Raw genomic sequence first — 72,089 nt, 5'->3', positions numbered from 1 at the left:
TGTGGAAATGCCAGCGTACTGTTCGAGGGACAAGCGCGAGAGTTTTATTGGCGATTTCATAAAGAATCCGATAGTTCCAGGTGGGATTTGCTTACCGAAGCTTTACGAAAGCAGTTCCGAGATATGCGTACGGATGTGGATCTGAGAGAGACAATTCGGGACAGAAAGCAGAGAGAGAGGGAAAGCTTTGACTCCTTTTACGATGCCGTGGTACAGATCACAGACTGTCTAACAGTTCCCATGCCAGAGAAAGATCTGGTAGAAACTCTTCGCCGGAACTTGCGGCCGGAAATAAGGCACGAGCTGTTGAACGTAAGCGTAGACTCAGTCCAAAAGCTTCGAGATATCTGCAGGCGTAGGGAAGGTTTCCTTGAAGATGTGAAGCGTACTTATGGGTATCAGAAACCTGTTCCTTTTCGGAAACAAGTATCTGAACTTGTGCAGGAGTATCTGTCGGATGATGCAGCTGAATTCTCGGACGTCGAGCAGGTAGCAGAGGTAGATGCTCTAGCATTGGTATGCTGGAATTGTAGAAAGGAAGGGCACCGGTATCACGATTGTGAGGAAAGACGGAAAATATTCTGTTACGGTTGCGGTACCCCTAATTCTTACAAGCCGTCCTGCCACAAATGCAAAAAAAACGGGAAGTTGAACACACGACCCCGACAACAGCCGTGTGTTCTCCGAAACAAGCCAGCGAATTCCGATGTCAGTCAGCAATGAATACTAGCTTAGAGGAGGCAGCTACTGATGCAACAGTTTTTTGGCATCAGCAAATACAGCACAGACAATTACCGGACTTATCAATAAACCCAGTTAGAACTCATTCTCGAAATGCAAAAAGAATGAGAGACTTTTGGCGAGCGGCTGAAACGATAAATGCTATCAGATACAAAAACATGGATAGACGGCCGTACGCAGAGATTCAAATTCTAGGCAGATTGGTGCTCGGTCTTTTAGATACTGGTGCATCTATGAGTGCCGTCGGTGGGAATTTGGCCAACCAAATTATTAAACAGGGAATAGCGTTCAAAAGGGTGGCAACTACAGTGAATACAGCCGATGGCCAACAGCAAAAAGTGGTAGGCCGATTAAAGACTCCAATTCAGTATGAGGGAAAGATACATGAGCTTGATTTGCATATTATTCCTTCTCTGAGTCAGGACCTGTATTTGGGTATTGACTTTTGGACCCATTTCGAGCTTTTGCCCCCTGAAATGAGTATAGATGAATTAAGTAGCGATGCCCATGTTTTGTCTGACATCCAGCAGTCTAAATTGCAGTCAGTCATTAGGCAGTTTCCATCTTTTGCGGTTTTAGGTTTGGGAAAAACGAGCATACTTTCTCATTCTATCGATGTTGGAGATGCCAAGCCTGTGAAACAGAGACATTTTCCAGTTTCGCCAGCTGTGGAAAAGTTGCTTTACGAGGAAGTCAACCGTATGATTCAGCTAGGCGTAATTGAGGAATCAGATAGTCCTTGGTCTTCACCCGTCGTTTTGGTGCAGAAGCCAGGAAAGGTACGACTCTGCCTCGATAGCAGGAAGGTAAACGCCGTAACTAAGAAAGATGCGTACCCTTTGCCACAAATTGATGCCATTTTAAGTCGTCTTCCCAAAGCAAATTTTATTTCAAGTCTGGATCTTAAGGACGCCTATTGGCAAATTCCATTAGATCCGCAGTCGCGCGATAAAACCGCGTTCACGATCCCTGGCAAGCCGTTATACCAGTATAAGGTAATGCCTTTCGGTTTAACTAATGCTTCGCAGACGATGACCAGGTTGATGGATAAGGTAATACCCGCAGAACTCAGAAATGAAGTCTTTGTATATCTAGATGATCTCTTGATTGTATCAGATAGTTTTGAGGGTCATCTAAAGGTTTTAGAAACGGTTTCCAGTCGCATAAGGGCCGCTGGATTAACTTTGAATGTGGAGAAGAGCAAATTTTGCATGAAAAGTGTTAAATATTTGGGCCATATTGTGGGCGAGGGAGTAGTTCGAACAGACCCCGAAAAAATATCGGCAATGACGGATTTTCCACTGCCACGATCTTTGAAGGCACTGAGAAGATTTCTCGGAATGGTCGGATGGTATCGGAAATTTATCAGTAATTTTGCAGCTGTATCAGCTCCTTTGACAGACCTTTTAAAGCCTAGGCAGAAGTTTGTAATGACTCCGGAAGGAGAAGAAGCGTTTGCTAAATTAAAGGAAATGCTTTGCTCGGCTCCAGTGCTTCGTAGTCCTGATTTTAGTAAACCATTTTACATACATTGCGATGCTAGCAACTCCGGAGTAGGAGGAGTTTTGGTTCAGAAAGCTGAGAGTGGTGAAGAATGCCCGATAGCCTTTGTATCGAAAAAGTTAAATAAGGCTCAAAAGTCGTACACGGTTAGCGAAAAGGAATGTTTGGCGGCAATTATTTGCATAAAACGTTTTCGAGCGTATGTGGAGGGCCACGACTTTACAGTCATTACGGATCATGCGTCCCTCAAATGGTTGATGTCCCAAACGGATTTGAACTCCAGGCTTGCTCGGTGGGCGTTGAAACTTCAAGGATTCACGTTCAAAATTGAGCATCGAAGTGGTAAGCTGAACGTAGTCCCTGACGCGTTATCCCGAGTCAATGAGGAAGAGATAGCTGCCGTAGATGCGAGTCATGGATTATTAGTTGACTTGGAATCTGCACATTTTCTTGATCCTGACTATGTAGAACTGATCAAAAAGGTTGAGGCTAACGCTAGCAGTCTGCCAGATTTAAAAGTAGCGGACGGATTTCTCTATAGGAAGACAGAGCATTTAACAGGAGATCCTATGCATGACAGTTTTTGTTGGAAACTATGGATTCCGGCGGGCTTGGTGCCCGAAGTTCTTAAAAAGTCTCATGATGATCCTTTAGCGTCACATGGAGGTGTCCATAAAACTCTAGAGAGACTAAGGAGGTATTATTATTGGCCAAGACTGGTGAAGGATGTGAAGGAATATATTCAGGCGTGCGACATCTGTAAGATGACCAAGGCTCCCAATAGCACTTTAAGACCACCTATGGGAGTAGCACCAGAGTCCGCGAGGCCTTTCCAAAAACTTTACGTTGATTTTTTGGGCCCGTATCCTAGGTCGAGAAGTGGAAATGTGGCCATATTTATCGTGCTAGATCACTACAGCAAGTTCGTTTTTCTGAAGGCGGTGAAGAAATTGACAGCGGACGTGGTTGTGAAATATATGCAGGATGATTTATTCCATACTTTTGGGGTCCCAGAGACCATTGTTTCAGATAATGGATCTCAATTTAAATCGGAATTGTTCCAAAAGCTATTGAGGGAGTACAAAATTTCACACATTTTTACCGCCGTTTACTCGCCACAAGCTAATGCATCCGAGAGGGTAAATCGATCGGTGATAGCTGCCATACGATCGTATGTACGCAGCGACCAGAAGGATTGGGACGAGCAGCTAAGCAGCATCTGCTGTGCGCTCAGATCAGCGGTTCACTCTAGTTTAGGCACTTCGCCCTATTATATGATTTTCGGGCAGCATTTCATCTCATCCGGTGCAACGTATAAGGTGTTGAGAGCTCTTAGTTTGCTTGAAGATAGGTCTTTGGCATTCACGAAAGAGGATTCTTTAGAACTTGCTCGCAGCAAAGCATCGGAGATAATGAAAAACCAATTCGAAAAGAATGAAAGAAGATATAATCTGCGATCGAAGGAAGTATCTTTTAGTAAAGGCCAAGAAGTTTATCGAAGGAACTTTAAGCAGAGCAACTTTGCAGCTGGGTACAACGCGAAGTTGGGTCCGTCTTTCATTAAAGCTAGAGTAAGAGATAAGATTGGACAAGTTTACTATGATCTTGAAGATTTGCAGGGGCGTTATGTAGGCCGATTTCACGCCAAGGATATAAAGCAGTAGCCTCGCAAGCTGGTTATCAGTCTTGGAGTGTTGATCCCCAAGCCTGATCTTGCTAGGGGGGTATTTTGTAGCGCTTGCTCGGTATAAGATACTTTTTATTAGCGCCATCTGTTGGTCGATCATATGTCGAAAGGCGGCTTTGCCAGTGTAGCAAGCGTAGGTCGGCTAGGGCACGAAAGATCGGGTGAGAGAGTAACAGAGGCATTTGTCAACGGTCTCCCCGTTTCCCCCACTTTCACATTGGGTTACCGCCACTTTTCCGGCGTCATCTTCCAGCATTCCATTTTTGGCTGCTGAAGTGTAGTGACTCCTATATTTGGCGACTGGCGACAAAAATTCGAAAAAAAGTAATCGCGAGTATTCAAAGTGTTGAGAATATAATTTTGCTTATTGGCCACTGAGCCACGAATAGAAAGGTGAGCGTACAGATAGGGAAAAGCATAGGCAGCTTGAACTTATTCATGAATTTCAAAGGCTGCAATTTGTACCGCTCGAAGGCCCGAGGAGAGGCGAGGGGGCAGGCAACGAAACGACGCCGGCGCAGCTTCTTGGATTCTTTTAAGCGCCTGGATCTGAATTGTTGGAGGAGGACTTCCCCGTCGCCCCGCTCACCAGAGCTGGGGAAAATATTACTTTTTATATAATTTTATGGGGTTGAAGAATAATTAATTGCCGAATGCGGTAGAACGACCTTTGTCCCCTTAGCGAACAGCTCTAGAGAGCATAACTAAGCAGAGAATTCGGTAGCAATCGTACGAGCTTTTATGCCAGAGTCGGTGTAGGCGTAGGCTTCGGCAAAGCATTGCGATTAGTTTAATGTAATTCTTTCGGGCGTTTTGAACTCGCCGCCGCAATGCGATCCCGGCCAAAGTGTATTTAATTCGAGCCCCATGCCTCATCGCGACGAGCTATTACAAAGAAAAAGGGAATTTTCGACCCCCATTTTGTTCCAGTGTCAGTGAAGATAATATGGAAAATTAGTGTAAGAAAAAAACAGAAATTTTAAGTTAGGTTAAATTTCTGAAAAATTGCAAGAAAAAAAAAGAATGATGTGAAATGAACTTAGGCATATGTAAAGAGCAATGTGCGGCAAAGAGAAATGTTAATTCGTTGCATTCCGGTGAAAGTTAATGAGAAGATCGATTTAAATAGCGCGGGCCGTATGCGTCTTTTTTTTAGTTCCCCCCCCATTTTCGTAATCTCTTTTAGGGATGTGAATTTCTTCTTTTTGCATGTATCATTTTCATCCCAATTTTCAGCTAGCTTCCGAGGAAAGCGCTTTCATCGGTGGAGTTGAGAAAATGGTGAGTGTCGAAGTAATAATTTAAATAATTTCAAGTACAAGAAAGAAAGAACAAGAAATAAAATGAGAAGAAAGAAAATGCCCCAAATTATGAGCCGTTAATATAAAAGAAAGATCGAAATTCAACCGAACCAACGGCAGAAAACGAAGAGGGAAAGAGAAAGAAAAGAGGAACGCTAATACATAAGGCGTTTGCGTTTAAGGCTATTTATGCTGAGAGCTTTTATGATTCTCCAATTCCAATTATTATTTTTGTTATTGCAACATGTAAATTTAACTTCAGGCGGCGCGAATAATATTTTTCTCCAACTTGCCAAAAATTGTTTTGCCATCATTTTAATTAAGGCCCGAAATTGAGCCAAAGGGCGTATATTCATTTATCATTGGTATTCTAAGTTTTAATGTTTAATTGTCTATCTACGTTTTCTAGTTTAAGTAATGAATTTATAGTTTTCTAGTTTTAAATAAAATTATTATAATGTTCTAAAATGTCGAGTATTGGCCGCAGCTGGCATGCGTTGTGATGTAGGGTAGCACTTGTCGAAGGGGTCGCTCAAGCTATATAGCTTTGAGGATGGGAGCGACCATAGGAAGGGTGGGCAAACTAGAGCCTCCAGAACACCAGGAGTGCTAAAAAGGGCAAGTAAGCCGAAGAGAGTTAAATTTTCCTCAACTTTTATTTATGTGTTGTCTGTATCTCTGTCCCGGTTTAAGCTTGTTGTAGCACGCATTTATTTCTGTTTAAAATTATGCAAAGGCAACCCGAGATCTGAGCAAGACCATCACTCCCGTAGCCGACGAGCCGAAGCCGGAAAAATATCTTGCGTGCGCTCCGATCTCGAGCTAACAACTTGCCTGTGACATTTGTTTTGAGTGTAGCGATTCGTTACAGAGTGTTGGCTACACCTCAGTGCCATGCCAAAAAAAAAAAAATCAGCTCGGCAGCCGTAATCAGTGCAGCCAATGCAAAAATTGTTCACGAAATGAAAACTAATCGATGGCAGAGCGCGGGGACTGAGGTCACCGCAAAGAACGGGGGCGGTGGACGGTCTTGTTAGCCAAAGTGGGCGTACCCGGGCTTGATGGCCCCTTCCTTTAGGTGTTTTACACGCTGGACGTGCATAAAATTGTGCGCAGCCCGGCGTACGTGGCAGGAGGCAGAAGCGAACGCAGGAACGGAAGCTGAGCTGGAGCCGTCACGGGATTCCCATCACGTATCGCAATTTAAATTAACACTTTGATATTTTTAGCTAAACGTGTCGCGGTTTTCTGCGATCCGCTCCCGAAGAGAGAGAGAGAGAGAGAGAGTGCTGGCATCCGCAGGACTTTTGCCGCCATATAACAGTGCATTTATTATTTTAATTAAGCGTTTAGCGCCGCACAGACGGGACGTGTGAAATTCTCACTCCTATGCGAGACCCATAATCAGTCATTCATGAACTATATTTTCTTTCTCAACCCCATTTTGATGGGGAAAATACATGTGTTTTGTCTGCTTGTGGGAATTGTTTCTCGCACAAAAATCAGAACCAGGATATTTGATGTTCCCCTGCGAATTAGTTTCTATTGTCGGAACTCGGCGCTTTTTGCAACTGCACAACAAGAGCCGGACGAATAGGTGCAGTGAGGCCAAGGAATGCATAATTATGAACAAAGTTCTCATTTATTTTCGCGCTGAATTAATTAAAAGTTCACTTATGCACAGCATTTGCATAAAAATTACATTTTAATTGCGCTTCATTTGCGCAGAGTGCGCCGCGTTGTCTTCGTCTTCGTCATCTTCTTCATCGTCCTCGTCATCATCAGATCCTGCCTTCTGCTCGCCGTTATGAGAAATTACCCCCCCCCCCCACCCCAAGTAGGCAGAGGTGCCGTGGGACGGACTTGGTGCCACGGCGCTGGAGAAGTGCACTCGAGACAGACAAGAACACTTGGAGACCCACTACAAAGCGCACTTGCCAGTCGTAATGAAAAAACACATTTTCCTTGGGAAAAACTCCTCCGATGAGGGGTTAAAAGAAGGTCTCGGATGGGGTTAACAAATAGAAATATTTATTAGGATACAGAGATTTTTTTTGCATGCTTTATTTTCGCTTGTTTTATGATAATAGCAGAAAATGAAACTATCTGAAGGAATCCATAATACCGTCAATTAGAAAGACTAGAAAATACTATAAAGAGTATTTTGTAAAAATAAATGATAGTGAAAATCGGAATTACTTGGGATGGTAAGTAATCTAAAAACGTCATTAATATTTATCGAAAGGGGAAAGCTGATCGAAATCCTTTTAGGCGAAAGGCGTTCGAGCCCTTTGCAAGGACTGTGTAAATGGCGTGTGACAGTAATTTTCAGTTCATCGCATTAAATGTGCCCCTATTAGCTTAACAAGTACCTGACAAATAAGTTAATTCCCGTACGTAAACATCAGCGAACATTAACGCCTCTCCCCGCTTCCCAGCCCGAAATACTTATATGTATGTGATGGAGGACCCCTGCGGAGGGTGCGATGAGCTCGCACCACAGTTAATGGAAAGCTGCCAGACAACACCCCCCGGCATTTCATCAACTTGGTCCAATGCACAGGGCCAACTCAACAGAACGACAGAGAGCTGGCGAAAAAAGTTGGCCGAAATATTCTCAAGTTTCGGCTGGATTTGGTGTGTGTTACCCTGTAGCTCTGTTGGTTTTCCATACCCGGGAAAACGTTAGGGTTAGGGGTATAATGCAGTTGTGGAAATCAGAAGGAAATAATAGTTCATAGTTATCCATGATCTGTAAAGATGATTAATAGGGGATTTTCCAAGTACTTATAATCTGCTTCCACTATCTTCTACTTGTAACATAATAAATAAATTACCAAATAAATTAAACCCTGTGTGTGCTATCACTTTAAACTTATTTACGAATGCATGAGCCTCCTATGCACTAGATAAATACACTTTATCCAGACTCCAAAAAGTAGTCTATGCAGTGCTGGGTATTTAAGGGTCGGGTCGTTTTAACAAAGCCGATTTACTGACATTTTTTGCTCATTTCCGAATACGGGCAACCTGAGGTTTGCTTTAATTTGCCGCTTCTCTATGAAGCCGAGTTCCTTCTCTCCATCCCAGCCAAAGCCATTGTCTTACCGAGCGAAGCAAAACTTTTGCATTTTCTCATTTTCGGAAAATGTGCAAAGGGATTTGTTTTCATGTCTGCTTTTGGTAGCAGTACTCCTGCTGTTCCCATTTTGGCTACGGGGCCCTGGTCCTGGTCCTGATTCTGGTCCTGTTCCACGCATTTGTGCGCTTATGTTGTTGCCTGATATGATTTCTGCCTTTGTCCCCCGGATGCGAATGCGTGTTTCGGGGGTCCTTTGAGATTATTTTTGCGATGCGACGGCACAAAGGACAACAAGCGGGGGCCAGAGCTCTGGCTGCAAATAAATAAAGCCAAATACATCTGTTTTGCCATAAATTGTATGAGCATCTGAGAGAGTGTGTGGGCGAGTACTTTTATGAACAAGTACCAGCCACGAAATGATATCTTGCCTTCGGTTTGCTTTACCAAAAACTTTTCCGTTCGCCCCTGCGGTTTCCCGGCGATAATCTCAAATTATCTTTTGTGTACTCGATATGGGGATTCGGTTCGGGGTCATCGCTGGGATTACCATAATGCCAAACTGTGTACTGAAACAACATTTATAATTATACGCAGTTTTGTCCAAAATAAAGCTCTGCTTCTCTCTTTATTTTGCCGCGTTGGCGGTGTTTCTATTTCTAGAGGAAGAACTTTATGATTCCGATTTCAATGATAAATTCGGGCACACCCATTATGTGTGTGTGTGTGTGTGTGTGTCAGGATATATGCTTGCTACAGCGTCCTTTGTTGTCGAACGTTTCCTTGGTTGCCTGCTGGCGGGGAGCATTTGCCTATTAGACCACGTTTTCGGCTTCCTGTGGCAAATTACATTGTTTTATTTGAATTACGATTTGTCGTGGCCAGAACAGGGTCCTGCCTGCTCCCAGTTTTGCCTCCTCCCCCGCCCCCGCCCACGGACGGCATGTCCTAGACATGAAAGCTGCTTTGGTATAATTTAATTTGTCCCACTCGAAGGGAAATGCGTGTTTATGTGATTGTCCTGGCTGGGAGGTCCCATAATAGGGCCCGCAAGTGAGCGGGGACACTTTGGCATCGTCTTTCACCCTCACGGGATTATGGACTTTAATACGTTATTCGAATTGCATTATTCAGGCTTGCCAAAAGTCAGGGCATGTCAAGGCGCCCATTATAATTGAATAAATCAGATCTGGTCGTAAAAAAAACTCCATCGCATTTTCGCCACGTACGTGCCACGCTCTCAAAAACAATTAACCCTCGGGAGCTGCGAAAGTTGGCAATCCCGGAGCTCAGCTGGACGCCAGAATGCAGCATCCGCGAACTTTGCTTTACTTCGCTCCACACTATCGGGCGGAACTCTTTCCCGGCTTGTTTATTTTGTCCGCGAACATGCTAAAAAGGATCTGAGGACAGGACGGAAATCTCCTCCAGCCAGCACTCCGTGCCACGTGGAATGCGGCGGCACGTGGCGCATTCTTCGTGGAGCGAAACAAGTGTAAATACCGAGATGATGGCTTACTCGGATTTTTCGTGTCCTAGGTAATAAATGAACCGAAGCTGACATCCTCTTCCAGCTTGACCTGAATGCAAGTGGTTCCATGGAACTCTCTTATTTAGGAACCATCTTCTTCATGAACTCTAGGGAAATGTGGGGAAAGTTTTGAGTGGGAGTATCCCACCTTTTTCGAACTTTGAGTACCTTTTTCTATTCCATTGTTAAATCTATTTTATGGGATTATTCTGTTGTAATATATTTTATACTTTATAGAAATGTAATTCCTGCTCTTCTAACCCATTCGACCGAATTCGCTGCAATTTAGTAAGTCTGCATTGTACCACACAAAAAAATACATAATAAAACGCTTATTATGTTCTTCCTGTTGAAATATTGTCATAATAACGTTGTATTCACACCTAAGACAGTATAAAGTAACCCAAACTCAAGCAAACAAATCTCTGGCATATTATTGATCTACTGAGGAGAACAAAAATGTCTGGAAAACTCAACAAAGTTTCGTCGACAATGACTAAAAAGTTCAGTGCAGTTCGCCAAAATAATCAAGTAAAAACTGAAAAGTGATGTGCGAGATCAGGGGCAGGCAGCGAGGTGGATTACGTGTGAAACTGGACCCTGGCAGGACATTAGCACTGCAGGAAAAATCGGATGCCAAGCAGGTGGAAAAACCGAAGGAAAAACTGGTGCGAAGCGACACTCACGTGTGCAAGTGTCTATCTTCTTTGTTGGAAGACATATGCTCGGCACTTAGAAGCACCTCAACCCCACCCGGACCACCCGACCCACCTGGCATCGTTTTTCCAGCTTTCGGGCAAAAGCAAACGCTTTTCCTGCATTAGTTTTTGCACAACTCACCGCGTTTTTGTAGCTCTCGGCTCTCAGCTTTGCCGCTCCTTTTGGCCTTTTACACTATGCTTCGGGCCAATTGCGCCGTACGTATGTGAATGGTTTTGTGGTAAATGTTTTCCAATTCCTTTTCGGGCGGTTCACAGCCGCCGCCGAAAAGTACACAAATTTAGCGTTTTATTTGCACCTGCTTCGGCCGCCTCTCAATGCGGTGCCAAGGTGTTTCTAAGTGCCGACAATTCGGCTTGGAAAGGCGGAAATAGAGCTTATTATGTGGCCCACTCCAGGAGCCAGTAGCTCTTCGACCAAGCCAAAGGCTGTGGTCCTTGTCCGACGCATTCACTTCGCCAGAATCGCTCATTTCGCAGTTCGCAGCTGGCTTTGAATCGAGATTGAATGGAATCGGAGGAAGTGCCATAGAATTTAGCCAGAATGGGTACCTCGTTTACCACATACTCACAAGAGTCATTTTCATTTGTTCCCCCCTCCGTTCCAGCGCTTTGATTGGATGTGGCCCAGAACATTTTGGCCCATTTTCTTGCTGCTATTTATGTAAGTGTGAGGAAAGGAGAAAAAGATGAATGAGATGTTCCGCTTTATAATCCTTAAAGCCATTTAGCTTTTAAACTACAATTAAATGTTAAATGGCTTAATCAACTAAATATAATGTTAAAATGTTTAGTACCTTAAAAGCTGCTCTGCCAGTTTTAATAAATGTTAAATTCTCCTAAAGCAAATTATCAATTATTCTCATGAAAATGGAATCTAAATTCAACAGAAACATCGTTTAATTAGAACTATTTGATTACCGAATAAGAGTGAGTCAAAATAATTGGTTGAATTCAAATAAGCAATTCCAAGCCAAAGGCAATGAGGCGAGCAGAACTAGAGGAGAATGGCAAACAGAAATGGTAAATGGTAAATAAAAGGAGTGCGCATCAATGCATTCAATAAAAATAAATTGATTTCGAATGGAAAACGCAGGAATGGCAATGGCGGAAGTGCACCAGGTGAGCTTGCATTCGAGTGTACAAAATTATATTGTGCCCTCTTAAAGAAGCGGGGAAACAGTGACCCAATCCAAATACTTGAATTGCTCTCAAGGAATCCTTACCGAGCTGAAATATTTTTCTGATTTAATCCTAGCTAAGATATGTAAAGGCCAATCAGCTGCATTAGGTTGCCTTCGGCCACAGAGAATAAATATTATTGCAAGACTAACCGCAGTTATTGCTCCCGGAGCCGAGCCAAAGGCTTGGCTAAACAATTCAAATTATGATGTGAACAATGCGGAAATGCAGCAATAAAGCTAGTTGTTCTACACATTTGTTGGTCGGTCAAACGAGCAATTCTGTTAAATTAAAACCTCAGCCTCAAAAACAGAGACAGGGTGTGGCCGGATGAGAAACATGTTGCCGGCCACCAGGCTGAGTGAAAAGTTCATAAATTCTATGCGTGCGTGCTGCTAAAATGGTCTGAACTTTTGTCAGAGACGCCAGAAGGGAGGAGGGATCAGGCCCGAGTGGGGTATAATTCCTTGTCCAAAAAGGACATGTGCTGAGTGCTCGCACAGGGTTGAGTTGCGGCCTCCTTCGTCCGTCCGCAACTGTCACTTGGTGCTCAATGGCACAACCGGGTTGCAAGGATTGGGCCCACAATGATATTTCGCATTTCAAAATTTCAGCAGCAACATGGCAACAACACCAGGAATGTTCACATCGACGAATGTAATTGACATTTCTTTAAGCGTTCGCTTGTTCATATCTAGAAAATATCCCAAGACCAGAGGCAAGACAAGAACTTCTCGACTATCCTCGTTCTCGGCCCAAGCTGTTCGAATACGTGTCTTTAGATGGAACCAAATAAGTCCCGAAACACGTAGCCGAACCGATGTCACCTTATCTGCAGCCGCATATAAAGTGTGTCTTCAGGAGCTAAAGATTACCCTAATAAAGTGACCTCTGATAATCCTAACTCAGATGCTTCGCTGCCCGGATTCCTGACCCAACATCAACCCCATAAAATCATAAAAATGAAGTCGGAGAGTAAAAAAAAAGAAAGTAGTGAAGACGACCGGGAAACGGGCCGAATCCAAATCGAAAAAGTTTCAGCTTAGGCTCGGCATTAAAAACTTGGCAGCTTGTTAAGCCCAGCAAAAGGGGACCGGGACCAGGGGGCAGGGGATTGTAGTTCGCAGTGCTGGGGGCCAAATTAAATCCGCAAACTGTAGACAAAATGCAATAAAATAAATTGCAACAATATCCGCAAAAACCAAGGCGGAGAGCGGGGCCTAACAAAGTAAAAGTTCCTTATAAATGATGCTGCTGTATTTGGAGTGAACATAATATAAATTTTCACCGAGCTGAGAAGGAGCCAAATGAAAGGTGACAGCTGGGATGTGGGGAAATGGGCTCCTGCCACGGCTGCAGCTACACGGCTATGGCTAAACAATAGTTCAGCAAAAAATAAGTTGAAAACGAGTGAGAAAAACTTAAGTGCCCGTTAAATTTCCCAGCGGACTAATGATAAAAGTTACGCGACTCTAGCCGCACCTTCGGCCCCCACGGTTTTCCGCCCATTTTCCTACCTTCCCGGGATTGCGTTTCCCCGGCATGTTGGATTTGTTTGCTCTTTAACCCTTTCCATTCGGAGCTTGTTCATTGTTTTTTTTTTCGTCCCTCTTGGCCAGCTTTCTTTTTTGCTGCTTTTCCTCCTTGGCTGGAGTAGCGGTAAATACATTGCGGCATTCAAGTTAATTTACCACAAGAAAGGAGGCAGCAAGGAGTCGCAGCAGAAAAGCGAGAGGAGCGTGGGGAGCAGTCTCGGAAAGGGCTGAAAAAATGCAATGAAAATTATGTTGAACCAGGCCAAGGGATCGTAATTAGTTTACTGCCATTTAACTTGCTACATTAGTTGCAATTACGTAGTAAATATTGCTCATTTATTGCGCAATTTATTTGCGTTTTTTAAACTGTCGGCCAGGGATTTTTTCCCCCAGCAAAAAATAACCGAGTGAAGGGCAAGCTGTCAGTTAGACAATATTTTTGATGAAGTGTCTTTAATACTATCTTATAATTTGGTAAGTTCTAAAGTTTAAATACATTATAGGATCAGTCTGCTTTAAAAAAAACATTAAATTATTCAAGTGACATGATAACCACAAGTGTGACTTTGTGAGATTGAAAGGCTTAACCGATGAGCCCTTAATGCCCTTAAGCTCTAAGTAGATTTAACACTTCATGCTAAACACTTTAAATGACACTAGAAAAATCTTGAAAAAACATGCGAGTACTTCAAGTACTTTACAGAATTTAATTGATGCAAATTGTTGTTCGGGATTTCATTTAAATATTTTACTTTCGTGGCTGTTGACACTGAGTGCGTGCGTGCGTTTCGATTTGTGTTTGTTATGTGCTTTGCATAATTTAACACTTTGCCTTAAAAACAATCAAATTGTCAAGTGTCAAAAGTTCGTGTCAGGCCAAGCGGAGTTTTCCCGCTCATCCTGGGCTCTGTATGCGCCGTCATGTAAATGTAAATAAAAATGCATTAAAAATGTAGCTGTAATTTACACACTCACACTTTACCGGGGAGGTGAAACAGGACCGCCCGAATGGGGGTAAAAGGGATAACGGGGGAAACCGTAAGTGGGTGCTTGTGTGCAATATTTTGCATTTGCCTGCCAGTTTTTCCGGTTTGCTCTGACCACAAAGTGTTGGCCATTAAGCGAGAGCGCACTCTGGCCCACTCACATGGCCGTTTATGCTTTGAAAGTTTAATCGAAAATCAAAGTAGAAAGTGCAACTGGGAAATCAATAAAAAAGTGGACTTTTTCTGTTATTCAACAATAGGATAATACATTTGAATTGAAGTCCTGCAATAATTGTAGTTTATTTGTCCGCTCAAAGTACTTAAAGATGACAAAAGAAAACAATTTTCCTCATTTACCCTGTTTTTAAAAATATGCCAAGTCATTGGCGACTCTTCGCAAAGTGCAACGCATGAACCTGACTTCGGACAGTGAGGCTGACCAGCAGACAGGAGGGCTGACGCGTGTTAATTTGAATAAATTATTAAAGCACGTGATGAGCGCGACCTTTCAACCAATTGAGGCCACCGCCCCCCCCGCAAACCGATCCCAATTGGAGGGGCCCCCGTCTTTTCCACCCACTCCCCGAATGCCATGTGCAATTAAGTACGAAAAAACCAATCAAACTGGGAATAAATTGCGCCATAGTTGCAGCTGCAGCCGCACTGAAACCAGGGTTGCCATACGGCGCCGATTTCAGACACTTTTTTTAACGCAAAGCCAGCATTTTGCAAGTGGGGGCGTTCGGTTTTTTGCACTCGCCCAGGGGTTCCCCTTTTTATTGTGGCCGCTGGGCGAAAATTGTTTGCATTGCATTCTCTGCTGATGCATGCGAATTGAGAAATATTTGCAATTTAGCAAAATACACCCGGAAGCGAGTCCGGATTGAAGCTTGAGTTGCGCTGCCGCTTGCCGCATTTCACTTTTTGCAATTTCGATTTCGTATTCATATTTGTGTGTTTGGCTTTTTCCAATCGTATTTGGACTCAGCTTTCAACACGCCCGAAGTGCGTGCGGAATGACGGCAATTAAGGTTATATGCAGGTTTGATATATGCGTTTTGCAGTCGATTCTCTCAGGTGGAAAAGAAAGAATTTTCATTTATTGTAAATATTTTTCTAGTAAAATGATACGTTTCGAAACTGAGAGCATTCAAAAAATGGTAAAATGAAATACCTTAAAGTTAATAGATCTAGGGAAAATTCTGTTCAATCACAATCTGAATTTTAACAAGTGTGATTTTATACTAGTGTGTTGTATACTAGTTTTAAAAATCAATACGACATATGAAATAAACAAATATCAACAATACGGCAGTTAATGCATTAAAAGCTTCTGACTTAAGTTATTATATCCTGGAAAGGTATAAAAATAATATAGAATATGAATAAAATATAGGGAAAATATTAAAAACAGAAGCTGCTTTTCGAGGCGATAATATGTAGCCATGTTCATACAAAGCTTATTGATGAAATTCAGTTTATAAGAAAATATTAATTTTAAAATGGTATAAAATAATAATATATATAATAATATAGTAATATATAATAATAGTAATAATAATAATAGAAATAGTTAGTAAAATAGGGCGGGAAGTATATACATATATGTAGTTATATAAAGTTGTATATAGTCTCGCTTGCATTTAGTTTTTCCTATTCACAAATTGCCTAGAAATATAAGACCAAAAAAACGGCGTTTTGTCCAAATGTCAAAATGGACAGCCACAAGAGAGGATCGTATCTCTTAAGTTGCTCACTCTTAAGTTCAACTTTGCAGGGTGCGAACAAACGATGCAGTAGAAGAAAAAAATTTGCTTGCGAACCCCCAGAAAATCAAGCATAAAAGAAAAAAGCTAATAGTGTTGTTTCACTCACCCCTTCACATTGCTGTTGCAGCCGATCCACAAACGGCGAATTAGGCGGCGAAGCTTACCCACACACATATCCAAATAAAAGCCTTATTTGCAGAGGTACTGGCACAAACTTCTACATGTACCTTAACCGCTTAGAAATGCCGGACCTTTTTACATTTGTCGCACTGTGCAGTTTTAACAAAATTCGCCATGCAAAACGCACTGATCTTGGCAATGTACCTACACATACGCACACACACACACGGTTTGGCTAAGAAAACGAAAACACGACAGCTTCCCGGCTGCCCCCACTTTGCATACACGATTCACTGTGGGGGCTCGCTGTTTTCCCGCACTTTTCACACCTGCCACTGGTTTTCCAAGGTTGTTTTCCGTCGTCCTGGCCCTTTGACCACCGCGGTAATCTTCTGCACAGAGAACTTTTCGTTTTTTCGCGTTGTCTTTTCTGCTTCATTTCGCCAGGTGTGGGAGTTGGAGCGATACATCGATCATCCTGAAAGGAAAGTAAACATCGATGCGATGTTTTCAACTTGAAGCTCAACATCGATATATCGATATTGGCAAGTGCAACGTATGAATGTATTTGTTAATCGGATGCAACGACTATCGATGTTTGTAACTGATTTCACGCGACTATCGGGAGAGGCGGAGTTAATGAGTGATGTTGTCGAGAGAGGAGCCATGGCGATGTTGGCGAGAGATTGCCACTCTCAGAGTGGCCACGGCCATATTGGAAATATCAGCTGCACGTTCTTTAATTACTTCCGCTTTTGAGCTTGACGGAAGGAACCATTTTGTGCCTATTTGGTGATCGCTAGCTTGTTCCTCATTTTTCTAATTGGTGTAAATGAAAATAAATAGTTTATAAATAAAAGAATTAATAATAAATAATTAATAAATAATAGATTTAATAACAAATAAATACATTTTAACATATTATAAAATTTAAAATATGCTATTTTGGTTTATAAAAAATATTAATCTTTTTTATTAATTCAAGATATTACAATTTTAGTGAAAAGATTGATCTGACATGTATATAAGCCAGATTGGGCTACTATATAATATTGCTGTCGTAGCAGAAATCTCAACATTTTAAAAAAATATTATAACTTTAATAGTTTTCAATAGACTTTTATATAATTTTCTATATTACCATTTAATATTATTCTGTGAGTGAATCTAAAATATACATTTTTCTGGTGCTACACAAACTGCCAATCAGGAGGTGGTCCGCTCAAATCAATCGTCGGGCGCAGTGATGCAGCAGAGGATAGAATAAAGTATAAATACAATTTGTATGCTTGATGTAATTTCATTTCCACTTATCTTGGTATTTTCTCTGCATTTTGCTTCATGCGATTGATTTATCGCACAGAAAATAATAGGCAGCCAATGTCTGTGCATCCTGCGAAAGGACTCGCCGCTCGCTCGCTCGTCCGCCTTCCCATCCGGTATCCCTGAGCTGAGCCGGGCTCAGTTTATATTCAAATGCTTACGCTTAAATGTCAATAATACGTGAAATTGAACTGCCAATTCAATCTTCGCAACTACTCCGTTCGCTCCTCCACTTCTCGAGCGAAATCATTTCCATATAAGCGTTTTCCCATCTTCCTATTTATATATGTGTATTTCTATTCTTTCCGTTTACCATTTTTGTTATTTTTTTTCATTCTCCTTTGTATTTTGAAGCACAAATTCTTTCTGTTCATATGTGGAAAAACTATTTGCAAAAGTCTCAAGTGTGCTCGCTTCCCGGCGACGGCACAGGAGCTGCCAGAGTGTTGGGCCCTGGATTTACGGGAGACTCCTGGGGTGGCGGTGGGGCAGGCGTTGGACCCTTTTAAACGACGCCTGCAAATTGTACGCAGATCGCATTACACTTGCTCCAGCGGACGGCATGTGCAACTGCCGACTGCCGGCTGCCTCTGCGGATTGCTTCACATTCGGATGCACTTCCTCCCCACCGTCCCAGGGTTCGTTCGAAAAAATTGAAAGATTTATTTCTTAGTTCTTTGCGATTACATTTCCACCGAGCTAATGTGTTCCGATCCAACGGCTACGTCGTGGCAGTTTGTCAACTGTCATTGCATCAGACAGTGAATGGCGGACCGGCGACGGAGACCTGGGTATTGAGTCCCGAATACGGGGGTATCGAGGTATCCGGGTATCCGGCATCAGGGCATCGGGGTCCCGGATCGGGGGAGACTTGTCGCATTTTGTTGACAACTACATTGCAAATACGGCAAAGTAATCAGCATTGTGTAAATAACAAGTTATGTGTCTGCGAGTGCAGCTGACAAAGCGAGTGGTAAGCGATATGCAATCAGGCAAAAATAAATCGCTGAAAGTGCTTCTAAGACGATAGCATTGAATATGGGGTTTAGGAAAATAGTAGAATCGTGAATATGTTATTATCCACGCATTGTTGCGTGTTTTTCCCCGCGCACCGGAAATAATTGAATATTGACTAAGGTCAGCAGGTAAGCGCCTTAACTTAAAAGGCAAAAAAATGGAACGTAAAAACAGCTGCATCTATGAGTTTGGTTTTTGGTTCTCAATGGGCACTTGACGGACTTCGCAGCGAGGAAAAGCCACCGATAAGAGGTGAAAATAGTTGGGAAAACTTGGTCAACTGGCCAGTTAGCCGCGAGTTTTCCCAACGAGAGGTCGGTCGCTGTTCAGAAATAATAAAGTATTCGGTTAGTGATTTTGAAAAGCCAAAAATCTACTTATTAAGAAGTCAGAAGCTTAATAAGTTGTGAAGGAATCATTTCCGACCCCTCAAATCATATAGTATATTACTGATCAAAATTATCAGCTGAATCGATCTAGCCATAATAGATCAAAAAATAAAATTTCTCAAATTTTTCAAAATTTGAACATTTTAGAAGGGGTTACATCATTAAAATTGTCAAAAATTAGCAAAAATTTGAATTTTGTTAAATGTTAAATTTAGTATGCAGATTTATTAACCTAACAAAAACTAACATAGGAACACTTTCCCTTTTTGGTTTAGTTATGAGTTATTTAAGATTTGGTTTTTCAAACAAATGTTCATATAATATTATCGATTCAAATAGTGCAAATATTTCATCGATTTAGGCTTCAATATTATAATTTAAGGATATATAAGCTTCAGCTCCCCGAAGTCAGTTTCCTTTATTGTTATGAAAGATTTTAAACCAACTGTTTTCTAAACAAAAATGTAGACTTAAAATTTTTCATAAAATCTTCCAACTAACTCGTGTTTTTTATGAAACAGACTTTTGTATAACTATAAGGTTGAGTACAGCTGAAATCCCCAAGAATTGAGGCTCGTCTCGGTGGCGCCAGGGAAAGCGGAAAATCAATTATTTTGATCGATTGCTTTTAAAAGATTCAAAGAGAGAACAAAAACACCTTTGAGCTTTTAAAACGCGTATTAGTTCAGGCAACGACCCAATTCAAGGTCTCCATAGGGCTTCCCAAGGCTCATGTTGCTTACGTTTTGTTTCCAATTACCCATTCCACAGGTCTACTCACAATGGAAGACTGACCATGAATGTAATTTGTTCGTAAAGATAAGAAAAAGCTGACTAAATTATCTTTGGAGAACGAGGCTTTTAAAATGGACCAAAGTGAAGCATCTGCTGCTGCCCCTGTGGCGTCACCAGTCGCCTCTACGCCAGTGGCTCCAGTTGCTCCTCCTGTTGCTGCTGCTCCAGTCGCCGCTGCTTTAGTCACCGCTGCATCAGTGGCCGCTGCTCCAATTGCCGCTGCTCCGGTTCCTGCAGCTCCAACCGCCGCTGCTTCTGTAGCCGCTGCTCCAGTCGCTGGTGCTCCAGTCGCTGCTGCTCCTGCCGCCGCTGCTACTGCCGCCGCTGCTCCAGTTGCCGCTGCTCCAGTTGCCGCTGCTCCTGCCACTGCTCCTGCCGCTGCTGCTCCAGTCGCCGCTCCTCCAGTCGCTGGTGCTCCAGTCGCCGCTGCTCCTGCCGCCGCTGCTACTGCCGCCGCTGCTCCAGTTGCCGCTGCTCCAGTTGCCGCTGCTCCTGCCCCTGCTCCTGCCGCTGCTGCTCCAGTCGCCGCTCCTCCAGTCGCTGGTGCTCCAGTCGCTGCTGCTCCTGCCGCCGCTGCTACTGCCGCCGCTGCTCCAGTCGCCGCTCCTCCAGTCGCCGCTCCTGCAGTCGTTGCTCCTCCAGTCGCCGCTGCTCCAGTCGCCGCTGCTCCAGTCGCTGCTGCTCCAGTCGCTGCTGCTCCAGTTGCCGCAGCTCCTGCCGCTGCTCCTTCCGCTGCTCCTCCAGTCGTTGCTGCTCCAGTTGTCACTGCTCCAGTTGCCGCTGCTCCTGCCGCTGCTCCTGCCGCTGCTGCTCCTGCCGCTGCTGCTCCTGCCGCTGCTGCTCCAGCCGCTGCTGCTCCTGCCGCCGCTGCTCCTGCCGCTGCTGCTCCTGCCGCTGCTGCTCCTGCCGCTGCTGCTCCTGCCGCTGCTGCTCCTGCCGCCGCTGCTCCTGCCGCTGCTGCTCCTGCCACCGCTGCTCCAGTTGCCGCTGCTCCAGTTGACGCTGCTCCTTCCGCTGCTCCAGTTCCAGCTGCTCCAGTTGCCGCTGCTCCTTCCGCTGCTCCTGCCGCTGCTGCTCCTGCCGCTGCTGCTCCTGCCGCTGCTGCTCCAGTCGCTGCTGCTCCTGCCGCCGCTGCTCCAGTTGCAGCTGCTCCAGTTGCCGCTGCTCCTGCCGCTGCTCCTGCCGCCGCTGCTCCTGCCGCTGCTGCTCCTGCCACCGCTGCTCCAGTTGCCGCTGCTCCAGTTGACGCTGCTCCTTCCGCTGCTCCTGCCGCTGCTGCTCCTGTCGCTGCTGCTCCTGTCGCTGCTGCTCCTGCCGCTGCTGCTCCTGCCGCTGCTGCTCCTGCCGCCGCTGCTCCAGTCGCTGCTGCTCCTGCCGCCGCTGCTCCTGTTGCTGCTGCTCCAGTTGCTGCTCCTGTTTCTGCTGAACAAGTGGTCGCTGCTCCAGTCGCTGCTGTTCCTGCCGTCACTGCTCCAGTTACCGCTGCTCCTGTTGCCGCACCTCCTGTAGCTAGTCCTCCTGTCGAAGCACCGGCACCTGCACCTGCACCTGCACCTGACACTGATGTTGCCCTTCCCGCGGATCCAGTTCCTTCTGATTCCACACTACCCGCTGCTGCTGCTCCACTTGACAGTCCTCCCGTCGCCACAGCTCCAATCACTGGAGATCCCTCAACTCCTGCCCCAGAAACTTTACAAGCTACTGTCTCTGTCGAGACACCGCCCACTGTTGAAGCAACACCTGCTGCTGCCACTTCCGTCAATGAAGTAACGGCTCTATCTGAGACCGCTCCTCCAGCTGTCTTAGACCCAGCTCCAACGGCAACGGATGCCAATTTGGAGACTAATCCGCCCGTTTCAAGCGAAACCTCTGCACCACCAGTTGATGTCGTGGATGCTCCTCCTGTCAACGCGGAAGCAGAAACAGTATCCGTGCCTCCTGGCGAACCCATAGTTGAACCAGTTACGGAGGCTAAAGTTCCCGATCCGGTGGTTGCTCCAAAGGAAGATGTTGCTCCGCCGGAAGCAGTAGTTCCAGCACCAATATCCGAAGAACTCACTGCCACACCACCAGTTCCGGATACCGTTGAAGCCACCTCTGTTGAGGGACCCACAGCGGTTCCAGAAACTGTTCCAGAACCAATTCCTACCGCTGCAGAGGTCCCACATAGCGAGACTCCAGTTCCTGAGCCAACTGCAGAGACTTCCGCTCCAGTGGAGGAGATCATTCCAGAACCCGCTGCAGTCGACGCTACCGCGGGTAATCCGGAACCTGTTATCGAGGTAGCAGCAGCTGAACCTGTTGTTGAGGAAGTTGTTGCTACGCCGGCTCCAGCTGAGGATCCACCTAATCTAAGCCCTGAAGAGCCAGTGACTGTAGACGAAGCGCCAGTACCTGTTCCTGAAGAAACTCCCATCCCCGATCCAGTCATAGCTGCCGAAACCACACCTGAAGCAATAGCGACAGAAGCCCAAGATGTTTCTGCCACTGCTGATATTTCCGGCCAAGAGGCTACAGCTGCAGCTTCCGAGGAGGCAGTGATAACAGCTCCAGAAACAGATCCTAATGTAGAACCAACTCCTGCGGCAGAAGAAGCTGTTGCAGCAAGTGCACCTGCTCCGGAAGCAGAGCCTCCAGCTGCTGATCCAAATATAGGAACTGAAGTAATGGCTGGGGAACCCATTCCAGCTGCAGAAAGCATTAATGCACCAGAAACTCCAGCCATTATTGCTGAAGATCCTCCCCAAATTGTAACGGGTGCCGAGCCGGCAGAATCTGTTCCAGAAGCAGTTTCTGCCGTAGAGGTTCCTTCAGATGAACTTGCAGATCGATCAGCGGATCCAAACTCCGTTCCTGTGGCAAAGATAACACCTTTGTTGAGGGATCTCCAAACCACCGATGTCTCCCTCCTGGCCATTGCAGCCACCTTGGATGCCATTGGAGAGAAGCTGAAGGATCAAAAGGCTCGCAATCAGCAAGTAATGGACAGGCTATGCGAAATTGAGAAAATACTGGGTCCACCGAAAACGAATTAGATTAAACTGGGTTACATATGTTTTATTCAGCTTCCTAGAAATGCTACCATATTACTGAATAAATAAATGATAAAAGTACGTAAATTGCTTTCCTTAATTTCCCGATGAGTTATAAGAAGAGAGATGAAAATACCTATTTAAAATAAACTCAAAGCTTCTTCGAAATATATATAAGTGTACCTTGCGGTGCATGATAAATGACTCTTTGGAAAATTCATGAAACCCAAATAAATCTACCACTCACAATTTTTGGGCACATTTGCACAACATGGCTCTTTTGAACTCCCTGGCCGCAGAAGCTAATTTGCCAGCAAGGCGAAAATTTCCACGACACAAATTAGCATTCCAAAAAAGGAAAAAAGGCAGACAAAAACGACGCAGAGCTTGTGAGGTGAAAATGAATGAATTATTCCCCCCCTCTAATTCACTAGCCTTGCGTCAGCGGGAAAACAATAAATTTGTATTAACGGGAGAACTGGTGACTCTCGATAATTGAGAATTTATCAATGAATAATTTAATAGCAGCTGGCTCAGATGAAATTTCCACCCCTCTTAGAATCCATTTAAGACTGAGTCCCGAGGATTCAGTATTCACTTTGAACAAAGGATTGGGACCGTGTTCGCATCCAAAGTCAAACGAGAGCCATAAAATGGAAACTTTTATTGCGGCAAACTGAAATTTGTGTTTATGGGGCAAGTAAGTCCGGGTAAGTCAAACACCTACGGCGATTATTCTAATCATTTGCATTGTTTCGGGCCTATCTCCCAGAGTTCTCCCGCAATCGGACGGCAGTAACATGTTCGACAGTTCAATCTAAATCTATAGGCCACTCGCACACGCAGTACACACAAAAAACCGAAAAAGCCGGGCCGAAAACCCAAATTCCCATTTGACCGTTTTGTCTGGAAACAATAAAATGACCTCTCGCATACATAGCCGGACTCTCGTTCACATGCGGATCCCATAAATGTTGCAAATGGAGCAACAGAGTGGAGTTGTCATGCCGAGGATGCGATGTCTGCTCCACAGGACCAAAACAACAGAGGAGCAGCAGCAGCAGCAGAGGCAACAAAAAACGAGTTTCCTTTTTTAGACTTTTTGGCACTTTTGGGGCCTGGCCTGGCCGGTCTCCTGCGACTGAGATGAAGGTTACACAACCTAACCGCGTTAATGCCCAGCACACAGAGCAACTCGGGCCGGAGTCGGGTAATTGTTGCCTGGAGGATTTGCAAAAAGATTTTCACTGTCATTTGAACTGCGTTTAAGGCTTCATTTACTGCTCCACCCACCCCAACTGCCATAAATGCCATTTACCCTGCTTAAATTGAAATGATCCCAGCTGCTATTTGATACGGAATGTTATTCCAAAACTGTTTCATAATTGGCATAGTTATCTTTGATCCAAGATGAACTCTATTAAATTCCATAGATGCCTTCAGTAGCACACTCAGGTAAATTATTGTTTCTCCTTTAAGGTGTTTGCAGGGGCTTAAATCATTTGGGATGTAAGTCTAATTTAGAGGGATTTACTTTTCTTGAATGTATGTAACTTTCAAGTACGTTTTTTCGAGTGCAGGGACCAACACTTCAGTTCAGAAGTTTGCTGTCGGTAACAGGGACAGTCGTTGACATTACCCAACTCCCTTTTGGGCTTGGGGGGTGGGACTCCAGAGAGTGCCAAATCAATCAGACGGCAATGCATAAATGACACAGTCAGGTCCTGGCTTATAGTACTCCCTCATATGCGACATTGTCCAGCTGTCATACACGACCATTGCGGCTAATGCGGTACGTCTCTTGTTGCTGCCCCATGTCCTTCACCTCCTCCATCCTGTATCCTGCATCCTGCTCATCCCCCAACTGGAGTAGCATTAGAATTATTCCTGTTTGAGCCCCAGAACCCCCCCCTGCCAGCCTGACATTAGCCAGACACCATGAATGCACCAAACTCCTGACAATGATGATGGTCCAGTGCTTGACTGGCTATAAATTTTGAATTAATTGGTGACTGCTGAACAGCTCGTCCTGAAATTTATGTTTTTCCAGACCGCCAGGCCTGTTCCTGGCCAGGGATTCAGGGAATCCTGGCTGTGATTTTCGGCAGTTATTAACGGCTCTCGCTGGCAGGCAATTTGTTTTCCTGAAATCAGTGAAGTTAAAGTAAAGCCATGAGCATTTTTCATTATTGTATTTAAACAAGAAAGAAAACTTACTTCGAAAAGTTGAAGTTTATTGAAAGTTTGAAATTGAATGAATAAAAATATTTAAATTCTGTTAATAGATATTTTTATATGACAGTTTTTGAGACAATTCATAGTTTGAAAATCTCATAACTAAGCCAAAATTGCATTAATTTGAATTCGGAAAGCGTTCCTATGTTAGTTTTTAATAGCTTAATAAATCTGCATACTAAATTTACCAATTAAAAAAATTCTAATTTTTTTCAATTTTTGACAATTTTCATGATGTAACCCCTTATGAAATTTTGCAATTTTGAAAAAAATTGTAAAAAATTTATTTTTTGACCGGCCATGGCTAAATAGATTCGCCTGTTGACTATGATCAAGAATATATATGATTTATAGGGTCGGAAACGACTCCTTCACTTTGTTAGAAGCTTCTGACTAAAATAATAATGCCCTGCAAAGTTATAAAGAATTACATTTAGACTATGTCTACACAAAAGCGAAATACATCTTTGAATAATACTTGATCTTTAAGAATTTGATAACCTTTAGCTGCTTATTCCTTACCATTTCCTCTCAATGCTTAATGAAAACAATAGAGTCGAAGAAAAGCTTTTGTTTTCACTCCTTAACTAAATCGCTCTGTCTCTGCTTCGTCTCAATCTATGCAGTTTTTATTAAGCTCTGGCGCCCAGGAGTATCTGTTTTCGATTTTAATTTGATTGTCCTTTGTAGTCGGAGCAAGCGTTTGTCCGACTTAATCGCATTAGTTCAGGCCACCCCATTTAAGCAGGCGCATTCTTAGCCCATTTTTTATCAGCTCCTTTGAGTAATTTTTTTAATTTTTTCCTTTTTTTTTGCCCAACCTTCAACAACTGTGATTAATGACTTTAGAGAGAAAAGTGAAAGGTGTGCAAAAGGCGAGGAGAAATTCATTTCCAAGGGTCTTGCATGATTGAGTTCTATTGAGTGAACTGCACAGCTAAGCTGGAAATTTTTCTTCATTCCAAGTGGCAGGGGTAATTCGTACTATTGTTTTTATATAGTTGAAAAAGAAGCCGAATTGCAATACGTAATTGCAACTCATATATGCCTGGGAATGAAATCGAACTTATTAGACAGGTAACTAACTATTTGAGCCCTGAAAACTAAGCATTATTATTTTAAACATAGCTTAGTTATACCTTTTCAAATATAAAACATGAATTACTTTTATTAAATCCCCAATAGCGCAGCCCCCATGTCCGGATACAACCTTGTAATTGACTCTAGACATGTTTCTATTATTGTCAAATGTTTTTCGAATTATTATTTCAATTATTTTCATTTTCTGAAACACAATTAGCTGCGGGCCTTCCATTAATAACCGGCGTAAGGCCGAACAAAGGAATATATGTATGTATGTAAAAATCGTTTTAATTTGCCAATGATTGTGGGTGTCCATGTGGGTGCTTCAATTATTTAACTGCATAAACAATAAAAGTATTCGCAGTTCGCAGAGTGTTTGTGTGTTTGGGGGGCACCATTAAAAAGTGAATGTGTCTTTTGCATACGAACATGCATATATGCAGCCATTGTTTCAGGGGCCTTTGTGGCTCGGCTTCTGGGATTGGATGGGAAATGGGAAATGCGAACAGGGAACTCCACTGATGGGCTGAGGGGGGCTGAGGGCCTGATGGGGCCTGGGTGGCTCCAGATCCGAAACTGTCAGCCACAGCGCTACGTAAGTAATTTCGCGCATATGTTACGTCGTGGGGCGGTGGGGGTGGATTCAGGTTCGGCTTAAAGCCGCAGTTCGGCGTATTCATGGCTGATGCACACGACAAATTGAATTTTATGCAAAAGCTTGCGTTTTTTCGTCAGTCCCCCTATTCCGGAAGTCCTTGCATTCCGTGGCGACATCTATGGCCTGTTCGTCTGCATTATAATTCGGTCCTTTGTTTTCCTTGCCGCCTCCTCCTCGGTTATCCCTTGTGTTTTGCACTTTGCCACGGCATATCCGGCCAAGATGCGGTTTTCTCCGGCAAACGGCTGCGGCTGTCCCACTTTCGCTCGTATCCCTTTCATCCACTTTGTGAGTCGTCCTTTATTTATTTTTTTCGGTCAGCATTGTGCAGGCGGCGCCGTTAATGAGGAATTATGTTATCGCACTGTTAAGCCGCAATAAACGGGCATCCTTTTCGTTGTAACCCTTCTTTTCCCGTAATTGAGGTGGCTTAGGGTCCGCCTTTGATTTTATGCATTTAGCGAAAAGGAAATTTGCATGAAAATCCAAGCTGAGTAATTTGCCTAAACTGTCCAATGCATAAAACATGCCTAATAACAATGGAGCAGTTTACGCGTGTAATTGCATTTGTATCGCTAACAGAGTCCTTTTGAGGACTTACATCCTGTGCAACAGTGAACTCTCGCTTACAGCGTCGCGCGCTCTCTCACGCTGTTAATGCCTCATCGCTGTTAGACCCGAATATTGCGTATACGCTACCGAGCCGCTCGCTTCGGGTGACTTCGGGTGCGATTCCTTTGCCCCATGAAGCTGCCGTCGTGTGGCTTAGTTTCCCTTTAGCCGGTGCCAAGCGTGGTTCTTCTCTCGCTTCCTCAGACGAAACGATTGCCAGAAATGGTTAATAATCAAGTGAAGGGGATCTCTGATAAAACTTAGTGATCGGACTTTGATGGAATACAAAAAAGTACTGTGTAAAACAAGTTACCAAAAAGTAAAATTAACTGAAATACACTTAAAATTAAATTGGCAAAGTTAAATTATATACATGATTAATCAAATTCAAACTAATTTATTCGTGGTCTTGACTAAATAGTTATTAGAAACTACAGAAATTTTCAAAATTACGTGACTTAGTGATGTTCTTCTTAAAAATATATATATAAAAGCATATTCCTATCTAAATGAACTCTTAATAATGAACTAATCATATATGAAACTGCCACAATAATTGTATCAAAATAATCATATAAAACAATAAAGAATTGATGACACAGCCACAAAATTGAATGGCAATCGAAATAAACTGAATTACCAGACACAGGAATTTCCCGCTTTCCACGCCGTCGAGCATGGACCAACTGTGCAAGTGTTCGAACAGCAGATGGCCAAGGACCAAAAGGACTAAGCACCCAGACCCAGACCTAGACCCACACTAAGACCACGACCAAGACAGACAGCAGTCAAGAGTCGAGGATGCGGAATGCGAATAGAAATAGGAATTGCGTTAAATCATTTACACTTCCGCTGCTGTTTTGTTTGTGCAATCAATTTAATATTATTTGTGTTATCCAGGCTCCGGTCCAAGGTCCAACTCGTTCTGCTCCGCTTTGAGGCAGTACGGCCCAGTCGTCCGGAACATTACATTTGTTTAACATTTGAGTTAACGCTTCATTGGACTACCTACCACTCCACTGCCATTACTTATGTATGTATATGGACAGAGTGCCTGGCATTTCCCAGTCCGACTTTGACTCCGGAGCCCATCTGTTGGCAGAGACAAAACAGCATTTAAATCATTATTCCCGACCAGACCTGGCCGGCCCCGACCTACCTACAGCTACAGCTACACCTACACCCACACTTACGTCTAGGCTAGCCATCGAGAATCCTTTCAATTCATCCTGCGCGTGTCCTGCATTTGTAAGTGGCTCGGTGGGCGTGTTCGCCCGGCTGGTTGGCTGCTGTACGGTTGCCGGATGGCCATATGTACTCCTTTTACGCCCCACTAAACACCCGCATAAATAAATTTCGTTAATGCCAAATAGTCTGGGGCGTAGAAGAAAGATGAGGTAACACAAGCAGCCGCAGCAGCCGAGTAGCAGGGAAACCGAGCCACGACGGCAACGGAGGTTGCCCAAAATGGAATTCCCAGCTCCGGCTTATTCAACCACATATGCATGGTTGAGTTCCGGAAACCCATTTCGCCAGCATTCTGATGAAATTCATCGCAACCCAAGTCTCTAGAATTATATCTTATTTTATCGTTTACAAATCTTATGCAATTTTTTTCAGTTACTTTTTTTATACCCTTGCAGAGAAGTATAATTTCAGTCAGAGCCTAGTAATCCAGCAAAGGTATCATTTCCGACCCTATAAATTATATATATTCTTGATCAGCATCAACAGCTGAATCAATCTAGCAATGTCCGACATAAGTTTAATTTTTTAAAAATTTTCAAAATTTTATAAGGGGTTACATCATTAAAATTGTCAAAAATTGGCAAAAAATATAAATTCTTAGAATTTTAAATTAAGTATACAGATTAATTAACCTAATAAAAACTAACATAGGAACGATTTCCAATTTTTGACTTAGTTATGAGATTTTTAAACTTTGATTTGTCGAAAAAAATTTCATTCAAAAATATATACATAAATAATATCAATGCAAAGAATTCAAATATTAGATCCAAGAATTTACAACTAGCAAACTGCAAGGGTATACAAATTTCTATATACTTTGAAAATGACAAGATTTACTGAAAAATGTAATCTGCATTTTCACATTTTTGCTTTATTTATGTCTTGATTTATTGTTGATGAATTAAAAAGTCATTTTATTTGAAGCCTTTTTGTTGCCAAATACACTTTAGTGTGTGTGTATTTAGTCGCTTCCGAACTCCCTTAATGGCTTCCAGGCTGTAAATTATTCTGCAAACTTTACTTTCACTTTTATGTAAACTTCAAAGCAGCATTTAGAAGTTTAATTTCAGCAGTTTTTTACAACTCCCATACGAGTTATAGAGCCTAAGTAAGTGGGAACACCTTGTTGAGGCCACTAATGCCAAAAGCACCCACATTGCCCACAGAAAACTTATACAAACATATCAAAAACAGGACATGGCGCAAAATGCCGGCCATAAACTGGGCCAAAAGGAGTCTGAGAATGTGGGGGGAGACTAGGACCTTAAAAACACGGGATGGCACCCAGCTCGACGGGCACATTGTGGGAATATTTAAAATTGGCCACGTGTTGTTCTTGCCGCTTCAGCTTAGTTCGCTTACGACATTTTTTACTTTGCTTTTAGTTATTTTAGATTGCCCGACAGGCTTACCGTGCGAGTGCTATTTGAAAATATGTTAACCCTGCGATTTTGTGTGCCGCGCGAGCAAGGACAAGATATCGCTGCAGTTTGTGTCAAGGCGTATACGCGATATTAACGGGAGCAGCAGCCGGAATCCGGCGAGGCAGCAGGGATAAATTTGCACAGGCTCCAGCGGCCCAGCGCCGCCAGTCGCCCAATGTGACCCAGTTAAGGCCAAAGGACTTTAGCTGGCCAAGGACCGCGAACCAAGGAACCGAATCGCGGCAAGCGAAACACGATACGCGTTACACGATACGCGGAACTCGGGACGATCCCAGAAACCAGACCGACGCGGAGCAAGGATTATCAATTTACTTGGCACTTTAATGGAGTTGGATGCCAGGATGCCGCGACGCCTGATCCGCACCGAGGTCCTCCGGCTGGCCCAGCTCCTTCTCATCCTCCTCCTCATCTGCCTGCCGGGTAAGCTGCGTCAAATATGAAATTATTTCTCACGATACATTTGTCGCATATTAAATGACTCGCTGCCGCGGCCAGAACCTTTTCTCGTGTCTTCTGCAAAAAACAATTTGATATGCGCGGCTTAAAAGCATTTTGCGGGCGAATTTAAGGCATGCCGTGTATCCTTGCCGTGTATCCTTGGCCTTTGTGCATATTTTAGCACAGACTGTCTGAGGTGGAGTGAAATGTGCGAAAGAAGGCGGGGCTTTGTTTGGGATTTTTTTTTGTGCTCGGTTTTTCAGGGTCAATTTAAATTATGTTGGCATATTTGCTTAAGAGCTTAAAAGCAGCCAGAATTTTGAGAAAATTTCTTTCAAGCTAAAGCTGGAAGAAACTTTGAATATTATTTTAAAAATAATTTTCCCTTAAAAATTATTACGAGTTTAAAACGAAAGATATATTTATTTTGAAGGGGTTCAGAAAGTACTACATTTCCTATATATTTACATTGAGAACTTCATTCCCAATAGCCAAAGGCAGTTGTTAGTTTCTCTCTCTTTTAAAATTTCGTCAACATGAACTAAAATCATATTTTTCGGTTGAGCGGTCTACCTTTTTCAATCAATCAAAGGTTTTCCAAAATTGCCAAGGATTTTTACCTTCCTTATACTGCAATGTTCTACAGCAACAAAAAAGTAACATAAAAAAACAGGGGAAACAAGGGAGAGAAAGGTAATTAAAATCAAAACGGCAACATGAAAAGGTACAAATTGCTCAACTAAAAGTTAAAACTAAAGCATAACGAAAGTGACTCTCGACATTTTCATCAATGAACCAAACTCGATCAAACGCTGCACCGCTGCCCTTTCTGCCTCACCTCGGCCACCGAAATTTCTGTTTTCGCAATAGAAAAGTTCGGAAAACTGCAGCAAGGACGCCCGCCCTCCTGGGGGGATTTTATCCAACGAACTGTGGCAGGAGGAGGGGGCGGGCGGCTCTGGATGCTTTAAATTGTGTTAAAAGCCTGGAACTTTGCTATCCCTGCCACTCTTCCACCGCCGCTAACCCCATTTGTCGGTGCTTTGCTCTGCTCCAGAGCATCCCCCTCGCAAGCTGTTCGATTCTTTTGGCCATGAAAGTGACGGACGGAAACGCTCGAGGAGATTCAGCCAATTGAACGAGAAATAACAACAATCAGGGTAACAAGTGGTGTGGCTCTAGAGACCCGGTTTGAGGTTTGAGGTAGGTGAAAAGTGGAAGAGCGAAAAAAGTTAAAAAAAAAACTTTTACTTTTGTTTAATCAAATTCAGCTGCCCACTTGAGCATCATTGAATGCTTGTAACAGCCAGTAAAGTAACTCAGAGAAGCCGCTCCCCAAAAATAAACGACCGCAGATCTTCCCTTTGTTTGGCTTTTCCAGTGGATAGCCTTGCGGTAGCGATAAGTTGCTCAAGTTCTGGGTTATTTTCCCACGGGATACTTTCCACCGCTCGCCAAAGTGGCACGCCCGACTTAAACGCTTAACAACAATTATTACACAAAGTTACGGCCTTCGGCCCACTCCCACGACCCTCCCCTTTCTGCTGTCATCATTATTTGGGCGAAAACTAGGCTGGCATTTTGATGAGAGAGTGTCCGGCCCGAGAGGAGAGTCCTCCTCGATCCTCTGCCACTCGAGGTGCTCGGGGGAGGGGCTGCGATTACGGCCAAGCGCCTTGGGGTTAAGCCAATTTCCACCACCACCACCACCATCATCATCAGCATCATAATCAGGTCCTGCATTAGGCTCATCATCCCGACAACATGCCCATCATAATTAGGAAAAGTGTCGAAATGTTGTCAGCCCGAGACGGACAGGATGGAGGCGCTTCCAGGACATCACTCAGCCTGCACTGAAAGAATTTCTATAATTAAAGAAGATAAATATAAAATGTGCATTATAAAACCAAACACTTGGAAGATGTAATTTAGTGAAGTTAAACAGAGAAGTTATTTCTGTTTCCTTGTTATATTTTACATTATCTTTATTTTTATACAAAATCCTTAAACTTCTTATTTAAATTTAAAATCTCTTTATCAATATCCACTCTTGTAAGCTTTTCCAGTTTTAAATTGTAAGATTTTGTAGACCTATCGACAGCCATTTGCTTACTTCCCAGAATTAAAATGACTGAAGTTTTCCATCGCTCAGCTGCGATTTTCCGCATAGTTTTTCCTCTTGCCCCTCTTGTTTTTATTATTGTTGCCATAACAATAACAGAGCAGACAAACAAAAACAAGCAACTATGTAGCAATAACAAGACCGGGAAAACTTAGACATCGCCGAACTCAACTCGCTTCCGGCCGGGACGAGTGTAGAGCGGAAGTGGAGAGCGAAGGAGAGCGTTCAGAGGCGTTTGATTAAAACACTTTCGACTAAAAATGCCCGCGGGACCTGGGAGGATGACTGCTCGGTTAATTTTAGTGTAAGGCGGCAGCTCGGGTTTCCCATGCAGTCCCCAGCAGTAGCTTTTCCTACGACGGCGAGTCAATGAAATTCTGCATGATGAGGCTCGTTTTATGTGTGAGAGTTTTTTCCCCGTCCCGCAGTCAAGCTCATTACGCAAGTTTTTCCCCATCCGCTGGCAAGTGCTCGACTTGATTTTCATCCCACTCCTCCTCCCTATCTGTTTGTGCCGCTTTTCCTTTATATATATGTATACTTTTTTTTATATTTTATTCTTGCGCACAATTTGTTTTTACAGTGGCGCGGCCGCAGAGGGGTCTGTGTTCGTGTCTGTTTTTACAACTTTTTAGTTTGCCACATCCCTCTCTGTCTGCGTTGTCGCGGAAAGATTAAGCAAATTTTTTTAAGGGCTCCGCCAGTTGTGAGTCCCTTTGGTGGACCTCGAAATTTCCCTAATACCCCTATGCAGCGCTGCCCTAAATGATAATTTTCTCTCAAATAATTTCAGTTTATTATTTTGTTTTCATTTTTTCTTCGCACTGAGAAAGTACTTGAAGTGCCCAGTAATTCCGTTGTTTTATTGCACTTTTTTACGCTGTTTTGATTTGTTTCATCGCTGGCTGACACGCCTCCTTTTGTGCACCCAGCGCCCCATCAGTCCTTTTGCCGGAGATCCTTGACGGCAGCTGTTGGTTTTTATAATATCCATGGGCAAATGAGTCGAGCACTGACAGTGGGCTATAACAAGATACAAGAAATTTTGAAATTTTGCAAAAATAAATTATTTTTCATGTTGAAAGGTGTACAACGCTGCGTATACTCAATAAACTTATCAATATATTACGTATACGCAGAGTGAACCAAATTTTAATTGTGCGTCGCGTCAAGAGAACAGTTATAAGCGCAAATTGTACACTTTTTTTAATTACTTGAACTAATATTTTTACTAGAAGTAAAACAAAAAAAGGTTTACAAGGCCTTTTTAAAGGGTTCCATTTCCTCACTTTAAAGTTTAATTAAATTACCGCACTCCCCTATGAAAGGATACAAAAAACAAGAAAACAAAAAAAGTATACAAAAATGTTGCGAAAATAAATTTTTTTTTTATTTTAAAAGGTGTACAACGCTGCGTATACTTAATATCACGTATGCGCAGTGTGACTTAAAATGTTAGTTTTTTCATTTTTTAAAATTGTGCCTCTTAACAAGAGAACAATTATAAACGTTAAGTGTATAATTTTTTCAATCAATTCAAGCTAATATTTTTACTACAAAAAATAAATGTACAAGGCTTTATTAAAGGGTTTTATTTTCTCACTTTTAAGTGTAATTAAATTCTCCCACTCTCCTAATATGAGAGGATACAAAAATTAAGAGGATACAAAAAAGGATGAAAATGTTACGAAAATAGGCAATTTTTCGTGTGGAAAGTTGGACACAATATCACGTATACGCATTGTGACTCAAACTTTATTTGTAACATTTATATTTAATTGTGAGACTCACCAAGAGAACAATTATAAGCCAAAGTGGTATATTTAATGTTTACTAAAACCATAAAATATTGGTTTACAAGGCCTTATTAAAGGGTTTATATTTCATCACTTTAAAGTTTCATTAAATATTCCGCACACCCCTTGGAAATTCCTTGCCCACTGTGCTCGAAGGGAAATGGAATTTTTGTAACTTTATTATAATCAAGTTGGCTGCAGTGCATCATTAGTGCAGGCAATTAAAAAGTTTTTTATATGCAATCGCTTTATCTTTATTGCACGTACACGAAGCATAAACATAAAACATGATAACGCTTACACACGCACACCCTCTCTTTCTCTCCCCTTCTCTCTCTCTCTCTCTCTCTCGGAGAGAGAGGGAGGATAAGAGCAGGAGAACCCCATAGACAAAACATGCACGACTTAGCCGGGGCTCGTTATAAGAGGCTTCCAGAGTTTTGCATTTACTTTGAGCACGGTAAAATTACATTGAACTTGATTAGAAAATGGCGGGAGCGACCACATCCTTCGATTTCTCTGATATTTCCCTCGAGTTTTTCTTTTTCCAACTCAATCGCTGGTGAAGGGCACTCGATGATTGCCGCTATCTTTTGCTGTGCTTTTGTGCAATCTGTGATATCTGTTCAATAGTTAATTAAAGTAACGATGCATTCCCTTTCGTAGATTAAAGTAGCTTTTGAAATAAAATAACTTTTGCACAGAGTTACTTTGCAAGTCTGTAGGTCTTAAAGTGACTGATTTAAAGAGTCCTATTTGAATTGAAATATTGTTGTAAACTATATTTTTATTAAACTTTCCGGTTTTGTACATATCCGCTAATATTTTATAGTGGATGCTTGTACCAGTATAAGTAAATTTTAATTAAAATGAAAAGGCCAACCTTGGCTTGACTTCCTTATCAACAGAATGCCAACTACTTTGAGACCCTCAACCAACTCCCGCATCCTTGTGCTTTAACTTTCGCTCTCTCTCTCTGGTGCTGTTTCTATCTTTGACTTTTGGCAAAAGTTTCCAGCGAAATTTATGGCGCCAATTTGCCAAATTTACGCGTTGCATGTGTATGGGAAACTGCAGGCAGCAATCTGCATTCAGGGGAAGCCCCGCAAAGCTCGCGAATCGTGTGTAAAAGTCACATAATTTATTGTCAATTTGCGAAAATATTTTATTGGGATTTTTGTTGTATAGCTGTACCTGTTCTTCGAGCTCTGCTCCAGTTCCCAAGACTACCAAACATCAGTTTTATGCCAATTATCAGCTTTTCGGCCGCCTCAGAAACTTTGGCTCGAAGTTGGCATTTGTAGCTCCGCCTCCTTCACACGAATCCACTCTGCGGGACAAGTACATGCAAATCAATTCAAGTTCGTAATTAGCTAATTAATTTCACTTGCCATCGAAACTCATCTTAAACTTTCATCAACTTTGCGTATAGACGGCAACGGCGGCGAGGGCAGCCGAAAAATTAAGATTAATTTATTGAACAAGAACGCCGGAGCCGTAAATCGTTTTAATTGTCGTAACGAGTATTCGGGATAAATGGGGATCGGGGCATTTGAAATATATCTAAGCCGCCGGGAAGGAGGCGACGGAGTGGTAAACACAACACTAAGTCATTAATTTCCACTCACAACCTATTCATTTTCCTTTTTCTTTCCCCCCCTCCATTTTGCAGCCATCAGAGGGCAGGCGGAGGAGACATCAATATTAAACAGCAAAGGGACAAATGGACGGGCATTTCAAAGAACTCAATCAAGGCGCGAGGCATTAATTCCGGCGACAACGCAAATGGCCCGAACGGCGGACAAAGCCATCGCATTTGGGGCAACAATGGCTGCAGTTGCAGCCTCAATTCGCCCCACCAACAATGTGGCCATTAATAACATTAGCCACAATGGCGATCAGCGGCTGACCGCTGCCCTCGAGGCGAATCTGATTATGAGCAGTCGGAATATCCAGGAGCAGCACAGCTACAGAATCACGCATCACAACAATGCCACATCCCCGGCAGCCCCAGCAGCAGGAGCAGGAGCAGGAGCAGGAGCAGGAGCAGGAGCAGCAGCAGATGCGTCAGCAATAGGAGCCTCGGCAGTGGCAACAATCGCATTGAATGCAACAACAGCAACGGAGGCCCACATAACAACAGAACCGGCAACAACAACGACAACAACGCGACGCACCACCCGCCGCCCGGTGGCAACAACCACGCTGAAGCCACCGCCAACAATAGATGATTACCAGACGATAATTAGCCAGGCCGGCACCCATGCCTATCTGCCATGCAATGTAAGTTGAGCAAACCATGTTACACTGTTCGAATTTCCTTTGAGATACATTCAATTTGCAATTAATTTATGAAACTCTTAACAACTATTGGTGAAAGACAGAGCCAGGAAAGGGAAATGTTGTGCCATGAGTGCATAAACTTCAATTTATAATGCTTTTTTTCCCCGTGTGTATTGCGTCCCAAAATTCCCTTCAATTAGCCTCCGGCTCTGATTGGATTTCACTGTTGACCTCTGAATGGAAAATTGAGAATCCTGCCAAGCCGAATCAATGCCTCAGAGTTCCATGGAAGGCATAATTTGGGGGGGGGGGAGAGGAAATTTGAGAAAGATGTGAGTGGAAAATTCTCTGAAAATTCAATCAGGCAAAACTCTTTCATGCAGCTTTTTGTTTACTTAAAAATCCTTTGGAGGGAAGTGTACCACGTCAATTTATGTTGGCTGTAAAAATATTTACCAAAGCATTTTTATTAATTATTGATAATTTATAATAAGCAGCTGATTAAACAGTTCTGCTCGGGTGGAAGGAAGTCTCGGTGGAGGAGGAGGAGGAGGTTGAACCCAAGGGATGTGGCATCGATTGGCACGACTTCCGCTTTTCCTTTTTTTTTAGCATTGTAGAGCTTTGAACTAATTTACGCTGGCCGCTGTCGGAACTGAGCGAAAACAAAACCGGAAATTGCCAATGCTGATGTCGATGCCACACCCTGACCTAAGGGCATACATAAGCAGCTGGATACACTCACAAAAATAATGAAATTATGAGTTCCAAGTACATACTTAAATCCTATTGTTGAATGTTGAAATAATGGGACATTTAGATTTTACTTTTTAGAAGCAAATATCTCATTTATTTTTACTTGGCAATTAACCCCAATTTCCCACCATTAATTGATCCCAGTGTAATAAAGAAAAACGAAGATGAGAATGCGGATGCGGAAGGAGCTGACGCTGAAGGAGACACATTTTTGTTTGCAGCTGCTCAGAAACGATGACCCAAATAGTTGGCACTATATACGCTTTATATGTACTTTATCCACTATATACATAAGTATGTACTCGTCCAGCATTTATGTTCGCACGCGGCTATGGCATCCGCTAATAACTCAGTTACGCGGTGCTCCTTGGCTCTGTGCCTGCCGCATCCGCTGGATGCATCCGCAAAAGGCACATCCGAGTCCGTATATCCGCCCATCCGCGCTTCGCATTGCAAATTATAATTGGCGCTGCTGGATGGTGCAGCTTCTATTTACTGGTTGGTGTTTGGACAGGAAATTACTGGAACGGAGTGCAGCAGTAGTTGAAGTTGCAGAAATAAATATTCCGTCCAGCTGACAAACACAGATGCGAATATATTCCTTGAGAATCTTGTGCGGAACCAGTGAACCGAGAGCAAAAAACCGAGGGTGGCAGGGGTGCAAGTTAATTAAAGAACGCATCGGGAAAGGGTTTTATTTACTTACCTCTGATTTGATAAATTATTAAAAAGAAAACACACTCTGCGATTTATTCCAATTCATTTGCGACTGTGTTTGTTTTGGATTCAGTAAACAGGAAGGGAAAATTATTAAGGCTCTCATCTGTGAGTGGTCAGGTGTAATTTTCTGAAATTTAATTCAATTAAACAAGTCACAAGCAAAGATTTTTATATAATTTCCGGAATTTGAATTCATAGAATTCTGATAAGTTATTATCTTGGTATACGTCTACATTTCCAAGGCTTCCGCTAGGGAAATAACTTTAGACTATAAATTTAAGAGATTCAAGAATATCATCGAGCAAAACTTCGATCTAAGACTAACATATGATAAATATGCAAATTGTAGCCAAATACTATACATGATGTGAATAGCATAGCTACCCGGCGGGGATATGTTCCCTGAACCATGAATTTCCCCCTGCCAAAAATCGAAAAACAATCTACTATAAAATATTTATCAGATAATTTGATTCGTACACACATAGTCGATACCCCATATTCGCTGTGGGCTGTTGGCACAGCACGGCGCGGATATATTTATATGGCCGGAATAATCTTGAAATCTGCTTAAACCTAATCAATTAATAATACATTTTGAGACCGTGGGCGTCACAAAGAAACCAGCTGAAGGATACAAAATCCGGTGGGGCAAGGGACAAGGGAGAGGCCAGGGGGGAACTGGAACCCACAAAAATGCTTTGCCTGCAAGCACTTGAAGATTTTTTACCCAGAATCGAGTCTGACTGATTGCTCCCTTCCCTCGCCCGCTGTCATTTCTGTCTTATTTTTCCCCAGCATTTTCTCTTTTTTTCGGCAAAGTCAGCGAAAAGTTTCCTCTCATTTTTTGTACTTTATTCCTTGTTGTGCTGTGTTATTTCGGTGAAGATATGAAAGCAGCAGGCACTTTGAGGTGTATTGTTGTGTGAAAAGAAAGAGGAAGACGTGGCCCAGTAGACGGAACACAGAGAAGGCAGAGGAGGGCGAAAGACGGCAAGAGAATCAACAAAATAAAAGAAATTATTTGCAAACAAGTTTAGACGAAAATTCGCAATGTTATGAGCAAACTTTGTTGTCTGCTCGACTGTGATGGAAAACGATGCTCACTCGGCGGAGTCTCAATCTGGAGCTGATGATGACGACAGCGACTGGCGGGTGGCAGGGCCACCAAACCAAATGGGGTCGCAGGAAGAGAGGAGGAAGTGGATATGGCCCCAACCAGACCCTATCACGGATGCGCCACAGTTTCGGCAAGTTTAAACTGCAGCTAAAACTAATTAACAATATTTAAATGGCAAACACTCGGGCGGGCATCTTGATAAGTGTCGACGTCCCATCACTTTATGGCGGATTTAAGCGCAATCTCCACAGGCGGGCGGCAAATTTAAATTAGCTAATGTCGGGCAGGAACCTGAGTGCGGACCCCACTGCCAGGCCACAAAAGGATATTTGTCAGCCGCAAGGACAAAAGCGAATGGCAGGAGAGACTTACTTACACTTGCCACGTACTCGAAAGTCCTGACTTGGCTGCCTGCCGAGCCACCCAGCCTTCGTCTCTTCCTCACTGGATAAGCATCTTCACTTAATACAGAGTATAATGTCGATGCTCAGCCCGATAATAATGTCCTTAGAGCCGGATACTCCATGGCCGTGGCTGCGGCGAAATTTAATAAACTCTCACCCCGCACAGTGGCTGCGATCGATTATATTTCCGATTTTATCCCAGATACCTTGCAAAACGCATTCAATATAGAAATTTTGCCTGCTCATGTGTCTGCAGGGAAATGATTAATTAAATGAGCTAAGGGGAAGCAATTAAATTGTAATGTCGGATATACATAGGTAAAGATTCTATTGTAAAAAAAGTTAATATAAAAGGGAAAAACATGGAGTTGTTGTTTATAATTATCATGCACAGTTTTTATTACATTTACCCTTAATTAATAAATGTAAGAGTCATTCGGAAATATTCTTATTTTCAAGGGTGAAAATATCTATAATACAAATTATAACTTAGATTTGTATGGCTTTTAGTTTCTTAAAGTGTTTCCATGCTAAATAAAACAAACTATAGTTGCGTAGTAAATCTCTGTTAGATATCCTTTTGAAGTGTAAAAGGATATACGATCCTGGAAAATTTTCTTTTGTGAAAGTGTGACACAATTCCCTCACCCCCGCAGGTGATAAACTCCCAAGTCCTGCACTCCTTCAGGGAGTTGATTCGTCGACGATGCGGAGACGTTCTTACTCATTTAAGGAGAGATAGTTTTTGACAGCACGTGCTCAACTGGCAATAACAGCCAGAACAAAAGGGGAAGCGTTTGTGGCCGGGTTGGCTCCATGTAAGGGTGAGCCCGCTTCCAGTGTCTGCCACTTCCTTGGCGACATTCACAACAAAAATGGCGGCAACAACAAGCACATAAAACGCAAATGATTATAGTATCTAATCATGACGTTGTCGTCGTCGTCGTCGTCGTCGTTGCTTCCCAGCTCCTCGTTGTCTGTGGCCCCGACACCCGACATTGTAGTTGATGACAGTGGTTCAAAGACAGTCATTTGGGGCAGTCACGACGACCAGTTACCACAATATTTACACTGAGAGAAGGAGGATGATATTCCTGTTTGCTCTGGGTCTATGTAATTAGGTGGGGGAGGGAGGCTTTCTCTTATTGTGAATTCATATCCCCACACAAATATATGTACCTGATGGGCACACTTCCGTATCGATGACCAGCTACTTAATGTGTATTATTTTGTTTTCACTCGGAGACGAAGGACGAAGGCTGCCTGGGCAAATTGCCACTAAATTATTATTGCCATTATTGACACAAATGAATCGTCGTTTTGTTATCGTGATTGTTTACCGCCCCAGCTTCCCACTGGCCCCCCAAAAGTGTACACAGCTGAGGTAGAGCAGCGCAAACAAGGCACAGTTCTGCTGACATCATCATCCTACCAATCCTCCTCGTTCTGACCAATCCTCTGGGGCGGGTCGGGCAGCTGGGATTTACTGTTTGAGTTGCTTTCAGCACGGGGATAATTGAATTAATTTTAAAAATGGAAACCCCAAATTCGAATCATTTCTCGATAATTGAAGGCAAACTTTGCTATCTCATTCGGACAGGTCAAGCAGCTGGTGAAGAAGCCGATATCCTGGCTGCGGATGCGGGACGGCCACATTCTCACCGTGGACCAGACCACCTTTATTGCGGATCAGCGCTTCCAGTCGGTCTTCTCGCCGAATCCAGAGCGTTGGTCACTGCAGATCAAATATGTGCAGCTCAAGGATGAGGGGACCTACGAGTGCCAAGTGTCCACGGAGCCCAAGGCCAGTGCCATTGTCCATCTGCGGATAGTCGGTGAGTATGGTTAGGTGAACACACAATTTGTAGCATACTTATTTGGGTAAGCAATGAGAAACGAATAAAGCCCTTACTTTGTTTAATTCAATCTTACTTTAATTCTACTTTTCATATTAAATAACTCTGAAAACCATTTCAAGGCATTATTTTCCATTTTGTTTACTGAATATGTACTTCATTTAATTAAGGTTTTACCAAGGAAGTATAATATTTGGACTCTTTAAACCCTCCTGATTAAGTATGTTCATTTGAAAGGTCTTTCCTTTGTACATAACTTTGTCAGTCCAGTCTTAGCCCCCTTAATTGACTGTCGGCAGCGTTCCGTTGACCTATTGGCCTTCGTTCGCCAAAATCGGATGCCAAAATCAAAACCGAAACCTAAACCCTTGACCACACCTATAAATCAGCAATGACAGGGACAATAAATCAATGACCGTTGCACTTTCGCGAGCAAACTTTGGAGCTGAATGTCGAGTCCCTGTCAATATGCCATATATGTACATGTATCTATCACTTTCTCTGTGTGTGTGTGTCCTTTGCAGAGCCCAAAACCGAATTAATTGGCGAGTCAACGCGACATGTGAAGGCCGGAAGTCAAGTGAAATTGCGTTGCATAATTAGCCAGGCCCTCGAGCCGCCGCTGTTCATTAATTGGTTTTACAATCAGAAGCAAATCTATTTGCATAATCGCCGCGGTTGGCGTACGGAAATTGAACGCATCGATCTGCCGCCGGAAGTGCCGACCACCACAACAACGACAACTTCTACAACGACAACCACAACGACGACCACGGAGGCGCCAACAACAAGCAGCTCGACAACAACAACAGCAGCAGGATCAACAGCATCAGCCGCATCCTCGGAGACATCGGTTAATGGTTTAGCAACCATAACACGTTCATATATTTTAGATGCCATATCGCAGAACGATGTGGCCGAGTTGGGGGCCGGGATGGCTGTCATCACCAAGACGACAAGCTCCCAGCTTACTGCCGATGTGGATGCCACTTCTTTGTTGCTGGCAACAACACAGCCCACAATATCCACTGCAGCCGGAGTAACAGCAACGGCGGCGTCGACAGGTGACTTCTCAACGGCAGGTGCAGCAACAACAACCACAGCCAGTAGCAGCACCTGGGCAACGAGCACTGTGGCAGCAACGACAGCGGCACCTTCAACAACAACCTTGCTGCCAAGCAGCAGTTTCATTAAACAGATAACAGTAAGTGGCTTACCGCATTCCACCCTCCAGCCTCCAGCTCTCCCTTGTGTTTTCCCCACGCCTTTCCCTCCTCCCCTCAAACGAGAGCATTTTCCCCCATTAAATGCCTTTTCATTACGCAAATTGGCGTGAATGCGAGGCAGGAAAAATAATTTTTATTAAATTTTTATTGTCAACGTTTGTCAAATTAAAATTTTTAATACGGCCCCAGCAGTTTGCGTCTGACACACTCGATCTCGTCTGACGACTGTCTCGGCAACTGAATAATGTATTATATTATTGAATACAGTTGAGCTTCCCTAATGCAATAACAAACAAAGTATATTTAGGAGTATGTTGTGTTGCTTTAAATATTTGCAACGTTAACAAAAATTATGTTTGGATTTTAATGGATAAAGTTCCTTGACAAAAGATTTACGGTTTTCTCCCTTTATCAAAGTAAATATTATGTATAAAGTTAGTTAAAGGTAAGGAGACCGCTTTTAATATTCTTAGAATATTGACAATAACTTATTTGTGGTATGCCTATTTCTAGTTGAATTCCTAGAAACATTTCCAAAGAATTTATTTAATTGAAATAATTAGCAAATTGCTTGTGGCTTTGTGGGGTTTGAGTTCGGGAGGCTCAACTGTATTTGGCAGGTACCTGTGCGTGTCTGAGTGCGCTCTCATTATCCCATTGCAGACGGCTTCACTCATCATTCCGGCCGTAGTCAAACTGGATTCCGGCAACTACACGTGCAGCCCCTCGAACAGTGCGCCTCGCACCATTGTGCTCCATGTGCTGAATGGTAAGGAGTGGTTTTTGGGTGGTTTTTGGGTGGTTTGTTGGGGGGTTGTGGGAGTGATGGAGGTAAGGTGGGGCTGTTTTAACTGTTTGTCTGTATGGCCGCGCAATTGAATTAAGTTTTCATTTAGCTTAATTGAATTTTATACGGATGCGTTTGTGTTTGGTTTGACTTTTGATTTCTGCGAAATATGCGCGCACAGTGGGCCGGGCACAAGGCGCACTTATGAATGGAAATGCCAAATTACCACAAACTGAAAGTATTGCAAAAAAAATGAAAAACAACAACCGAATGCGGAGCATTTAACTAATTTTTTGTTTCCTTCTTTTGATGCTCTGGCATGCCACCACCAGCCACTGTGCCGGCTATTTGAAAGGTTTTTATTTTGTTTACACAATTTCCTACAATGGCAAACACAATGCCAGCGAAACGAAACGAAACGAAATGAAACCAAAAACCAAACCAACAGAGGGGGTGGGCCGGCAAGGAGCGGTTGCAGTTTTATTGTTATCTCGAAATGGCCACAATTGCGTTATTTGCCCAATGTCCGCCAGGAGGGAGGCAATGGGCAGCAGGAGCAGGGACAGGGACAGGGACATTGTTGAGTACGAGGACCAAGGACGCTGACAATAATGACAGTGATGCGGAGGTAAATGTCCATGACGCTGGAGACGACGATGACTGACCTATAAATGTCGCAACGTAATGGTTAGCTATCTGTCCGGTTATCCATCTCGTCCGTCCCTATTTGTCATTTTGTACGTTTTACACAGAAAAAATCTCCATTTGTGTTTTCACTGTTCACATTAGCATATCCTAACAAAAGAATTGGAACTATAAACGAAAGACAATAATTAAGAAATATGAATAAACTGCTTCTCCTTTAAATGTTCTTTCTTAGCAGTTTTCGAGAACTTCTTAAGTTCTGCAGTTGAATTCCCATAACTTGGAGTATTGAATTAAATAGCAACTTTATTTAAGGACTTTGTTTTCTTCCTGTGCAGACTTGTTGCCCCAAATTTCGGTCTGCATTTAAATCGCTTGGCCATCGCTCCTATTTCTGATCCACTTCCTGTTCCTAGCTGTCAACTCCGACATGTGCTCCTCCATGAGAGCCCTCTGTGAGCCTCCCTCCATGTGCTCATCCATGTCTGCGTTTGGCTGCTATTTGTTGCCTGTCGTTTTCCACTTAAATCACGCTACTTAAGGGCCCTTCGCCAGCTGACAATATGATTCGACCGTGCCGAGTGTCGGCTCAGAGCCGGCAAAACAAATGCTGTGCGATTGTGACTGATGACACCTGACGGGGGACAAGGACTCGCAGCATGATTTTTCGGGCGGACAGGTACAAGTTTGTTTTGTAACAGGCCGGGAGCTGGGAGCTGGGATCCTGGATTCGGGATCCACGGACTGTGTCTGGGTTGAGTGACGATTGTCAGAGTACAAATAATGGCTGTAAAAACGACGACTGCCGGAGTGGTACTTGTGTCTAGGTCAGAAAGGGCAAACAATCGACAAAGAATATTTGCACGGATTTTAAAATTAAATTCACAATTTAATTTGCTGTGAAATGGCCGCATTGTGTGGATCATGACAAACAACATTTATAACACGGATTTAATGTATTTTTAATATTCGACTAATTGACGCAGATAAAGGAAAGGCTCACAGGCCACTTGCCACTCGCTTTTTGTGTTGCTATTTAAACGGCAAATGAGTGAAAACATGCTAAAGCCGAGGATAATGAAAAACAATGCTCCAGAGATATATGTGGGAGTTGGCAGGAGTGTGTGTGGGCTTGAGCCTGGCTGAGTGCCAGACAATAATGCAATTTCAGAAAGAGAGAGAGCAGACCTTTTTATACCCTTGCAGGGTATTATAATTTCAGTCAGAAGTTTGCAACGCAGTGAAGGAGGCACCTCCGACTATATAAAGTATATATATTCTTGATCAGGATCAACAGCCGAGTCGATCTAGCCATGTCCGTCTGTCCGTCTGTCCGTCTGTCCGTTTCTACGCAAACTAGTCTCTCAGTTTTGAAGCTATCTGAATGAAACTTTGTAGTAAGCCTTCTATATACTCTCACTCGTATATATATAGCTGTCATAGGAATGATCGGAAAAGTTTTACAAAAAAAATTATAAAATTTTTAGTTTTCAACAGAATTTGATCAAATTTGAGATTTTGTGTAAAATTTTATGAAAATCGGACGGCTATATCATATAGCTCCCATAGGAACGATCGAGAAATTAATTCAATTAATAAGTATAACATTTTCAGTTTTCAACAGATTTTCATCAAATTTGAGATATAGCCGTTTCATATTATTCTACAATTTTGTGTAAAATTTTATGAAAATCGGACTAATATATCATATAGCTCCCATAGGAACGATCGAGAAATTTGAGAGGAATGAGAATGGCGGTGGCTGTTGTCGGAAGACTGACAATCGCGGTGGCGATAACATTTTTAGTTTTCAACAGAATTTAATCAAATTTGAAATATAGCCCTTTCATATTATTCTAAAATTTTGTGTTAAATTTTATGAAAATCGGATTACTATATCATATAGCTCCCATAGGAACGATCGAGAAATTAATACAATTAAATAAAAAAATGCAAATCTGTGAATGTAAAACTGCAAATATAATATGTATAGGTGAATGAAATGAAAGCAGGTATTACTTCATTGTTTTTTAACACAAATATATCTAATTTATATTGTGTGGATTCCTATTCATAGAAGTTCTATCTGCAAGGGTATATAAACTTCGGCGTGCCGAAGTTAGCTTCCTTTCTTGTTTTACATAATTTTAATAACATTTTCCACGAAAGCACGCCCAAGTGCAAAAAGGTTAATAAACCTGCATGTCGATGCTGCGGCATTTTACTATTTTTTTTTTATTTGGTTGCCACAACACCACGTCATGACAAATGATTATTAATAACTTAATGATATTATCATTTATTTATTCAGGGATTTTTATTTTAATTGCACTCCGCTCTGTGATTTATTAAATCAGCTAGCAATGGCAGTGGCACTGGGTCTGCCCTAGTTGGTGGCGTAATTAATTTGCTTATTGCTTGCACTTTGTGAAGTGGCAATGTCAGCGTGCGGTTGGCGGGCCTTAAATTCATTCAATTTTAATAATTTTAAATAAATAATTTCATGCATATTCTACAATCCCCCGGGGATTGGTAACTGATTCCGCAGACCGCAGGTCGTTTTAGTCTTATTTTCCGATGACTCGCAGGGTTTTGTTACCGTGTTGCTTTTGCCGGAGGAAACACGCAGTGGTTGTGGTAATTAGTACTCGGCTTAATAATGGAAAAGCTAGTGTTGCCAAAGCTTGTAATTATCTTGGCCTAATAGTGGTTAACTTGTCGACTACTTATGTGGCAAGTGTTTTAAATAGAAAACCATCAAAATCTACTTGGGTTACAAATTCACAATAACAATTTACAGAACTTATACAGCTAGTAAAGAAATTGGGTATTAATCGATGAATTTATTAATACTTTTTTTGTAGTGTTTTATAATAGAGCCTGTTTGTCATGTGTTATTTAATATTTCCATTCAGTTACATTTTCATTCAATTAATAGGCTTAATTTTAAGCCTTTCATGTAAGCCCCTGATCATTATTGATTTTTAAACTTCCACACATTGCCGAGTTGAGAGCATTTAATTAATTACTTTGCATTGTTTTGCCACTGGCTAATCAATATTTGGCCCTAATGAGCTGGCTGGGGATCGAGAGTGTGGGTCATCCGGGTTTATTTGCTCTGATACTTTCAGTTAATTTCGGGGCCATGTCGATACAAGTTCAATATTAGCTCAGTGCTCATTTCCCGCGAATGCCGCAAAAATCCATCAGCGATATTAGCCGTGCATGGAAATCGCGAATCACCCATATGAGTGTGTGCCGAACCGCACAAAAACATACACACAGCCACACCCACACACCCCGTATGACGTTCAATTTTGCAATAGAAATATTTAATTACAATGGGCACTTTATTTATCCAATCGAATGGAGAATGCAGTCGTGTCGAGTTGTATATATTTTGCAGTCACAAAAATTGATTGTAATGGGTAGTATTGGGGTATTTTTAGAGTTTGTTGTTTTGAATTATCCAATCGAACTTTGGCTACCATGGCGGGAATAATGCTGGTGCCAAAACCCGCAGACTTCTGAATCCTAAGCTAACCCGTTTCATTTCCGCTCTGTGATCGGCAGGTGAATACTCCGCCTCGGCCATTAAGTCGGGCAGTGTCAGCTGGAGAGCGCTAATTGGATGTCACGGCTATTTGCACTGGCGTAGCGTTACGGCGCTTCTGACACTTATGTGGATTATTAAATTTTCCCTGGCCAGAGGCATCTGCCACTCGGGTGTGAAGAGAGAAGCCTGCACCGAAAACATCAACGATACCGCCGCCGCCACAGCGAGGACATCAAGGAGCTCAGGATCTGGCGGTGCCAGAGAAGGTGGACCCAAATCAAGGACGGTATCTATCCGAGTCAGCGGCTCAATTAGTGCCACCAAAGTGGCCGAGGACAAGACTTGAGTTGTCCCCGGTCTGGCGCCAAATAACTTGGATTTAACGCTATAAAGGAGGCTATAAACTAAGATTTTACTCGATATAATTGCATAATAGCACAGAGACAGGCGGACGCTTATCCACACCAATTATTCATTCTTGGATAAACTTTATAAGCGTGCTCTCCAATTCATACTTCATTTCTTTCTGAGTGTCAATGAGTGTTTATTGTGATTCTTCGGTTCAGGCATATCGCTTACTTTGAGGATAACTCTGCAAGAATTGTGTAAATAGAATGCACAGAATTCTACATCAATTGGAATCAGTCATGGTTGTATCATACATAAGTTATCAAAGTAATGTGCTAATAATAATTGGATTCCAGCTTGAAGTCGAGAGTAAATTGTCACAGGAATTGCTAATTAATCGCGATTTTACAAAATAAACCCCTAAGTAGCTGCGCTCATTAACACCCAACATCGATTCCCATTCATTTTCGGTTTCCTTAAGCTATAAATTGTAAATATGTATGTATATCTTATGAATACCCCTGATTTTCTAAGACTTAAAATAATCTTTACGCATATATAGAATAATGACAAACGAATACCGAATAAATGTGTAAATAAGTGAGTGTTACTGCGTTCCATTCAAAATAAATAACCCAAGCAAGCCAAAAACCTAAATGTAAACTCTAGCTAGTATATAAAAGACTTACTACAATTTTAGATGCAGTCAGGCCGAGGAAAACCCCAGAAGAATCGCCAAACTTAATCAACTAAATAAACAGAATTGTATGGAGTTGCTCCTACGTTGCGTATACTTGATTTGCAATATCAAATTTTAAGGAAATGCAAATGAAAATAAAAAAAATTAAATCGAAAATCAATTGAAATTAAATAAAACAAAGTGTTTGCAAATTATTCTTAAGCCATTACAAATAAGTGAAATACAAATAAATAAAATAAAATAAATAAAACTTCTTCAATGGAATCAAGTGGTTATTTATTCTATTTTGTTATTAAAATGGACTGGCCATGTACCAACAATTTAATTAATTAAAAGAGAGGGGAAGCCGTGTTTTTTCACCATTTTACACAAAATATTTTTGTTCCAAAATATGCATGCATATACAGGCTCCTTCGTCCTGGTCAGCCCACTCATATATTCAAACACCGCCTGAGAACTGTGGACAAGTTTGTTAAATATTCATTCATGGCTTAACCGCTGTCCACACACACGGAGAATTCCACACACAAAAAAAAGAAAAGCGACCAGTATGCAGATGGGACAGGAAAGGAAAGGAAGAAACGACTCAAATTATTCTCACCAAAAACGTGTTAAACTGATGCAGAGATGGGAGCTCGACAAAACCCAATGGATGTCAGAATATTTCCAGCCGTGGCTCAGCAGGCAACTTTTGGCAAAACGAATTCAGCAGTAATTTTCTGTGGTTATTGGGCAGGATGTGGGCGTGGCCATCCGGGCCGGGATACGGATAAATGAGTTTTGGTTTTGGCATTAGTTGCGCATTCATTGCAGCCGTCGATGATGCCATTTTTGTGCATTTTAAATAAACTCTCTCATATTTAATTTAAGCGCATTTTATTAAGTGAAATGCACACGCCAGTTCTTTGTGCTTTTAATTAACTTTAACTGAGTTATAAAACCGATATACTCTTTTTTCTTTATTAGAATGATTGCCGGCCAATTACTCAGCTTAATTGTCGGACCCTCCAGCCACCCCACCCCGTCTTTAAGTGCCACAAAATGTCCATTAGCTAACACAGATTTGGCCAGCTTAAAGAATTATTTCCATCTTGAAAGCTCTAGCGCTCCATTTAGTGTAAAGCATGAGAGTTTTCAGGGAAATTGTGAAAGCGCACAGACAGAGAGAGAGAGAAAGCAGGAAAATCAAAATGAAAATGAAAATGAAAATCGTTCGTGGCATTTGTTTCAACAAGCGTACGCAAAGTGGTTGACGACGAGCAGCAAAACCAGGGGACAGGAGGAGGTGACGACCCCTGAGCGGTGAGATGAGCAAGAATATGGCATAAATCAGGCTGTATATGGAAACCAGGCATCACCGCTGCTCTCTCCACTCCTCCACCTCCGTTGTCAGCCAATCATAGTTTTCACACTCTAGTTAACATCATTGTCACCGAGTTTCACTCACTCCCAGAGTGGAGGCAAAAAATTGGTTGACGTTTGCAGTTTGTCACCCTGTCTGCCTGCCTGCCTGCCTGCTCCTGCTCCTGATGCTGCTCCTGTTTCTGTCCCGTATTTGCTGCACAATTTTCCAACGAATCTACATGGCAGGGCAGGGGGGCATACTCTGCGTTTGTCATTTTTCCTTTTTTTAAATTTTACCACCGTTGACATTTAAGTTAATTTGCATACTGCCGCACAAAATTCGCCCAACGGCGGCGGTGGCTGCAAAAGGATGCCTACCCTGATTATGGCAATGATGGCAAGGAAATGGACCCTGAACTCCACGGCTGTCACAGTTCCCACCTATAGCCCCCCGTTTCCCTTTGTATCTGCCGGTATCTTTGTAAAAATTCCATATTTGCATTCTACTTTATGCTTTCCACCCCACCCACGCTCTACCTTGCCGAGTCAGTATTAAAAACTAAACGTTGGCCAATTACACAAAAAATTAACATACAATTCTCATTCAAAGAAATGCCAGAGTTTGCCGCCATCTGCATGTACAGTGGAACGCAAAAGTGTGAGATGTGATGTATACCTTATAATAATTATTGTAAAAAAGTAATGAAACTAACTTCGGGAAGCCGCAGTTGATTTATAGGATAGTATAAATAATCAATGATAACTAAGCTTAAAATATTGCATTCTATGCTAATTTGTTCAACAATTCAAAGTTTAAAAAACTCATAACTTAGTCAAAAATGCTTTGATTTCAATTCGGGAAGCTGTCCTATGTTAGTTTTTGTTAGATTTAAAAATCTGCATACTTTATATAAAGTTTTAGAAAATTCAAATTTTTATTCGATTTTTGACAATTTTAATGATGTAACCCCTTATGAAATTTTCAAAATTCGAAAAAATTTCAAAAATGTATTTTTTGACCAGACATGGCTAGATCGACTTGGCATTTAATGCTGATCAAGAATATATATACTTTATAGGGTCGGAAATAACTTCTTCACTGCGTTTTAAGCTTCAAACTGAAGGGTATAATATAATACAATAAATTAAAGAAGGCTTAAATATTGCAGGTTAATATTTATTTTAGTTAAATACAAAATGGGAATATGCTCATGTTCCTCACTGTTTTTACATTATATGATCCTTATGGTGTATATGGCTGTCTGTCCTGCTGAATGTTGGTTATTTGCCAGCCATGCAAATAAATGTAAAATAAAAACTAAAAAAATACAATTAAACGACAGTACAGGGAATCTGTTGTCACCGCCCAAAAACTAAAGCTGTACGGTTTCCAGGAAACGTTAATTTGAGGGCTCCAATAGAGTTTGAAATCTCTGGCAGTCGAGTGGCAATCTGCAGGCCCGTAAACCGCAGCTCTCTGAACTACGTGAACGTTGCACATTAATCAAATCCGCTTCGCAGCAGCAGCGAGTTGTTGCAATTTGGCTGGATGTAGAGCGCCATAAAATATGCCAGCAGAAACCAAACAGTGCCCGCATCCTGCATACCCTAACCTCGTCCTCATCCTCATCCTCATCCACATCCTCATCCACATCCTCATCCTCATCTGCACCACCATTCCACACGCCACTTTACCGCCCAGCATCCGCTGGGGATCACACTTGTCTATGCGCGTTTAGCGCGATGGCTGCCACAGGGCTTCATGGCCGCGTTGCCACCCAGCTCGTGGCACCCAATTTCCGGTGCTTGCGTAAATACATTATGCAGCTTACAACTACTTAACGGGCGGCAAAGTGCGGGCAACTCGCGGCATAAAGTGGCAAATTCAAGGTGCAACTTTTGTCGATACAAGCTCCCGTTGCTGTTGCTGTTGCTGCTGCGACTTCTCCTGCGACCGAGTCCTGGTCGCGTCTCGAAAGGATGCAATAAAAGCGCACAGCAAAACTGTGAAAAAGGTGAAGATTACGCACTGAATAAGAATACGAGGCTTTCCGCTTGGTAAGGAGTGCACTGAGAGCTGGGAAAGACTTAGAAAACTTTTAAAATCCTTAAGGGACTTCTTAAACAAAAATTGTTATTTAAAGTGGGAGAAAAAATTGTGTTTTATTGTGCCACAAAACAAGCAAGAGATGGAGTAGTTAAAATTAAAGGTAAGGAATGCTTTAAAATCATTCAACTGTAAGGGATTAATAAAGGTTTAGATAACTTTCTAGGACATGCATTGAAAATACTTTTAGAATGTTCATTGAACTAATTGTTTAAAATCATGTTGTTTACTTTATTATTTATTATTAACATGTAGAGCTCTATCTATTATTATTATATTACTTTTTTCTCAGTGCCCCAACATATGTGTGTGTCCCAAAGTTTTGCGAGAGAACTCGCACTCAACCTGAATCCAGACAGACACTTTGAGGCAACCCCCCATTCACATGACAAACATGTGTGATACGCCACTTGCACCCAGCCAGCAGCCATTTCCATCTGCATTTGCAACAACAGTTTTTCTTTGGCGGCACCTGCACCACCACCCCCTCCCTTGCCAGTGTCCCTTTCTGCACCTCATCGTCAAAAGCCACGCCCCACGCCCCCCACACACACTCACGCCCAACCGAAACGCTCGTCTGTCAGTGTGGCATACTCATGAAAGTTAAGGACTTGCATAACTTCTGGCATTTATGTGCGCTTTTCACCTGCTTGCCAACGGCTTCACCTACTTTCACACACCGCTTTCCCTCGGCGGCCGCCCGCTTTTCCATGCTTCATTACGCTAATGCCGTGTTTTCAAATTATTTTACATGTACCCCTGCCTCCCATTGCTTCTGGTGACTATTTGTTGCATACTTAATGGGGAGAGGGGGAGTGCGATGATTAGCATGCAATAAACTAGTTTAGGTGCCGTGACATAGTTCCTGCCCGGGGCATTACTCATCCAAAGATAATCCGTGCTGGGATCAATGTTCTATATAATCTAAAGCATCGAAGGTAAATTATTGTAGCATGTGTACATAAATGTAAAACTTCAATTTAATGTGTCTGTTAAATGGTCTAATTAATAATGTTGGTTGCAAGGAAGGATTTGAAGGATATTTATAGAATTCTGTTCAATTTATAGCCTATGTATTGCAATTTAAATTAATTACAAGCATTTCATTAAAAATAAAAACAATTTTAATCTTTCCAAGGTTGTAATAAACGATCGCTAACATTACTTATAATGGAAGCTCCACAACTCCCCCCCCATTATCCATGTCCAGTTAATGCTTTGCCAGGTATTCGCTCAAGGCCTTTGGCACCCAGAAAGCCATCTAATTAAACGCATAATAATTAAGATTGGATATCATCAAATTAATGAATGTCAAAAGCAAGTCTCTGCGGCAAAGGTGATGGCCAAGGTGAGCATATAACGACAGGTTGTTTGCTTTACATAATTATTTCATTAAGTGTTTTGTGTGAGCGTCTCTGAGGCCAAGAGACTCTGCGGAGCTAACAGTTGGGCTTACTGAGGGACCTTTTCACTTTTCCACTTTGGTAATTCCAGCATTTAACAAGTCGGAAAGCTGCAGACAACCCGCAGCACTCGCCTTGACCTCGGGCGTTGCCAAAACCGGAGGAGAGGATGGAAGATGCCAAGATGCCAAGATGCCAAGATGCCGGGAAGCCAGGATGCTGGGATGTGTTGGGGCGATGTGGCGGAGCTCATTAACAAACATTAGTTGCAAATGTTGTGAATTACTTAAGGAATTAATATTCCATGCTTCACACAAACACACACACACACACACTGCCTCGGGGGAGTGTGCAGGGGCAGGAACTTAATCCCCCCGAGGGCTGCTGGCACTCCACCACTGTCAAGGCAGCCAAATGAGCGGCAGTCATAAGTCCTGGCTTGCCAGCACATATACTCACACACTTGCTCCTTAAATCCTGCCCGTCGTCTGTGAGTACACTGTGGCGTATACTTAATGCAAACTAATTCATTCCCCCCATACACACACTCGCACACCCAATAGGTTATCATCGGCTGCTTGTCTGCAGCGCTGGTTAATGATAGTTGACCTCCCCGTAAGCATATTGAATTAATGAAAGCTTTTTGTCTGCTGACCAAGATATATAACAAACCCTGGCTTCTCCATTCTCCATCCTATCCTGCCTGCCAGTGAACAAGGATTCGCATCTCCCGGCGGTCCTTATAAATTGACATGGAGCCATCTAATCATCGGGCACATTGTTGTCCTGCGAGCCTTAAGAGTGTTAAGTGATTAATAATTTAGTGCGATTTTGGGCTATCGATTTGCGGTGAATGCGGCTCTGAATGATTGACTGATTCGTGGAATTTGGACTATTATATATGTTACTTTATTTTCTGCTAAAGCCAATAACAGGTACGACTTACGACCTCTTCTAATAGGTTCAAGAGGCAGGAATGTAAGATGGGTTTTAAACTGACCAAAATACTTACTGCTTAATAAAAGTAATAATAATAATAATAATAGTAATAGTAATAATAAAACTTATAAATATGTCTAAATATATAATCTTGTTTATCGCAGATATACTCTACTTGTTCAATAGTTATATTTCTCGTTGTCTTTAAGGACTCGCAATTTTTGAGGAGTGGCTCAGAAATAAAATCAAAGGACAACCACAACTGCCAAAGAATAATTCTCTTAGCCAAGCCACGCCGCAAAAGTCCTGGGCCCAATTTTCTTTGTTTCATTATAAGCTTGCAGCTCTTTTCCACCGGCTTCTATGTCCCTTCGTTCTCTCTGTCTTATCGCATTACCTAGTGGCAGGAAAACACAAAAACTTTCAATTTTCCTTCACACATGCAATTGGTTCTAAGCGGCTTTTGAGGTCCTCTATGACTCCTTTTACCATTCCTGATCTGTTGCTTTTGTGGGGTTTTCGTGGAACTGAACATTTTAAAACGAATTGGGCGGAAATGCAGATTTCGCATAAACAAAGCACGCACAACAAATTAAAACAAGTCATAAATGTGTGTTTGCTTCGGCAACCGAAAAGAATTTCTGCCAAACAAAAATGGCAAACTCTTTCAGTGGCACGCGGGCTGTGGGAAAATTGGGAAAAACCGGAGCATTCGGCGCGTGCCCTGAATATTCTATGGCTGTTAATTATGCCGTTGTTGTTCGCCCGACACTCGGGCGATATCTCTGTCTCTATGAGGCAAACATTTCGAAATTTCCAAGATTTATTTTCTTTCGGTAGGTTGGAGAGGGAAATTAGCCAAAAAAGAACTCGCCTGGAGAGAGAGAGAGAGAGAGGTGTGGCAGAATATGAAAAATAACTTGCGCCTTTTTATGTGCAAAATATTGAAATATTAGAGAGTAGGAGTAGGAGGAGGCAGGACTCGCCTGGCAGCGACATTGGGAAAGGCAACGGCAAAGGATACCCTTGGCTTTGCCGGACCCAAAGGATTCATCAGCGGCAACAGCTGTTGACTGCCGGCGCTGCCGAAAATGTTAGCATTTTGCGATGATGTATCGTCGGCATCATTATAACAGCTGCCAGAATCTACACGGAGAGAAATGAGACAGTAATGCAATCAAATTCGCAGGGAATTCCTGGAAATATCTATATATCTCAATTACAAATAGTCGGCTAAAGAAATTACGGAAAATGTTTGGTATAAGGGTAAATGCAAACCAAATACTCAACAACTTCTGCTTAGGTAGGAATAAATATATATCTCAAATAATAATTATATTGATTCATATTATCCAAGTGTATATATAGCCCCTTCCCTTTCCTTCACAGATTCGGGCATGAAATTTAGAATGCGTTTTCACCCGAACCCTGATGGGCCCAGAGCCCCATTTGTGCGTGCCTTGGGTACTTGTTGTTATATTTATCACAGAAATGTACTTTATCTTTGCCGGTGCCCAATGCGCGCCACGGAGAATCCGTAGAGAGCCGGAGTGCCGGAGAGCCGGAGAGCCGTAGAATCGGAGCGGGATCGAGGGGAGACCATCGTAACCCTATACCCTTGGGCCAGGACATTCGTCAACAGCTGCTGCGGAGGAGACCAGAGACCCCGGATCCGCCGGTAATTTTGCCTTTTCCCATCTGTCGGCGAGCGGATGCTGTGCAGATTCCCATGCAAAACTAAATTGTATAAAAACATTTCAATGTATTGTTTTAAGATTAAACTTGCATTATGAACCCGCCGCAGCAGCAGCGGGCGAAAGTTGTGTCGTAAAAAGCGCAAAACAGCTGTTTGATTTTCACTTTTTATTTTATTCTTTTATATGGACGAGGCATGTTGCCAGCGTGTATTTTTAATGTTTAAATCCCCTTTGATGGATGGCAATAAAAAAGTTGCCATATGAGCGGTGAATAGAGCTATATAAATGAACTTAACTTGCTGGAAACTCAATTCTTTCGATCGTCCATGGAAAGGGCAGAGATTCGGGTTTACACTTGCCGCACGAACGCCTCCTTACATATCAATGCACCTGACCGCATAAATTGCAGGAGGCATGTGGAAATTCCCGGCTGAAATTGATTGAAATGCAATATTCTGTGCGCGATATGACTCGCTAATTTGCATAAGTCCATTACTGGCCGAGATGACGGGCCCTCAGGGCCGGAGGAGGCTTTCCGGCCAAGTTGACCTGCATTTGGTCGGCTGCGAATGTGGCCAGCTCTAATTCCAGGACCCTAATTCAATGGCATTTATGGTGACGTTGTCATATGCAAACATGTCGCTCCATTTAGGTTGCTTTCAGAGCAACCAATAAGGAAATGTTTCCAAGTTAAAATTAAGTACAAGTACAGGTTCAAGTACTGGGGAAAACTTAGATTTTATGACACATTTTGTTCAAAGTATTTAGTTTCTAGTTTCTTTTGTTCAAATTCTAGTCAAGTCTTTTGCTAAACTTACTTATGGTCGGTCGTCCATTGTCATTTACTCGTCATTGAAGTTAAAATAGAAGCTGACTTGCAAAGTTCAAACTAAAAGTTGATTACTGGCAAGTCAGAGAAATATTGTGCACTGCATAACCCTTTTTGTCCCTTCGCAAATCTCATAAAATCGCTGCTTTATTCCATAAACTTCCCTCCTTAGACCTCGTTGCCATGACAAAGAGCGTTCGCATTCGAATCACTTGCATCTATCCTGCCTCCTTATTGTTTAAGGACAACAAATGCAGCAATATAAACGAGTATGAGAACGGGTACGGATACGGGTACGGGTATATTTAATGCAGGACATGGCTATATTGTCTTGGCCTTTGCCCGCAGAATCGCTGTTCGAATTCAGCTGCCTTCCGTTTGGTTTGGTTTAGGGATTGTGTTGCCATTGCGTTGTTACCCGAGACTGCCGGCAGACATCATTATTTCTGGAGTGGATGTTGTGCCGATAAACTCGCAGAGCGTGGCAGTTTCGCTCTCCGTTGGCCCGGCCCAAAGTCTCAGTTCCCAATCCCATCTCTCCAGCCAGACGGCAGCGTCATCGTCTTTGGCATCTTTATCCTTTATGCAAAAAGCGAACACAAACAAGAAAGGAAGCTAACTTTGGCACGCCGAAGTTTATATACCCTTGCAGATAGAACTTCTATGACTTAGAATCCCAACAATATAAATTATATTTCTTTGTGTTAAAAAACAATGAAGTAATACCTGCTTTCATTTCATTCACCTTTACATATTATATTTGCAGTTTTACAGTCACAGATGTGCATTTTTCTCCACATCTAACGATCGTTTGTATGGCACCTATATAATATAGTAGTCCGATTTTCATAAAATTTTACACAAAATTTAAGACTGATATAAAATAGTTATACCTCAAATTTGAAGAAAATCTGTTGAAAACTGAAAATGTTATAATTTTTAATTGTCTTAATTTCTCGATTGTTCCTATGGGAGCTATATGATATAGTTGTCCGATTTTCATTAAATTTTATTCAAAATTGTAGAGTATAGTAAAATGGCTATATCTTAAATTTTATCAAATTCTGTTGAAAACTGAAATTGTTATAATTTTTTTTGTAAAAATTATCCGATCATTCCTATGGCAGCTATATGATATAGTCGTCCGATCCGGCCCGTTTCGACATATATACGAGTGAGAGTATATAGAAGGCTAACTACAAAGTTTCATTCAGATAGCTTCAAAACTGAGAGACTAGTTTGCGTAGAAACGGACAGACGGACAGACGGACAGACGGACAGACGGACAGAAGGACAGACGGACAGACGGACAGACGGACAGACGGACAGACGGACATGGCTAGATCGACTCGGCTGTTGATCCTGATCAAGAATATATATACTTTATATGGTCGGAGGTGCCTCCTTCACTGCGTTGCAAACTTCTGACTGAAATTATAATACCCTGCAAGGGTATAAAAATGGGACACAAATCGGGGTAAATAAAAACACACAGCTCTTCTGCTTTCCGGGTCTCCAGTCCTGATGGCAATAAAAAAAAGTGCTCACAATTTATTGATTTCATATTAGTAGACTTCGCACACATCGTGATCGGATGGAGCGGTGCCCGTGAAGGTCTCTGCATAAATTTCCATCTCGGCCCGAGAGTATGCTGCACGCTCTCCCGCCCGTTTTTCCGACGCAACTCAGATGTTGACGCACAACATTTTCCCTATTTTTCTTTCTTTTTTTTTTTGCTAATGCCTTGATTTCAATTTGTATACACCGCACCGCCGCCCGAATGTGGGTCAGTCTTTTCCCCCCAAACACTCTACTTCGGGCAGCCTTGCTAATTTGGACTCCGAATTTTTGGGGCCAAAGAACTTGCTAATTGAATCAAATTGTTTCCTAATTGTTGTCGAGTTTCGATTTCTTTAAACAGAATTTTTAAGAATTAAACGCAGGCAGTGAGGTGGGAAAACTTTCCACTTCTTTGGCTGCCAAGTATTTAAAATGTATGGAATAAGCTAACAGAAATTGAGTGCGAGTTAAAGGAGGCAAAGATGCTAAATCTATATCTATATAAATACAGAAATAGTATTTTTAAATTTAATATCTATTCTATTTCATGTTCTACAAGTTGTGGCAATAAAATAAAATAGAACAATAGAAGCATTGATGGATGGAAAGTATGGGCCAAAAATGTTGTTTACAGTTTTCAGCCCAGCCACAATTCAAACCATAATCCCTTGAACTTCAATTGTTGGCTCCCTGCAAACTCTGTGATTTCAGGATGCAGCCCTATGGGGAATTATCGGATAATACCACATCACGAATACACACACACACACTATGCCACTGGCAGTGGCTCCCTGGTCGGCAAACAATTCATCATTTATGCCAAATATTGTGTTGCCTGTACAAATTATAAACTGAAACTACTGAATGCCGATTTTGATAAGCTGATTTATGCTTCATGTTTAGTCTGCGGCCGACCACCCATTCCTTCCCGCCGGGCCCTTTGGTTGACAGGAAAATCATTAGGCTAATGTGATTGAGTGGGGCGAGTGTAAACAATAATATTGGAATTGGCAAACAAAAACGACCACGATTTGAGCACATACATAAATAAAGGGGGCGAAATCGCTAATCCCCATGAAATAGAACGATATGCAAAGTCAGTCAGTCGCTGGGCGATAACAAATGCGGAGCAATTATGGCCGCATTAAGCATATGGCCAAGTGGTCTTCCTCTCAGACCCATATGGATGCGGATGTGGATAGTGCATAGTCGGTGCTCTGCCAAGGATTTACATAAATCCCACCGCATTTACTCGCATTCAATAAGCAAGCACTCCAAGGAAGGAAGCAGGAGCAGGAGCAGGAGCACTTGACTCGGCTTTAATGCCACTTAATAATCCACTTTAACGGGTTACAGGAGGACCTGCCCTCACTCCTGATTGCCCGCACTGTTGGCATTGATTTACGGGTGGACTAGCCCCAAAAACCCAATCCCAATCCCAATCCCAGTCCCAATCCCAGCTTCAGTCCAAATTCCAGGGCCCATCGGGTATGCAAATCGAATACAACTAAATGTAAACACACACAAATGCAGTTCGAGATGGCAACCTTCGTTGGCTGTTCCATTTCTATTTTCCCGATTTGATTTCGCAAGGGCTCTAATGCCCCATCGCTACCTGGAAAGGGGTTGATTGGGCTGGTTCCTTCGGTGAACTTTTAGCCGACTGGATGTCTGGCAGACATCCTTGGCAAAACTTTTGCCTCGACGGATTAACTTTTTCGCACGTGTAGTAGTTGGCCAGCCGGAGAGGGCTGCTGATGTAACCCCCAACACCCTCGTAGTTCAATTTAGAAAAAAACGAACCTCTTTTGTTTCTCGGCAATCCCTTAAAATGTTTTCTCAGCCCAGAACTTTCGTAATTTACAAGTAACTCTGAGATTGGGCCAAGCAAAGGGCAGCTGAAGCATTCTTTTATAGACAATTTCTCAGTGTCCAGTTGAAGAGCTCCTTGCACTTAATTTTCACTCTAAATTAATAGAAAATATATCAAGCGAAGGCCAAGTAAATCCTCCATATATTTTGCAGATGAGCTGCCTTAGTCAAGGTCAAAGGTAAACACAACGACTGCTGTCGGGCATGCAAATGAGTTGGAAAACCTTGAGGCTGATAGATCATCCAGGTAAATCACCCAGGTATAACCACACCCACCGTTTACACCCTATTTGCAGGAAGCAGACAGACGACAACAGACAACAATGGGCCATAAACGCATTAAGACTCTTAATTTAAGAGTAATGGTAAACAAGGCGGCAACTGAATATCTGGCGAAAGATCGCTATTCATCACACCTGAGCATTTATAACATGCAACCTGTTCGTTGTCGAACCATGTTCGACAGCCATCTGCGCAGGCGCCGCGGCACGCATGCGATCGGAGGTGCACATTTGGCGGGTTTTTACTTCAAACTTGTTCAGAGAAAATAATAGGAAATTATTTAAACTTTGTATATCAATAATATACAAATATTGGTGCCATAACATAAATAAATCTGTTAGGCATTCAAGCCTATAACCAACATGCAAGTATTTAAAGTATATATAATACGAAAGTACCAGAAGTCTCTAGGTACCCAAAAATATGAAAATGGTAAAATTGAACCCATATATAATCCCGTATACTTATGGAACGTACCCATTGAATAATTTTTAAAAAATCTTAAAACTATCTTTTCAAAAGTAACCCTAACTTGGTTTGCAACTTCTTGAGATCTCGACACTCTCACCGCCATCCAACGTGTTTGGTGTCGAACGTTTGCTGCCAACATTTGATGCCTTCGCGGCTGCAATTCTTCTGCTCGCTTCCAGGCCTCTCGCGAAGTGGCCAAAATGGGTCAGGCTATAAAAGCCCGGGTTCAAGGCGATCGCCGTTTCAGACAACGCCAGCAGCAGTCGCAGCAACAGCGAAATAGCCACAACGAAAGCAGCCAAGAGTCCCAAGTGCCAAGTGAAATTTTGAAGCCTCTCGAAACGAAAGTACCCATCGATCGAGCGTCGAGAAAAGAGAGAGCAGTGCATTTTCCAGTGTAATTTTTGGGTGAATTTCTAAGTGAATTGTGTGCTTGACAATCGCGTGCTTAAATTTGCAATTTTTTTAGTTCGGCGAGCCAAATCCAACTTGGCCGAAACTGTAATTAAAGTTTAGATTAATTGCATCGAACTCATCGGAACTGAAAGACAGCGGATAAATCGACAGGTGAGTGAAAAAAAATGTTCAATGGCAAATGTCCAGCTCAGTAGTTGAAAAACAGGGTTTGAAATGGGAAATAAATTGGTACACTTGGGGTATTAAATATATTTTCTATAAAAGCATAAAGTTAGTTTTGTCTTATGAAATTTGAAAGTGATTCAGAGATGACAATGAGAGAAAATTGTATGATTAATCGTGCTTGTAAATTTAAGTAAATACATTATTAACAGCTGAAAATAAAAACAAGCAAAGTAACCACAATGGTAGCTTACAGTTTCACTGAAAAGTGCACAATCACTTCCTGTCAAAAACCCTAAATCCCCAGGCAGATACATACATATAATCCGCAACGCATATATAGACATGCATTCGACTAGAATCCAGCAGTAGAAAGTTATTGACAATTGATCGAATGCCACTATTCGGCCTCGAGTCGTGCCGTACGTTTTGTTTGTCCAACAAATTGGGGCTATATGGCCAGAGCCAAATATTTGGGTCAGGCCAAAAGAAATAACAGAACTCGGGGCCATAAACCCGGCAAGCAGAGGGGGGAGGGAAGAGGATTTCTGTTAAACGAGTTAACAACTTTGCATGAAAGAGCAAACAGAAACCCATCGACTGGACGGAGCGTGGAACTTGTCAAAGCAACTGGGAGCAGAGGAGACGCAAAGGCGGCGAAGGGGTTGAGGTGTGGCACACACCTGGAAATGTGCATTCAGCCAAGTTGGTTGCTTGGTTCTTTCGAAGCCAGCCGGCGATGATGGCCGCCCACTGACCCAAATGGGCGCCCGTCGACTGTCAGTCCAAAGAAATACGTTTTCGAGTGCCCCTCGTCCACGAAACCACATCCAGCTTGGATCCGACTCTGTCTCCCATTGAAGTGGAGGAGGCCTTGCGGCCGTTTTGTCTGTGGCCTTGATTCGATGTGGGTCTTCGCCTCTGCCTTGGCTTCTGCTATGCTTCAGGCCTGGCCAATTAACACGCCTGCCTTTTGGCCAATTTCCCATATAGAATTTATTTATTTAATTGCCTGCCAAAGGTCACGATTGTTCCCCATTTGTTTACTTATTTGCCAGAGCTCTTTCTATGTGGCTTTCATTCACTTTGGTTGCTTTTGGCATTTCTGCGGTGGTTGTTATTGCTTTTGTTGTTGCTGCTGGTTGTCAAGTTGAGCGAGGTGAAAGTTTTTCTTTGAAGCTGTTAAGTCGTGTTTAATACATTTTATGTTTGGGCCGAGGCCGAGTCAAACTGAATTTGTTTTCTCGATTGCCGCCGGTGTGGAGAATGTGCAATGATTTCTGTTTGCTGTGGCTGCTCCACTCATGGCTTAAACAAAGCGAATCCGGGCAATGACAGTTGCAATTTGGCCATCAAGAGCAGCTGTCTAATATCCATAATGGCTGCTGGCAATTGCAAGTGCAATTTGTTCTGCTTTCGTGTTTTTATCACTGCATTTTGGGGTCAGTAAAAGTTTTGGAATACTCTTGTGTTTTCACCATTAAAGTGGATCGTCGACCTGTCCCTTGCATTGCATCATGCTGTTACCGAACAATCAATAAAATTTCCACCTTCCCCGGGGTTTTTTTGATTAAAATGCAGCTCAGACGCCGTTAGGCAGCGGGCTTCCTCCTCCAAGGGTTCGCTGACCAGCGGCGAAAACGAAAGACTTAGGGCACAAACTTGCTAGAAAGCCGCCGAGCATTCCCATTAAGGTTAAGCACTCGGCAAGTACCGCTCTTAAGCATTTAATTAAATTTTAACTTTTCTTGGTCAATAAACCTCGGCTCCGCTTGATTCTGGCCAAAAAGAAAGTGAAATGTGAATATTTGAGGCTGGCAGAGTTTCTCTGCGAGCCCAGCCGGAAACCAGTCCGTGACAGTCCAGAAACCCGGCTAAAGCAGCCCGCAGAATGACTCAGGGCCCCTTGGCTTCAATCCCAGCCACTCCAATACACTCCACTCCCAGAAACAGAAGACGGTCAAGAGGTGGGACGGAGAGCTGGCTGGCTCATTTACCGCAAATCACGAACGTCTTACCGCTTTCTCATCTTTGACTTTGACCAGGGAGCCAGTGGAGCGTGCTGCGGCACGAGACCGCAAACGAAACTGAAAATAAATACATACATCTGTGGGGGAGAGTAATATCACAAAAATTACAATGATATTTCTCGGCGTGCCTGCCAAAGAACTTGGTTAGTGTTACACCCCCGCCCTCGTTGTCCACTGCGGTTTCCACACTTTCTAATTTGCGACTTTTGACCAGCAGGCAGCAAGTGTAATTGCTGCGCTCGTTATTTCTCTATTGAAAATGCTTGTGCCTCGATTTTAATTGCCGTTTTAAGGCAGGCCATGAAAGTAAGAGTTGCGTGTGTTGTTTCCAATTAGAGTTGCGTGTTTCACTCGCTCTCTTGGCGAAAGATGCGCTTTTCGCCGGAGCTAGTTAGGCGGAGAACTAATGTAGCTAAATTATGTCATCAAACCGATCACGAAAAGTGGCTGTGACTAATTTGGCCATCACAGTTTCGCCTGAGCTCAGCTAAATGGTGGAGTTCCCTCCTTCTCCATTGGTTGCAGTCAATAAAAATTTCTCTGCCACACATTCCCGGCTATTAATTACCATTATCTCAGGCAGTCTAATCGCTGGATCACGCCGGAGCCAGAGAGCGCCTGCTCCAACGGCTTTCTAAATTTACATGGTGGCCATAATTTCCACGGAACTGGGTCGAATTGTGTCACAAAGCCGTCAGGCAGGAGTCCATGCGATATACTAGCTCCCCGATTAATAATGATCCAACAATTTACATTTCTCTCTCTCTGCCTCTTTGTATATATTCTCCGACTCAATGACCCATTCTGGGAGCCCGTTTCTGTGGCCAGCAATTAAATGGAAATCAATGCAATCTCTGCCATTGGCATTCCTCAGCCTCGTTGGCTTTATTAATTGTAACGGGAACCTGCTGCATGACATCTGAGCGAAAGAACCGCTAGTTAGAGCCGCTGAAACTGGTTCTGGCCAACATGATGGCTTACTCTGCCAGCTCAAGAACCCACAAAGAGATGAGCTTCCCCCATTGGCACTACCATTCTAATTCGCTTCGATGGAACGGCCCATTGTGAGCGGTTTCCGATGTCGATACTCGTACTCGTAATATCGCTAATCCAGCTGAGCAGAGCGATGATGTCTAATTGCCGGCACTTGCCACCTTGCCTCACCTGTGGCGGCTTTCTACGTTGCCCAACCTGCAACCTGCCACTCGGGTAATTTCCCTGCCTCGAATGCCATCTTCAATCCGCGGCCCGGGGGCCTTCATACTGGGAGGAACAGGTTCAGTTTGACCGACACCTTAATTGGGAGCAGTTTTACCCGTTTCTGGATGTTTCGGAAGCAACTGAAGACGCTTTGGCTTTAATTACGCGCAGCTACAACTTTCTTATCTGGTTTCCATGGAAATTGTAACATATACATACATATAATGGGAACATTTTTGACTATGATTTGGAAAACCCCGCTGGGTGACAGTTAGGAAGTAGTACTAGGGTGAGACTTGAGTGCTGGGAGAGATAATACTTATAGTTTATGGATAACCTTACCTAAGAGATATTTGCATACAAAAGTAATTGAAATTGGGGGAAAAATGTTGTGAAAAGAATGTTAGAGAGAAGAGAAATAATAAAGAAAATTAAAAGAGAAGTAAGAAAACTTTATAGACTTGGAAATCCGGTAGTATTCTCTAACTGAAATATGTAATTTTCTCCCATGTTTTCTAACTAGTTATTGATTATCAGTAATCAATTATTAAAACCATAATTTGATTAGCTTGAAGTGGGGTCGATGCTGAAATACTGGCTCTAATGACATGTGTTATGGCCAATTGAAATTGGGCCAAGCGTGCCCCGCTCAAATAGGCCAATGCTAATTCCCATTCCTGACCCGTGCTGCTTCGTGCCCCACTCACAGTTGGGCAATGTGAAAGTGTTGTTATGCGAACCACCTCGGGCATTGCCCGGCTGAATGTCAATCAGCTCCTAATCCCACATCTCTCTTCGTTTCAGTCAACATGTGGAACCAACGGAAAGTGCACGCCTGCCTGCTGCTATCCATCGTGGCCAGCAACTGCCTCCTGATGACCTTTGCCTTCCCGCAGCAGGAGGTCTACCAGCGACAGCATCAGGTGACTCAGTCACCAGTCCAACATGATGAGGGTCTGGCTGCCCAGGGTCGCAAGTTCGCCGTGAAGCCGAATGCCTCCAAAAAGGTGGCCTTGGACGATATCGAGGATGACCTGGAGAGCAACCAGATTCAGGAGACTGTGGGTGGACCCGGTGGCTTCACTTGGTCCAACATGCTGTCCACCGTGATGACCATGTTCTTCAACGGAGCCATGAATCAGACGCCCACCAAGTCCGAGGATGTGGATAACTCGATCGGTTTGGGCGGCAGTCCCTGGGCCAATGTCATCTCCATGGGTGAGTGTCTCTCCCTCTCTAATTTGAATTGAAAATTATGTGTAATAAGGGAAAAATGATGGGGAAAATCAAGATACCCCCCTGATTTTATGGCTGTTCCCATAATATAACCATTTCTGTTACTTTACAGGTCTTCGCATCATCAACACCTTGCTGGGCGGCGGAGCACCTAGCGATGGCATCGATAAGGTCGACAACGGTGGATCTCCCATGCAGGTAATCGATCGATCCATTAGCCCCTAACAGGTGTACACTCACTGATTGCTTTTGTGCCACTTTTGTTTTGCTTTTATCGTAATTTGCTGCGTTCGATCGTTACCGTTTTCGTTTCGTTCTGTTTTATATCTTATACATCTTATGCCTTTATATACTGATACTGATTCCGATACTGATTACGATTCTGGTGCCTGGCTCTTCTTATTCTCTCGATTATGTTTGCTTCCCGCCTACCTCCTCTACCTCTACCTCGCTAATAATCGCACAGGGCATATTGGTGGCTGTGATGTCGGCCGTTTTAGGCTCCAGAGACCCCGATCAAGTCAACTCGATGGCCAAGCAAGCTGGCGAGGTAAAACATCTTTATTGCTTTCACAAACCACACAAAAGAACCAATACGGAGCAACAAGATTTGGGTTCAAGTTCAAGAGGGATTTCTATATGCTTGACGGTTAAAATTTGAATCATTTCTGTGATAACTTGAACTTTGAAAAGTCATTAACTTAAATTTAAAATTTCAAGAGTGAACTTAAAAGCATTTAGTCTTTTCAAAGTTAATGCTAAGAACTATAACAGGGCCTTTAATAATTTCAATTATTTACAAGGAAATTTAGGTCTAAACATAGTTTTGGGAACATCAAAATTATAGATAAGTTTTAAAGATGATTAAGCTATGAAGGTGTTAAACTTTTAAGTTTTGTGCTTAGTTTCTGATTTAAATATTATTATAGCTATAAATATATTTAAAATACAGCTAATTATGCCACATCTTATGATCTGCTTGACGTATTTTAGAAGCTTAATTACACACATTTTACTAATTTTCTTAGATTTAATTGGATGTTTGGTCGAATTTAAAAGTTGAATTAGTTATTTAGTTTTTATATATTTTAAATAATGTCATGGTAATGCCCAAATCTTGTTGCTTAGTGCTGAGAGTGTAAATTGTTCCAATGCACACACCACACACACACAACATACACACTGATATACACACACACACTCCTCTGTATTGGCACAAGCAAATGCAAGACTAATTAACTAATGCTTCCTCTACCTTCGCACACACCACACACACTCTCCATACACACACTCCACGCCACTGAACATCGCTACTACCCCTTCCGCATCCTCAGTTCATACAGATCGTGATGAACCTCCTGGACGCCCTGAAGACTTCCTTCTCGCACCGCTCCCTGACAGCCCGCTCCCTGGGCAAGAGGGATTCGGTGAGTGACGCCGTCGTGGCTGGCATCTCCCTGATGAAGGGCTATGTGCGCACCTATCGCAACTCGGAGGCGGACCAGAACCAGGACAAGTGCACGCAGCGATACATGTGCGATGCCAACACGGAGTGCGTTCGCGAGATTGGCGGCAGCAGCATCTTCTGTCAGCTTGGATCGTGAGTGCCAAAACTATAGAGAAACCTAAGAAAAGAGGAGCTTCTTAAATACTAAATACTATATATTTTCCTTAGCTATGCCACCAGCTACGTGCTGGGCCGCAGCAGCGGCAGCAGCTTCGAGGAACTGTATGACGCTGGACGCAGGGGTCGCTCCGGCTTCGACTGTCGCCAGTTGTATCTGGAGTGCAACGAGGTCTAGATCCTGGCCTCCTGGCCACCCAGCCATCGCCGGCTGGACTCTCTCTAAACTAATTTAAATTAATTTATGACTTCCACCTAGACGTTAGCTATTTATATTATTTATTTAAAAAAAACTCTCTGTATTTATGTACGCCGGCAAAATGTGAATTGCTTCTCTTAAGTTGTCAATAAAACAAAGATGAAAAACTTTAAAATTAAATGCATTAAATGACTGAAGAGTGTTTTCTTTTTATAATTGCAATCTAAAAGAACTTTGGTTAGAAGCCAATATTTAACTGAGAAAACGAGAAATTCTATTCAAAATTTAAACCGTTTTTAGCTGTAAGCATAAGGTAACTGATATGAAAATAGGAAACTGCTTGCTTTAGTGTCAAAAGTCAGAAAAGCTTGAAGGCTAGCGCCATATTTAAAGCTGCTTGCCATAAAACTCACTTGGTTCATATAACTATCTCTTTCTTACCTTGTGGGAACAGTATTCAACTTCCTGTGTGAACAGTATGAAGGTGAGAACATTGTTAATAATTATAAGTTTTAATATTATTTTCTGTAATGGCTCTTATTATATTGACAAGTCAGCATATGAAGGTTAAGAAAATAAAAAACGTTTTCAAATTCTTGATAATTTTAATAAAATAAACTTTCAAAATTTGTAAACATTAAGTAAGCTTTATTATCAAATGTGTTTGTTTATATATTTTATTTTTGAAGTTTTATAATTTCTATTGCAAATCGAAATATAGAAAACTGTTATTTGCTTATTGACCTTCAAATACTTATCACCCAGAGCATTTAAATAGTTATTCTTATATTTTTTTAGGCTAATCAAAAATCATAACTTAAAAATCCCATAACTAAGCCAAAAATGCATTAATTTCGATTCGGAAAGATTTTCTGTGCTAATTTTTGCAGGGTTAACAATTCTGCATATTTATTTTTAAAATTTTAAATATTCAATTTTATGTCTAATTTTGACAATTTTAATGATGTAACCCCTTATAAAATTTTCAATTTTCGAAAAAATTTCAAAACTTTATTTTTCTACCGGAAATGGCTAGATCGATTAAGCTTTCGATGCTGATCAATAATATATATGATTTATAGGGTCGGAAATGACTCTTTGACATCGTTACAAGCTTTTGATTGAAACTATAATACCCTGCAAGGGTATAAAATTATCACAACTATGCCAAAAATTCGTTACCGATTAAGACTTAAAGCAATAGAGGACATATTCTGATTTGTCAATGATTTATTCCTTCCAGTGTAGACTTTAATTCTCGGTAACTCTAATTAGACTTCTCACGGTATCATCGAAGAAGCTTCTTCCTAATTAACCAGATATGTTGCATTAGCCAGGTGATATTTTCGGGGGTCGAAAGGTTATCTTTATCACTATCACCATAGATGTAAACAACGGGGAGGCCGCGAATAGACTGAGGCCCGAGCACCAGCAGTGCCTGTATTTATAGTGTCCCAGTAAAGAGAATAGAGAAAGGGAGAACGAGAGAGAAAGAGAGCAAGCGATGTCTCTAGAGATGCACAGAGAAAGGTAATCATACTGAAATAGACACAAGAGAAAGCAAGAGAGAGGGAGAGAGATAGAGGCATTTTTCTCTGCATTTAACTATTGTTTATATGGTAGCTTTTCTATTGCAAAATTTTGTCAGACTCGGCTTAATGCTGATCAATAATATATCTGGTTTATAGGGTTAGCTCTTTAAAGCAAGTTTCGAAATTCAATTATAATACTAAGTTATACTACATATATTTTCTTAAGTTCATTTATCTAAGAAATATATGTGAATTTATATATCCATTTGCTTTGAACCTCTTTTATTGCAGCTTGAAGAAATGCAGTTTATCAAACATATTTTCTTATAAACCAAGAGCAATGGTTACTTAAGCAGTTATTACATTCCCCGAAACATATTTCACAACAACTTCCCTCAACCAGATGGACATTGACAATCTCGGCAAGCCAAACAAGCTGACGACCATAAAACAATAAAAGACACTGCTGCTGCTTCTGCTGTCTCCTTGTGTCCTAGATGGAAAGCCATTACAACAAACCGAGCTTAAGCTGAAAGGTGTGTCCGACCACTCCACTAAAATGCAGTTCCTCTTTCCTTTTCCTTGAATTGTCAACTCGGCCTGCCTGGCAGGAAAGTTGCCGCCTCTTCGGAGTTTCTGTGTGAAGCAAGTGTAGTTGTCTCGGTCGTTGTCCCGCTTCTTATTGCTTATCAACATTCAGCAGCAGACTTGGTCGACTTTGAGTCCTTGCCACAAGGGATGCGCACGTGAGGAGAACTAAAAATAAAATATATATAAAATACATATCAGCAGAAACTCTGAAACCTTTATTTATAAAATACATCAAATGCAACCCAACCATCTTTCTTGATTTATACATATTTTTCTTTTAGTTTCTTATTTGTTTAATCAATCTCCCTTTTCTTGAAGAGTATACTTTTTAATAATGAGATTTTAAGCTGCTTTTATGCATATATTTATCAAGTAAATAATGTTGAGGAAACATTCCAAAGGATACTCACGGCACGCTTCCAGCTCTGTGTGTAAAGTTTTGGGCAGGCAATTTGGGTAAAACAAACAGGAAAACTTGGGATGCCAGCGGCAGGGAGAATGTCTTGTCTCGTGCCACTGCGCAGCTGCAGCCGTTCGCAAAGTTTTTGCCATTTTGATAAATGCCACAGCACAGCTGAAATTTATTGGACAGCCGGCAACGCCGACGCACAGAAAATTGCAGCATGCAAATGCAATGTGAGGGGGCGGGAGATGGAGATGGTTCTGCAACTTGGACTGGGAGTGGGCTAGGAATTGAGCCTGAGACTGGGAGTGTGTGTACACTCACTGCTAACCCACATTTAATGGGCGGGCATGGCAACATTTTGTCCAAGATGAAGGCACTGCTCTCCTGCAGCAGTGGCAGCCTCCAAAGTTATGATTAATTTGTGCGGCCAAGTTTTTGCACTCAGCCCCGCAGCCGCCCCCCGAAAAGTTGGCTCCATCCTCCATATTCGCATCGGCATCCGCCGCAGCATCCGCCGCAGCATCCGCATCTGCATCCAAGCTGCTATCTGCAGGAGCAGGACAAGGAGCAGCAAGGAACACTGATGCTGGGAGCCAGTAATTAAAGGCTCTTTGGACCAACTGGCAACTAGCAACTGGCAACTGGCAACTGGAAACTGGCGAGCGGCTGCAATGCATCGCTTAAAATTCCATTTAATTACGTTGAGTGTTGAATATCTTTAGCGTGCTAATTAGAACTGTGCACACAAACTTTCCTCGGACACCGAATGCACTGGCTCTCTCTCTCTCTCTCTCTCTTGGAAAATGCAGTGGGGTAGCTCGGAAAAGCCGGCAGCAAGTGAAACAATCGAATTTGGACAACGATCTAATTTGCAGCAAAAGTTCCGTCCGAAACGAAGATGACTGTCTGGGGATGACATTCTTGCCAGACTGCTTAAATTGTTTTACGCAGATTATAATTTACTTCTAGCTGTTCGCGGGGAATTAAGACTTCTTGCTGAAATCTTGCACAATGTTTTGACAAAAGTTTCAAGTGCTACTCGAATAGCTCATTGTTTTTGGCCGGAATTTGTGCCAAGAATCCGTGATTATCCAATTAAAATCCAATGCCGTAAATTAGTTTTGCAAATTAAGCTTGTCATAACTGAATATATATATGTTTTTAATGACTTTAAGCCGGATCAAATTCATTTTCGAAATTGTCATAAATCTTTCCATAAACGCAATTCAATTAAAAACACTTTACCGCCCAAGGCTTTTCATGTTATGGTGCCATATTAATAACCACATATAAAAAGCAAATGCGATTAAACGATGAGATGGAATTTATACCAGATTCTCTTTAATTTAATTCTGCCAGAACTATGGAACTATGGGGATAATCTTTTATCCTAATTCCACTTAAGTAAAGACAAAGACACATGCCAGCAGGAGTATAT

At 42.4% G+C, this 72,089-nt stretch overlaps 2 protein-coding genes across 6 annotated transcripts; both read left to right on the top strand.

Moving 5' to 3' along the window:
- Window positions 1-27,360: 27,360 nt before the first annotated feature.
- Window positions 27,361-56,385, top strand: dpr15 (defective proboscis extension response 15). 5 transcript variants are annotated; one of them, XM_020943019.2, is made up of 7 exons: window positions 27,361-27,616; window positions 29,934-30,413; window positions 36,022-36,632; window positions 41,233-41,467; window positions 42,013-42,692; window positions 43,378-43,483; window positions 47,720-49,014. In XM_020943019.2, exons 2-7 carry the CDS (start codon window positions 30,317-30,319, stop codon window positions 48,046-48,048), a joined length of 2,058 nt encoding a protein of 685 aa, XP_020798678.2. In that variant the 5' UTR covers window positions 27,361-27,616; window positions 29,934-30,316; the 3' UTR covers window positions 48,049-49,014. The 5 variants fall into 5 exon arrangements, with proteins under 5 accessions (XP_020798678.2, XP_086689539.1, XP_020798680.2 ...); XM_086833413.1 differs by lacking the exon at window positions 47,720-49,014 and adding an exon at window positions 55,933-56,385 and having other exon boundaries at window positions 27,449-27,522; XM_020943021.2 differs by having other exon boundaries at window positions 27,449-27,522.
- Window positions 56,386-65,842: 9,457 nt separating this feature from the next.
- On the top strand, window positions 65,843-68,302 carry LOC110176627 (uncharacterized). The gene is made up of 5 exons (XM_020943052.2): window positions 65,843-66,281; window positions 66,412-66,497; window positions 66,766-66,849; window positions 67,634-67,899; window positions 67,975-68,302. Exons 1-5 carry the CDS (start codon window positions 65,873-65,875, stop codon window positions 68,099-68,101), a joined length of 972 nt encoding a protein of 323 aa, XP_020798711.2. The 5' UTR covers window positions 65,843-65,872; the 3' UTR covers window positions 68,102-68,302.
- The last annotated feature ends 3,787 nt before the right edge of the window (window positions 68,303-72,089 follow it).

The sequence above is a fragment of the Drosophila serrata genome, unplaced genomic scaffold (assembly GCF_035046125.1).
Source record: "Drosophila serrata isolate PLE 108 unplaced genomic scaffold, ASM3504612v1 contig_30, whole genome shotgun sequence".
Classification (NCBI taxonomy): Eukaryota; Metazoa; Arthropoda; class Insecta; order Diptera; family Drosophilidae; genus Drosophila; species Drosophila serrata.
The sequence above is the reverse complement of the archived record's forward strand: the minus strand, read 5'-3'. Positions and strand labels throughout refer to the sequence as shown.

What these genes read in the sequence shown, in the direction of transcription:
- LOC110176627 (XM_020943052.2), top strand. Translation starts at nt 65,873, where the DNA reads ATGTGGAACCAACGGAAAGTGCACGCCTGCCTGCTGCTATCCATCGTG. An exon ending in ACGGTGGATCTCCCATGCAG is followed by an intron (nt 66,498 to 66,765) that starts GTAATCGATCGA and finishes ATAATCGCACAG; the next exon opens with GGCATATTGGTGGCTGTGAT. An exon ending in TGGCCAAGCAAGCTGGCGAG is followed by an intron (nt 66,850 to 67,633) that starts GTAAAACATCTT and finishes CCGCATCCTCAG; the next exon opens with TTCATACAGATCGTGATGAA.
- dpr15 (XM_020943019.2), top strand. Translation starts at nt 30,317, where the DNA reads ATGGAGTTGGATGCCAGGATGCCGCGACGCCTGATCCGCACCGAGGTC. An exon ending in CCTCCTCATCTGCCTGCCGG is followed by an intron (nt 30,414 to 36,021) that starts GTAAGCTGCGTC and finishes TCCATTTTGCAG; the next exon opens with CCATCAGAGGGCAGGCGGAG. An exon ending in GTTTCATTAAACAGATAACA is followed by an intron (nt 42,693 to 43,377) that starts GTAAGTGGCTTA and finishes ATCCCATTGCAG; the next exon opens with ACGGCTTCACTCATCATTCC.